The sequence below is a fragment of the Chiloscyllium plagiosum genome, unplaced genomic scaffold (genome assembly GCF_037043375.1).
Source record: "Chiloscyllium plagiosum isolate Xiang-an unplaced genomic scaffold, Cpla_swu_hap1 HiC_scaffold_50, whole genome shotgun sequence".
NCBI classification, from domain to species: Eukaryota; Metazoa; Chordata; class Chondrichthyes; order Orectolobiformes; family Hemiscylliidae; genus Chiloscyllium; species Chiloscyllium plagiosum.
In genome coordinates, this window is record NW_028270188.1 from 5,346,277 (window position 1) to 5,418,365 (window position 72,089).

The following is a 72,089-nucleotide window of genomic DNA, read 5'->3' on the forward strand; positions in this document are numbered from 1 at the left end:
TCTCACATACGCATAAAATGCCTTTGGGTTATCCTTGATCCAATCCGCCAAAGACTTTTCATGCCCTCTCTTAGCTCTCCTAATCCCTTTCTTCAGGTCTCTTCTGGCTATCCTGTATCCCTCCACTGCTCTGTCTGAACCCTGTTTCCTCAACCTTATGTAAGCCTTCTTAGAACATAGAACATAGAAGAATACAGCGCAGTACAGGCCCTTCGGCCCTCGATGTTGCGCCGATCCAAGCCCACCTAACCTACACTCGCCCACTATCCGCCATATGCCTACCCAATGCCCGCTTAAATACCCATTTTGAGGGAGAGTCCACTACTGCTACTGGCAGGGCATTCCATGAAGTCACGACTCGCTGAGTAAAGAACCTACCCCTAACTCTGTCCTATACCTACCTCCCTTAATTTAAAGCTATGCCCCATTGTAATAGCTGACTCCATACGTGGAAAAAGATTCTCACTGTCGACCCTATCTAAACCCCTAATCATCTTGTACACCTCTATCAATTCACCCCTAAACCTTCTTTTCTCCAATGAAAACAACCCCAAGTGCCTCAGCCTTTCCTCATACGATCTTCCTACCATACCAGGCAACATCCTGGTAAACCTCCTCCGCACCCATTCCAGTGCCTCCACATCCTTCCTATAGTATGGCGACCAAAACTGCACACAATACTCCAGATGCGGATGCATCAGAGTCTTATACAACTGCAACATGACCTCAGGACTCCGGAACTCAATTCCTCTACCAATAAAAGCCAGTACGCCATATGCCTTCTTCACCGCACGATTTACCTGGGTGGCAACTTTCAAAGATCTGTGTACATGGACACCAAGATCCCTCTGCTCATCCACACTATCAAGTATCCGACCATTAGCCCAGTACCCCATCTTTTTGTTACTCTTACCAAAGTGAATCACCTCACACTTAGCTACATTGAACTCCATTTGCCACGTTTCTGCCCAGTTCTGCAGCTTATCTATATCCCGCTGTAACCCCCACATCCTTCCTCACTGTCTACAACTCCTCCGACTTTCGTATCATCCGCTAACTTGCTCACCCAACCTTCTAACCCCTCCTGTAGGTCATTTATAAAAATGACAAACAGCAATGGTCCCAAAACAGATCCTTGCCAAACACCGCTAGTGACGACACTCCAAGATGAACCTTTGCCATCAACTACTACCCTCTGTCTTCTTTCAGCCAACCAACTCCTAATCCAAACCTCCAATTCACCCTCAATGCCATACCTCCGTATTTTTTGCAGTAGTCTACCATGGGGAACCTTATCGAACGCCTTACTAAAATCCATATACACCACATCTACCGCTTTCGCCTGACCACATCTACCGCTTCCTCTTTACAAGACATTCAACCTCCCTCATCAACCAAGGTTCCCTCACACGACCATTTCTTTCCTGCCTGACAGGTACATACATATCAATGACACGTCGTATCTGTTCCTTGAAAAGGTTCCACATTTCCCCGACATCCTTCCCTGACAGCCGAAGCTCCCCACTTATGCTCCTCAGATCCTGTCTTATAGCATCGTAATTACCCTTCCCCCAATTGTAAAACCTACCCTGTTGCACGCACCTATCTCTCTCCATAACCAAGGTGAAAGTCACAGAATTGTGGTCACCATCACCAAAATGCTCACCCACTAACAAGCCCGTCACTTGTCCCGGTTCATTACCGAGTACCAAATCCAATATGGCCGCCCCTCTGTTCGAACAATCTGCATACTGAGTTAGAAAAGCTTCCAGGACACACTGCGCAAACACCGCCCCATCCAATCTACTTGATCTAAAGAGCTTCCAATCAATATTTGGGAAGTTGAAATCGCCCATGACTGCTACCCTATGGCTTCTGCACCTTTCCAAAATCTGTTTCCCAATCTGTTTCTCCACATCTCTGCTGCGATTGGGGGGTCAAGAGTAAACACCCAACAAGGTGACTGCACCTTTCCTATTTCTGACTTCAGCCCATACTACCTCCAAAGGCAGATCCCCCTCGAACTGCCTTTCTGCAGCCGTTATACCATTTCTCATTAGCAACGCCACCCCTCCTCCTTTTTTACCATCCTCCCTAATCTTACTGAAACATCTGTAACCAGGAACCTCCAACAACCAATCCTGTCCTTCTTCTATCCACGTTTCCGTGATGGCCACAACATCGTAGTCCCAGGTACCGATCCACGCCTTAAGTTCACCCACCTTATTTCTGATACTCCTTGCGTTGAAGTATACGCACTTGAACCCATCTCTGTGTCCGCAAGTATTCCCTGTCTGTGCTACTTTGTTCACAGCCTCCCTACATTCTTGGACATCTTGACAAACAGCTAGCCTACTTGCTGGACTACAAGTCCGGATCCCATCCCCCTGCTAAATTAGTTTAAACCCCCCGAAGAGTGCTAGCAAACCTACCCCCCAGGATATTGGTGCCCTTCTGGTTCAGGTGCAACCCGTCCTGCTTGTACAGGTCCCACCTTCCCCAGAATGTAGTCTAATTGTCCAAATACCTGAAGCCCTCCCTCCAACACCATCCTTGCAGCCACGTGTTCAACTGCACTCTCTCCCTATTCCTTGCCTCACTGTCACGTGGCACCGGCAACAACCCAGAAATGACGACTCTGTCCGTCCTAGCTTTTAGCTTCCAGCGTAACTCCCTGAGCTCTTGAATGACTTCCCACCCCTCTTCCTACCTATGTCGTTGGTGCCAACGTGCACCACGACCTCTGGCTGCACACCCTCCCCCTTAATGATTCTGAAGATACGGTCCGAGACATCTCGGACCCTGGCACCCGGGAGGCAACAAACCATCCTAGAGTCTCGCCCATGTCCACAGAACCGCCTGTCCGTCCCTCTAACTAGAGTGTCTCCTATAACTAGCGCTCTCCTCCTCTCTCCCTTTCCCTTCTGAGTCTCAGAGCCAGACCTCGCGCCACAGACCCGGTCACTGCAGCTTACCCCTGCTACCCCAACAGTATCCAATGCGGTATACTTATTGTTTAGGGGAACGACCACAGGGTATCCCTGCACTGCCTGCTTCCTCCCCTTCACACCTCTAACTGTTACCCAGCTACCTCTGTTCTCTGGCGTAGCTATGTCCCTGTAGCTTCTGTCTATCACCCTCTCAGCCTCTCGAATAATCCTCACTTCATCCAACTCCAGTTCCAGTTCCCTAACACGTTCTGTGAGGAGCAGGATCTGACTGCATTTCCTGCAGATGAAGTCGGCAGGAGTATCGGTGGTCACCCGTACCTCGAACATCCTGCAGGAGGAACATTCCACTGCCTGCGCTGCCATTACTCTACACGTCGTCTTCGAAACCAAGAACACTGAGTAGCTTACCTGTGGAGTTTTAAAATGAGGTTAGAGGAGGAGGATGGGAGGGAGGCCCTACTATGTGGGGCCTGGGGTCTAGAACACACCCACTCAAATATCAATCACTTACCTTCCCGACCAGCTCTGCGCTCCAACCTCACTTCCGCCCAGCTCGCGCCGCTCTCTGCTGTGACAAAACCGTTGGCGTCGAGGTAAGTTCTTTCTATATCAGTCACTTACCTTCCCGACCAGCTCTGCCCTCCAACCTCACTTCCGCCCAGCTAGCGCCGCTCTCTGCATGTTTTTCTATTCGGAGGTGAGGGACTATATAAGCGAGGTAACAGCAGCCACTCCAGCCTTTCTGGTCTTGAGGCAGTGTTTCATCAACTTCATAACATGCATGTATTGCTACACATTCGGTCATGCGAACGTATTTTTCCCCGGGAATAAATGGATAGGCCTTCAGACCGCATATCCTATATGTTGCGTTTAATATTCTGGGAGTGGTCGTAGCAGTGGCTTGGCTGGTGTAGACACAAGATGATTTTCCTAATTGGAAGGGTGCGGCGTCATTCTGATTACAGAAACAGGTGTTATTCACTGCTCCTTTCGGTGGGGAAATTCTAAGGCTATCGATATCAGCCTGGGTTTTCGGGGCTCGCCTTGGGAAACATCCCGCAAAGTTATACTTGCTCCTTTCAGATTCCCACTTTGTATTATTTGAGCCCAAGTAAAATTGTTGTACACTGTATACTTATTTTTGAATAAGCTGCATTACCGAGGTGGGGATTCCAGATTCGCCATGGTGTTGAATTTCTGCTCAGACCCAACAATCGGCAAGTCCCTCTTGTTTAGCATAACTTTGGCATAGTGTAGTGAAGAGATTTTTCCCGCTTCCTTGAACAGTTAGTACTACTAATATTAGAATATTATACCAGTACCCACCCATCACTGAACCCTGCCTACCGCCCTGTCTTAATCTTTTAGGCGCCAGGGAGAAGTGAGTCCACGCAACCCTTAGAATCAATAACAATATATAGATCATCAAACGTTAACAAAACATTTATCTCAGTTCATTCCTTCTTTCTCAGCTTAAATTTCAGAGAGTTGTCAGTAGGATGAGCATGTCACTCCACCAATGGGACTTGCAAAGGACCTTTGACGCGAGTGTGATTACTCCACCCTTTCTGAAAAGTCCGCATAGCTGTCTCAGTAGTGAGGAGGGTTAGGAATGGTCCATCCCAGCTCGGATGCAGTTTGGTATCTTTCCATGTCTTGATCTAGACTCAATCACCCGGCTGTCTACGGTGTGCTGCAAATTCGAGTGGCGGTATCTGTACCAACAGTCCATTATTCCAAAGAATAGATAATGAAGAGCCAAGTGCCACAACGTATTTTTTCAAAAACTTGTCATTAAACTCAGCTAGGCACTTCTCCTCTCCCTCCTAGGATTGGTAGCCCAAATATCATTTCATAAGGATAAAGGCCGATGTCGTGCCTTGGGGCACTCCGAACGTGTAATAGCGCGATAGGCAAGTATTTAGTCCATGGTTATCGAGTCTCTAGGACTAGCTTAGACATTCGCTTCTTTAAGGTTTGATTCATTTGTTCCACCCGTCCAGAGGAAGGTGGGTCCCAAGAGATTTCTAATCTCGCCATTACTTTTGTAGGATCTTCGAGGTAAAATAGCTACCTTGGTCTGAATCTATACTTTCCACCACTCCATATTGAGGGATTATATCTTCTAAAATACTTTTCACTACTCCCTTCGAGGTAGCTGAGGACATTGGAAATCCCTCCACCCAACCAGTTAGGTGGTCCATTTGAATTAATACGTCTTTTTGCTTCCGTACTGGGGGTAGTTCAGTGCAATCTCCAGCGGTGTAGTGGCGACATGAACCAATTTGGTGAGAAAGAAGACAGTGTTCCATGTCAGAACAATGTAAACTTCAATGCATGTTTCATGAACAATGTATCAGAGATGTTTGTGTACATGGATCACAATCCTTTTACCTTCTTGGAACGATTTAAAGGCAAGGATATTTCATTGGAAGCTTATGTTACAGATTTCAAATTTGCATATCCACTTGTTAAAGGTCGGAAGAACGTAATCGCAGATCCGTTATTGTGAGCTTAACTGATAATTTGTAGGTAACAATGGTATCTATTCACCGTTATACTTACTTGGGAAGAACTTAATATGAACTTAGATTGAAGTCAGATACATTTCATGATATTGTGGGTGAGGCAAAGTGAAAAAGAATGAAGCCATTCTTTTCATTATGATTGTTTTTTGTTCCTCAAAGATAGGAGGTGTTATGAAAGTATAGCGGTCTACTCTACCATTGAAAAGGTAGCGAGGCGAGATGAAGCACAGAGAGCTCTGAGCATGGTAACAACGTAAAACTTGGTATAAACAAATAGTAAGAGCTGGGTGGTCATGAAAAACAATAAATTCCGATTCGGCCAATCTGTTTAAATTATGGTCCAAAATATCAAAATCTAATCAAATTTGAATTTATCATTTTGATAATATTTAAACCAAAAACCAAATCCGATATGTTGGGCTATAAAACCGGAAATTTTGAATAGATATGGGAGAACTGCCAAAGACCAATACATGTAGACTGATAGCTGAAGAGATCTCTGAAAGTTATCTATGTATAAGGAGTTTGCATACCAAAACATCTAAAGACACCTGGAGAGAGTATTCAAGGAAATCTGCAAACGAGAATCGGAAAATCTGACTGGCTTTCAAACGTAATTCTGTTTTGTAAGTCTTAATATGGAATTTTTTATCTCTTAGTTTGAACGTAGTTTGAAGAGAAAGTGTTTATTAACAATTGTTGGTTTTAATATTCTATTTTGGACGTAAAGAATAATGTTGTTAAAATTTACTTTAAATAGTGACCTCTGTGGTCTTTCATTTCCTCGCGAATGTTAGCATATTAATGCACGAGGTGAACCTTTCGCAGGATGCAGGTTTAAATTAGCAGAAGGGTTAACCCGTGTCACGACATTTTTGGGGATTTTGATAGCGATTTCAAAAGGTTTCCACAGATTCAGTATGAGATTTGGACAGATTTGAAAAAAAAAGGTGTCGAAAAAAGCTCAGTAGATATAAACTCTTGCAGGTTAGCATCCTCGATTTTTCAATAAAACGTAGGTGAGCCGATTTGTTTCATTTTTTGGTGCAAAGTGGTTAGTTAAACGAAAAGTGAAAGAAATTATTCTTAAAATTGCTAAAGTGGTTGTGGGCTTTAAGGATGATTCTCAAATTTGCCAAGTCAATGTACAAGGAAGAAAAAATGACGTAAAATTAGAATTAACAAAGAAGAGAAGTAAAGCTGTCATTTTAAGGAAATTACTCAAATATTCAAACGTGTCAGTTAAGTAGTGCAGTGTACGTAGAAAACTTAAATTAGTATGCAGGAAAATTGAGTTCGAAGATTAAAAAAGGGAGAGGCAAAGTGAAAGAGAGAGAGCGAAACAGGAAAGAGACAGAAGGGTCTTAACTGAGCAAAGAGAGAGAAAAGAAAAGAAGAGAGAAAGAGAGAGGGGGGACAGAAAATGAGAAAGTGAAGAGAGCGAGAGAAAAGAAAGACAGAGAAATTTCTTTGCAGAGCAAAAAGAGAGGCATTTCGTAAGTGAGAACTTGCGAATTCGTCAGCAAAGTGAAGTTAACATGATGAAGATTAAAGAGAAGGTACTACCACATGTTTTATGAGAAAGACGTTGAAGCTTCTTTATTTAATTTGGAAAAAATGGCAAGGCAATGTAGTCATCCAAGGATTCGTGCGTAAGAGTAGTTCAGTCTAAACCCATAGGCAGATGGAGATAGGTATATCCAGGTCTGTCAGATGAGGGGTCAAGAGATAGTGAAGAGGTAAACGGGCAATTTTTTACTTACTTATAAATTGGTGCCAGAAGCAAATACACAGTTGTTCAGAAACATAAAGAAAGAACCATATCAGACTTACGTTGAGTTCAAAGAAATAAAACATAGTCATTTTGGTTCACGGGTGCAAGTTTTAATGGTAGATAGGACCCATGCGGCTCGAAGAGAGATTTTCCTGCTGGAGGAGATTAAAAAAAACTTCCAAAGATCACAAGAATTCACGTGAACGAACAGACATTTCAGGAAGTCAGAAGAGCAGCACAACTGGCACATGAATACATGTTGATGCATAAGGCAAGCTTCTGGTCAGAATTTCGTCCTGTGAGGGATACACGTCAGGAGAAGGAGAGATCCTACACTACGAAACAAAGAATAGATAACTCTGTTAGGAATTTGCCAACCATTCAATAGGTCTAAGAGGGTGGAAAGGAGGTGCATGGACTCCGGTGTTTTCACTCTAGTGGAGAGGGAAATAAAAAGTTAGAGTGGCAGTGGTTTCAGAAGGGAACTGGGAAAAATGTGTTTTCAAAGCCACAAAATGGGACACGTAAAGAAAAGCATTTTAGAGAAGAAAAATCAGTAAAAGAAGCTAAGCCAATGGCACTAGTGAACATGGTAATGGAAACCCCAAGAAAAGCCAAGGATCTGCAGGTGAGTGCACAGCCCAGGCAAGGGTTGAGTGTCTAGTCCGAACCTGGTGTCTATAAAGAATTTGCCACTGTGGGTAAAGCTTGGTTAGAAAGAGTAGCGGGAGGACTGCAACAAGTTATAATTATGAGGAAAACACGATCTCACCAGTCGCCGATGGTAAGAGATGAGTGAATTTGCACTCTTTCCGATCTGTGGCAATTAATGTATCTAAAATTTAGCTTTCCCCTATGTGAGAACAGGTTGGAGTATGAACTCAAGTCTGGAGAAGTCACAATGATAGTGAATGACAGAGTGTCAGTTCCAGAAATCCAGTTCGTACTTGGGAATTATTTTTCAGGTTCGAAGGACGGACTGCCACCCGTTGTTATGGAGAAGCCCAAGGCAGAAAAACAAACTAACGAGTTAAAACAAAAACATCTTGGTATTTTACCAGAATATGTAGTAACCAGATCCCACTATTATAAGTCACAGGCCGAAACAGAAACTAAAGAGAAAGATGAATGAGTTAAGTTTCAGTTAGTGGACACCCTGATTGACGTCATGGTGCAGGAAAAATAAACACTGAACAGGCAGCGGTTCAGACAGCAATGTTTGAGCCTGAAAGGCTAAGGGACCTGCAACAAATAGACAAGATGATAATATATATATATATATATATGGATGTGCATTCTGAAAAGGAGGATGGGGTCTATTCCTGAGTTTTATTATCTGAAAGATAGAATCCTAAGACGGAAATGGAGACGACGGCAGGTTAGTGAAGTGGCGAAATGGATCAAAGTGCACCAAGCTGTGTTGCTGGTTGCATACAACCACGAAATGTCACGGCTTGTACACGAAGGAACCGTGTCGGAGACGGTTGTGTGCACGGATCACAATCCTCTTGCATTCTTGGAACGCTTTAAGGACAAGTATATACGACTACTGCGTTGAAGTCTTATATTACAGACTTTAAATTACATATCATGCATGGTGGAGTCGGAAGAATGCAATCGGTGATGTATCATCATGGATTAACTGTACATATGAATATTGACTATTCAATGTTACATTTCTGTGGGAAGAAGTTAATTTGAACTTTTATTAAAGTCATATGTTTGTCATGCAATTATGGTTAAGGAATATACACATGAAAATTAATCCATCCTTTGGTTATGATGTTTCATTTAATTTCTGAAGAGGGAATGTATCATGAGAGTGTAGCGGTGCACTGTATCTATAAAATATTTGAAATTCTAGGAAGGATTGACAACGCTCAGAGTCCTGAATAAGGTATCAATGTAACATTTGTTCGAAAGGAATCGCAGCAGATCGATTGCCATGAAGCAAAAAAAAAGTTGAGCTAATCAGTTTACATTGTGCCCAACATCTAATCGAATTTGAATTTAGTATTTGATAATATTCAAACCAATTAAACGATCTCATGTTTTGGGTTAAAGAACTGGTCATTTCAACAGTTTGGGGAAGAATTGCCAAATACCATCAAACGGAGACTGCCAGATGAAGAGGTTTTTGAAAGGTAGTTTTCCATATGGAGTTTGCTGAGCAGAGCATCGAAACCCACCTGGAGAAAAAACGATGGCGAAAAATTTACAAAGGGCAATCGAACAAAGCGAACTGGCCAAGAAACGGGATTATAGTTTTATTTCGTAAATCTTTATAGGGTGCTTTTTTAAAAAAATCGGGATACAATCTGGGGTGGGAGCAAAAAGATAGCTTGAAGAGAAAGGAGTTGTAAATAGCTGTTGGTTTGAATATTCTCTCTTGGAATTAAAGAATAAAGTTGTTAATTTTTACTTTACACAGTAATCTCTGAGCTAGTTCTTTGTCTCTGGAATTTTAACAGATTACAGCACGAGAGGAAACTTTTCTCTTTTGCTGGTTTACCTTTGCAGTGGATTTTACCCCTGCCGTAACACTGCAGGTAAGATGCCCAGTACTTATCCTTGTAATATCGAAATTTTTGAAAACATCACAATATATTTCCCCAAGTTATCCCGCTCTTGTAGCCGATTCCACAGTGAATCCTGCCGGGAAATATTTATTTAATATCTCATCGATCTCTTGAGGTTCCACACAAATATGGCCTTGTTCATCTTTATGTGGCCCTATTACCTCTCGCTTAATCTTTTGCCATTAATGTGTTTGTAGAAATTCTTCAATGTCTTGTTAACACTATTTCCAATGTCATCTTATGTGCTCTTTTAAACGGCTAGATTTCACAATTGAATATATTCCTCGTGCCCTTATAATCCTCTTGTGATTCACTCGAGCTCACTACTGTTTAGCTGATGCATGTCTCCTCCTGTTCCTTTACTAGAGTATAAATATTCATCGTCATCCAGCACTCCCTGAAACTACCAGCCTTGCTAGTCTCTCTAATAGGGAAATATTGTCCCTGGACTCTCTTAATCCAGCCTTTGAAGTCTTTTCATTTTCCAAACATCCCTTCACCTGTGAATAGCGTCTCGCAATTAGCCTTTCAAGGGGTTTGCCTAATGCTTTCAAAGTTAGAACTTTAACGTTTACATCAGGTGTATACTTTCCATAACTATTTTAAAACTAATCGATACTGCAAGATAGACTCAAAAGTTTGAACGAGCTCCTTCTGACCCTCTGTAGCAGACTCGAGAGGCATAATGTCCTCCTCCTGTCCCTCTGTCACAGGTGTGAGAGGCTGAATAGACTCCTTCCCTTCCTCTGTAACAGGCCTGAGACATTAAATGACACCGCAAAGCGTGGATTCTGAGCAGCCAGTCAACTATATCTGATGGGGTTCCCTCTCTTCTCAGCTATAGAAGCACAAACAGCACAATGTACTGCTGCTACGCTCTCAGTGACACCTGGTACATGTGCAGTATCACGTCTCTGTGTTTTAAATGATTCCCATAACAAAATGTTCCAAAATTCTGGCTTTCCCCCTGTTCAAGTAATAATCGGCTCATGGAGGCTGAATGACCTTCGCCTATCCCTCTGTAACAGCCACATAGGGCCAGAATTATTTCCTCATGTTCCTCCAGTACTAATGCTCTACCTCAAGGTTATGAAGGGATTTGGTATCAGTGGAACTTAACACAGAATTACCCCCACACAAAGTCAATGGGCAAATGTAATCGTGCTTTGGGTTAAAGGACTATAAATATCCCCACTAGACATGTTATGCAGCTGGTCTGTTATTTTTAAATACCCCCGTTTCCTTTTATAAACAGCAGGGGACATACACATCACTGCAGTTTTCCAGCAATACTCTCACATGCAATTTTTAAAAACGTTTTATAAAGATTGAAATATTTATGGTCCATTGCATAGTAAGCCTCATTCATTCCATCCAACCTGTGTCAATGTATCCTTTTGTTGAGATATGCAGAGTGACGTAAGGGAGCAGTTATTTGAGCCTGTTTGTTTAGGCACTCTGATTAATGTCAAACTCAATCGATTCTAATTATTCCAGTGGGAGGTTTCTAGCTTTTAATAAGAAATGGGGCCTGTTCAATGTGTTAACTCACAGCATGAGTGGGAGCATCACCGACATCACTGACAAGGATTAGCAGCTCCAGAGAAAGTGGAGGAAAGATCTGAATCTGAGGACATTAGCGTTGTTCTGACAATGGATCAGCAATGACAACATTAGACTGGAATGTTACAGCAATGTGTCATAATCTGAGACAATAAATTGGAATGTTATAGCAATAGACAGGAGTTTATCGAATTTTGTTTGGACTTTTTCTGCATATTATTTCGGTTACCATTACCTTCGTGGATCAATGTCGCTCGTTGCGTTATTTAATACTTTTAATATCCTATCCCGGCCTTTGTTGGTGTCCCTGGTACGTCTCACTGTCCAGACGTTGTTTCTGTAAACAAGTTATGACATTTCTTTTCTTTCATTTAGTCCACACTTCTGCCACCATTGTTATTCTTGTTGAGACTCTGAATCCAGATATTCACTCTGCAGACTACTACTAACTGGATTAGTGAACTTGTTCAACAGCTGTCTCCCTCGTTACTTTTGGTCGTGTTATGCACGGCTTTCTGAGTTGACCTTCTCAGTTTCTGCTGCGAACCATTGTCTCACTGCGATGTTATTTAAATATTGCGAACTTGGAGGCCACGTTCTTCAGTTCTAATTACAGACTCCATTCCTTCCTCTGATTCCATCCCATCCCTGGAGATTACCTGAGGTTGAAACAGACGAGTCATAACTGCGGTGTTCCCTTTACCCACGACTGATTCCTGACACCATACCATGAGCATCAATAACATCAACTGCTTGCCACCCCAGAATACATCTGCAACTTGAACCTTGAGCTATGAAGTACAGACTTAACGATGGGAATAACCTGTTACTGCAACTCGTGACTTCAAATCTGCAGGAGCAAATCTGATTCAAATACAGATCAAAGTCACAGCTATCTCTCATTTGTGTGTACTCTGATCCGTATTGCTAATGGGGTTGACAGTGACATCATTTTAATATTCTTAAGTACTATATCTTATCTGTCCATGAAACTTCTCTTAGTCTCTCTCTATCAATAACCGAAAAACCTGTTCATATTTAAATTGCTTTCCTCCGTGTGTATTTTCCATCAAGCAATAATCTTCGCAATCAACTGCACACACACAAACTCACACAGACAGACACACAAACACACACAGACGGACACACACGCAGACACGCGCGCGCGCACACACACGCACACACGCACACACACACACACACACAAAGGCACACATACATGCACATCTCCTTTTATACTCGTCCAACGGAAACATAGTGACATAAATTTGTTGGAGCCGCATTTACTGTCACTTACAACAAAGGCGCCACATCTTCCCGTGCTAGTGCGACTAATATAATGCGAGTTCAGTCCACATATGATCGGACAAGTTTGCAATACTTCCCATGCTGGTCAGATAATTCAGGTTACTGGGAATCAAATGAGCATTGTCTGCACAACTATCCATTCTGGGTGGTGACCTTGCCCCAGTTTATGTCTTTTGAGGTGTTCTGTGAAGCAGATTCAGAATTTGATGTATCAAAACATTTCAATTCGTCTGACAATGACTTTATCCAATGTTGTAATTCTTGCAATTTTACTGTCGAATTTCTCACTTCTCCAGTTAGTCCCACTACCCTGTCTTTTTCTCTATATTTTCGCAGCATGTCCTGAGTAAATTAACTGTTATTTTCTATCTTAATGTGAATCTCTCTGTCACTCTGTATCTTTCCCTGGCCTTGTTTTCTTTTTGGCTCCCGAGTATTTCGAGTGTTAGTATTTTGAAGCTTGGAAACAATGAAATGGTGTGTGGGGGGCTGTTGTTCACTTTGCGGTGAGTCCCATGTGGTGCTTCATGTTAGACAGGATGTTTCAGTAGCTGTGAGGCACGTCTTTGAAACTTGGTCTGTGCCTGTCCACACAACAAGCTGCTGATGTGGTCAGTAACACACGAGGCCCGCTGGGTAGGGTTATAATGTAACAGGGGTCCAAATTGTGAGACAATGATATTACTTTGAAAAAGAAATTTTCTCCTCGGATTTTCTTTTAATGTGCGGTCTGAAAACCCGAACTGCTGACTGAAAACGGCTCAAATAAATAATTTAGGAAGCATTTCAGTTTTGAATAGTGGAACAAATGGACAGCTCTTAAAGAAAGGGTTTTCTACTTTTTTAGCCTGAACATTCACTGAGTGCTTGGGGTCTCAGATGGATTGGAAACTTCCGTAAATCGTCCACATCTATGATTCTCCCTTACGTTTCTCCTGATGCGCTTTCCTTCTGGACTGGAGAACTGCATGCAAGACCGTACAGCTGAATGTGCCTAATTGCAAAAGGGATGTGTTTGTGGGATGGTGGCAAATTGCAATAGTCCATTACTAGATGTTACTCTATCGATTATTCAATTAAGTTATCGAATAATTAGGTTATTCAAAAGTCCTCTATTTTTGTTTGCATTTTAATTAGAGCTGTTAAATAGATTCTGTTTTGCCTGAAAAGCCGATTTCACATTTAAGTTTAAAATAAGAAATGGTGGGCGTCCAGGTTACATTATTAAAATATTTTGAGGCGTTATGTTCTGATCCAAAGAAAACCGGGGACTTTTTCCTATCTTAAATTGGTAATTCCAAATTGGCTTTAGGATTAGCGGCCCGACAGTGTAAAGTCCCCACAAGTCCAAACCGACCCTCTGAAAGTAACCCACCGAGACTGATTCTAATGCCCTCTTCCTCTAAACTTACCAATCACTAATTCATCTGCCCGACATATCCCTGAATAATGTGTGCAATCTCGTAAAGCCAACTCACCCATCCTGCATATCTTTGGGCTGTTTGAGCAAACCGGAGCACCTGGAGGAAATCCACGCAAACATGGGGAGTATGAAGATGGTAAGATTGTTGTGCTCAAATGTAGCTGCGGTAGTTGTTATTGCCTTTTCTTCCGGGTGTTATGTTCGGTTGTGGTAAATAGTGTTTAGTGTTGCAATGCCTCTTTCAGTCACGAAACGTTTTCTGGGTATGGAAGAAATGGCTTTCGGAGTTTGAGACAAGGTGAGCAAAGCAATGCCGCTGCAAATGGCAGACAAGCTGGAGCTGGGTTTGCCTTTATCTTTGAGAAAAGGACAGATAATTGCAGCAATAGACAGACATTTCAATTCTGGTGGAAATGCCACCGAAATATTTTGAAATTGCTAGAATTCAATTGCACACGCAGCAGCTTGAAAGTGAAAAGGAATTGAAACAGTTTGAATAATGATTACATGTCGACTCAAAAGAAAATGAGAGGAGGAAGAAAGACAAAACAGGTAACAGACAGAAAAAAAATTGCTTTTAAGAGAGTTTTTTTCGAGCAATCTGGAGCATGTTAGGCTTGGCGTTTCTCCTATCAACTGCACAATTTTCCTCTGGTCTTATACCCAGACCATCAGATTGCGTCAGTGGCTTTTAAGAGTATCAATATACTCTATCCAAACTTGACTGGGCATTCGTATTTTTCCAGAGTCCAGTTTAAACTGATTGGCTAAGTTCTAATTTGTTTCTATCTCGAGGCAACGAACTATTCGTCTTGTTCAACCCAGTGTTACATACATTGTTGCCTTATGATAACATTCCGTGCTGAGACCGGTAGTTCTGCTGCTTTTACCTCTCTTAAAGATACACCACATCTTTACAACCATACAAGCATAGTCTAGAAATGGCGAGAAGGACGTAGCAATTCTTTTTAATTTCATTTGAGAGAGTGGCTGGACAAATGCAGTGGCCAGTGACTATATTGATTTTGGTAATCCAAAGAGAGTTGGGAGGTAGAATGGGTGAGGTGTTGGCATCACTATCAGAGGAGATATCTGGGCCATTTGAGGAGGTGAAGACTGGCATCTGAAGTGCTTATGACATTCTTCCAGAAGTCAACAGACAACAATTTTTTTTAATCTAAGATGCGACCCAGATTAAACGCATGTTGAGTTTGAACGGAACAAACAAAGTGAGCTTGATTGGTGGATGAGGGTATTAAAAATAGAGCAAATCTATGACGCTCGGAAAGCAATTCTTATTTTGAAGTGAAAATTCTCATCCTGGGGTCATGTCAACCCAGGGGGAAGAGCAGACGGTTAAACTGCAACGATTAGTTGCTGAAGTGGCTGATGATTATGCATTGATCCATAAATCGAACTTTGGTTTCTGTGGGGAATTGAGAAGAATATGCAACATCTTTTTAAACATGTACCTGTGAGTTTATAGTTTACTGGCATAGGCATGGAGGAGCAGGGAAATAAGTTACAATGTTAAAATATATGAAGCATATAAATCTTTGATGCGGAAACATGAGGAGATACGTCATTCAGAAGGCCTATTGGATAGATGAGAAGAGCTCCATCACATAAAGTGTGGTCGGTGTGTTCAGGAAAGTCATCAATACAAATATTTCACAATTGAGACAAACACCTTGATCTTTGTGTTGGCGTTGCTCAGTTTCAGTGTTTTAATTGCCAATAACGTGTCTGAGACAAATTTATACATGATTATAACCTCTTAATGTTTTTTTGGAGAGATTTAGGGATACAAATTTCAGTATGTTTTGACTTAGCTTATTTTTGCCACCATTCAATTTGAAACTTGAACAGGTGTCAGAACGAGAAAGCGTAATTGCCGCCAAGTTGTTCAGACGTGGATGGAGAAATATGGAGGCGTTCTGTGGCTGGAGTAAACTGACTGGAGTAGAATGTAGTTTTGAACGTTCGCATGCTTAGAGTCTATGTAATATGCATATATGCATTGTAGTCTACTAACATAGTTAGAACAAGAGGTTTAAAATGAAGACATCTTTGTATATTGATTGTTCATCACTTTCAAGGGGGATTGACACTGTCACTTTGAAAAGGGTTTTTTTTTAATCCTGTTTTGCTTTTGAAGAGAGGTCTTGAAAGCAGAGGGGTAGAACTGTCACCTGAAAACGGGTAATTAAATCACTTCGGAGGCTTATAGGATTTATTAAAACAGTGGGAACAATGGAACGACAGTGGCCAGCTCTCATAGACCATGTCTTCTAGTTTAGATTATGGCTGCACCGTTCAGAAGCTGCTTGCCGTCCCGGAAGGTTTGGAAGCTTCAACACTTGATTGCTAACTCCCATTCTCTCTGAAGTCTCTCCTTGTGATATTTCCTCCTCGATTGGAGAGCTGCCCAAATATTTTATTTTATTTGAAAACACGTGTTGCCAAGGGGAGAGTTTATGGAACGGTCCTGTATGGGATCTGTTCATTATAGAAATATTGTATCTATTGTTTGGCTAAGAGTTCCAATCCATAAGCTAACCCAAATTATTCATTCCTCTTCACGAGAGTGTCGAAACAGTATATTTTGTTGAAGAACGAGTGGTTTGACGGGTCGCAACAAATGCTGAAATCCCACTAAAAATGCGAAAGTTAGTGTCTAAGCTATTTTCTTAAAATATTTTGAGGGTGTCTGGCCATGTCCTTAGGCCCTGTAGCTGAGGAGCTTCTGGCTGACTCCTGTTATTGAAACGTTCATGGAAGTGCAGAGGATGATTCGCTGAGGATTGCGCTGTGGGCTGCCTCAGGTATTCAGGGAGACCTTGGGATTTAATAATCCAAATCTGGACGGAGTATAAGGACTATAATTTCAACATCTGGGTCTGCAATATGAACAATAAGTGGAGCAGAGGCTGAAGAAAGGGAAAGCTCTGTAACCATGGAATGAGTGTGGGTGGGAAAAAGGATCTGTCGTATCCTGCATGGGTTTTCCAAGAACACCTTCCCAGGCTATACCTAATCCTGGATCAGAGAGTGAAGGGACCACAACTGAACAAGGCGCTGGTCACAGACCGGTTTCACCTCCTTCAACACGACATGGAGCTTTATGCCAAGGTGCGATGGTGCTGCCAGTGGCTGTTAAAGTCACTGTTTCATTCAGTTTGTATGGTCTGGCTTTTTCCAGGCAGGAGTGGTTGACATATTCATCATCCTCCAGTATGTTGACATCAATGTCACCATTCTGTTACTGAGAATATTTATGGTGATTGAGATGAATATAATGTATTCTCTCTCAGCATGGAGCTGCTGGGTGTATCCTTGTTTTCCCAGTATAGCGGGATTCCAGATCGTAAACATCTGGGGGGTCCCTATGTCAATGGGAAGAGGTAGAGGGACTGAAGGAACTCGTCTTCGATCTGTTTCGCAGTATGAACGTGCAGAGTACACCATGTTGGTGAATAACCACTGTCCCAGCAGAAGCCACAGCCTCTTCATTCAGAAACACTCAGCCATTTTCCACCGTCTTCCAGTGTCAACGTAAAAGAAAGGATGGCCTCTCGGGTAAAGGGAATCGCCTTAATACAGGATTCAAATTACCCTTCCCCTGACCACTCCCCATTGCCAACCAACCACATCAATATAAGCTGTGCGTACTGAGAGCAAAGAGACCACTTTGAATATCAGGGTGCAGACCAGCAGGAAGATAGAACAACTCTTCCCATCTGAATTGGTCAGAGTGAACTTTCCAGTACACACTGTCTCATTAAGTCCAATAATCGATCTCCATTTCAGTGGAATCCTGCCTTCCATTCTTCCTGAAAGAGCAGACAGAGTGTCAATCAGGTGATGTTCCATCTGCTGAAAAATTATCCATTGACTTTACTTCTTTATGACCATTTCCAAATTCACCACCTTTTGTCAATTTAATTTCTTGCTCATCTTAATGTCACCACCATAAACGCTTCCAATGCACTTTTATTCCACTCCACCCAATCGCTGATAAAGTTTGTAAACAGCGGAGGATCCAGCACTTTCCACTACTTGTCTCCGCTGATTACATTCTGTCAAACTGTTTGAAACTGATTTATCCACATTGCCTGTTTCCTGTTAAATAAACAGTCCTCCCCCATTCCTGTGTAACACATTCAGAGGGCTGAATAAGAACGAGGAACATCAGTTGTGAATTCAGCCCCTCAAGCCTAAGCCGCCATGTAAAACAATTATGGCTGATGTCATCTCAGCCTTGGTTCCACTTTCCTGCTCGCTCTCCATCACCCTGCATTTACTCAATTCCCCAGCATGCACTGCACTTTGGGACTGTCAGTTACTGAGATTCGCAATCCTTTCAGAGAAGAATGCTCTCCTCACATCTGTTTTAACTCTTTTCTGCCTTATTCTAAAACATCACATGAGGAAATATCCACTCCACATCTTCATTGAGAATCACCTTTAGCATGTTAAAGGTCTCAATGAGATCTCTCATTCTTCGCGGCTCCAGAGAAAATAGGCCTGAACTGCTCAATCTGTCTTCAGAAGATAAACTCCTAATCTCCTGAATTTATCTCGTGAACTTCTTCTGAACAGTCTCCAATGAACTATAATCCACCGGCAGTCTAGGCTACAAAACTCTACGTAGTAAATCAGTCACACTCTCACTGATGCCTTGCAGATTTGCAACAATTCTTCCCTGGTTTCATTCTCTATCCTTTTTACAAATTAATGCTGATGTGCCACTTGACTTTCTCATTACCTACTGCACTTGCATGCGAGTTTTCTGTGTTATGCACGAGAATACAAGATCCGTCTGAATATAAACACCAAGAAGCTTCTCTCTACTTACTTAACAAATTACCTTTCTATTCTTCTGATCAAAATGCATAACCCCACATTTATTCGCGGTGAATTTATCTGCCAAATTTGGGCCCATTAGTTTAAACTATTCGTGTCCATTTGTTAGTTTTTGACATCTCCATTGCATCAGGTTCCGTTTCCAGCTGTTGTAGAACTACGTGAAAAGTGGATTTGTGTTTTCTATCCCGTCATTGAATTCATACAATAGATGACAAATAGTCAGGACATTTGGTCTGAAAGTTATTACTTCAAAAGTTACCAACCATAACGCAAGCCATTGTGCCATTTGCCTGCATTTTGCTGCTTCAGCAAAACTCTATCCAAGCTATTAGATTCCTCCGATATCCATGCGGTCTTATTTTGCAACTTACTCTTTTGTACAGCACTGTATGCAATGCTTTCAAGACGTTTGGATTCTGTCCATCATCAGGATCCCGTTTATCTAATTTGCTTGTCACATCTTTAAATAATTCAAATAAATAGATTCCTCATAAACTATGCTAACTCTGATGGATTGTGGTTCAGTTTCCGAATCTCCTCTTATTAATCAATTAATAACGGATTGTAACTGCTTGTCTTAAATGCTAACAGGTTGATCACTACATTTTATTCGCTAAGATCCTTGTCTGTCTATAAACTCCATGCCCCCTTTTCTGTGTTCCTGTGTAACAGACACAGAGCAGACATTGTCTGCTCCGATTGCTGCGTAAGAGGCGTGAGTGGCTGAATTGACTCATTCTGTTCCTGCTTTACACACGCAATGTGCTAAATGTCCACGGTGTTCCTACATTGCAGCCTCGATGGCCAGCATGTCCTGAGTACGAGAAACAAGTTCTGCTTCTTGCTTCTCCGACTGATGATTTGTCAGAAACTTGAGTGCTTCTTGAATCTTTCTGTTGCTATATAACAGTTCTAAAGGGCTGCAGGATCTCCTGAAATTCCTCTTTAGTAGGCTGGGGACACTGAACAGTCACTTCCCGCTTTGCTGGAATGGGATCGAGGAAGTGATTGATATTCTACTGTTGCCATATAACAGACACGTGGCTTAATTACCTCTTCCGTTTCCATAAAAAAACTCAAATATTTTGTCTACTTTTTCAATTCCTCAACAGCAGACTCAATGAGCTGAATGATCTTCTCTTCTTCTAATATACAAATCTCTTCCAGTTCCTGTGTGCAGACTTGAGGAGGCTGACTGGATTCATCCCATTGTTTTGCAACAGGATAAAGGGGCTGCATTGGGTACTCTTGGTCCAACGTTATTGGTTTGGCGGGTTGATTGGTCTCCTCATGTAACTGTGTATCAGGTTCCTGGTGCTGACTCAGCTCGTCCTGTTGTGGTGCAACTGGGTCGAAGGCCTGAATATCCTTCTGTCTTCCTGTTTAACAGGCTGAAGTGGAATGCATTCCTCCAATTGTTGTGAAATTTGATTCTGTTGGTGAATCCTTCCGTTGTTCAATGTTAAAATAATATATATTTTTTTTAAATTCTTGTAAACTCCAATGGGTATTGGATCAACCTGATCATCCTTTCCTTATACGTTAACGGGTTCATTGCAGTGATCGTTTGAGGGTGCCATCTCTGATTTGCTTCCAATGTAATAAGATCATTTCTTCAGTCAGGAGACTAAATCTATATGCACTACTCCAAAAGTCATGTCACGAAGATTCTGCACAACATAAGCAAGAACTAACCAAAAGCCTGGATATAAACGAACTTTTTAGGTAAACTGATCTTAATGTATTGACTTTTATATGACATATGAACGCAAAACCTATTTTTTAAAATTACAGTATGGCCGTGAGTCATGCAAAGATTGACGGTGTGAGGGGCAACTTGACTTCAGTGATTTGGAAGAAAATACATGAAAACCTTTAATAATAGACAAGTAATGGTATTAACTTAAATAAAAATTATAACATTGTTTATATATATATTTGTAGTGCAGAGAGCAAAAGAGAAAGGGATTGATGGAAAATAATGAAGTCAAATATTGCACAAGATCATAGGAAGCCGTTCAGAAAAGTGTCAGATATTATGACAAGTCAGGGAGACAGAGAAACGTAAGACCCGGTAAAGGAGGACCAATGAACTGATAAGGAAAACAAAAAGAACAAGAAGGCAAACTTCCAGGAAACATAAGGATTGCAAAGCGCTTCTACCCATACTTGAAACGAAAGTGAAGTCAAGGTCACATGTGGAATGGTGCATAATTCGTCACGATAATTTCTTGAAAAGAACAGGGAAATTACAGAGGAATGTGGCAGTTATTTGCATGTTTGTCTTCATAGAGTCTAGATTATTTGATGTAGAAATTCAGTCTGTGTTATTCAGTGTTTCAAAACATGAGATTTGATTGCAGTAAAACTGACAAAAGTCACACACTTCAAATGGAGAAGTGCTCGCAGGCAAGGTTAGAGAGAATCCCAAGACATTCTGCACGTACATCAAGCGAAGCAGAATATCCAGCGAATAATGAGGGCCCATGCAAAACTTAGGGGGCCATCTGCTGATGCAGCTAGTGAATATTTGTAGATTATTACATGAGAGTTTCAGAGGTGTTTTACTTGGGAGAAGGTGGATTCAGGTCCAGAACTGGAGAAGATGTACTTGAAGATGATTAGCTCATGAGCATATTCTTGTAAGATGTGAGCAGCAATTGGAGGTTTGATTGGTTTAGAAAATGGACATATCCCCAAGTCTGGATGAGTTGTATTACAGGCTGCTGTTCGGGAAAATGGAGGAAAGGCCCGCACCCAAATTATTAGGTAGATTATGTTCAGAGAGTAAGTATCAAAGGACTTGAGAACAGCTAATGTGGTCGAAATTTACAGAAAAGGCATTGGAGATGGGCCAGGGAACTATAGACACGTGAGTAACTGATCAGTGTTAGGGAAACAAATAAGAAGCGAGAAACTTGATCGCCATTGAGAGAGGCAAGATTTGGTTAGGGTTAGTCAGCATGACTTTATCAGATGGAATTCATGGTTAACGAGTTTGACTGTTTTTCAGGGTGTATATCATAAAGTCTTTCAGCAAGGTATTTTGACAAAGCCCAACATGGGAAATTGATGAAGAAAGTAAAATATCGTGGCATCAATTGTATCTTGACAAATTACATACAGCATTGTCTTAATGGCAGGAGACAGAGCGTGGTTCTCGAAGGTAGTTTGTGTGATTGGAGGCAAGTGTTACCTGATGTACCACAGGCATGTGTGCTGTGATCCTTACTATTTGTTGTATTCATACATGATGTTGATGCGAATGTGGAGGGGCCTAGAGTGGGAGCGGATAAGTAATTTTGTGTTTGACACAAAGATTGGCCGTGTGGTTGGCAGTGATGAGAAAGGTTTGTATGAGATAAATATACAGATGTAATGGTCTGATGGGCAGATTAATGGCCGATGCAATTTAACCCTGATAAATATGAGTCGATGCATTTTGAAAGAAAGAATCAGACAGGCGCTTACCTAATGAATGGCAGAACAGTGAGAAGCTTCGAGGGTGCTTTAGCGCGGATATCAGAATGTGACGAATTAAGAAGTCAAAGGGGACCGTCGGCATAATCATTATTCGTCGAGACAGAGATTACAAGAGTTATACAGGAGTTTAATTGTAAGGGGTGAAGTGGAGATTTGCCAGGATATTTTCTGGGATGGAGCATATCAACGATGAAGATAGGTTGGATAAAGTTGGTTTCTTTAATTTGGACCAGAGAAGGCTGAGGCTGTCTTGATTTAGAAGGATATGATTACGAGATACATGGACAGGGTGGAGAGACAGCAGCTGTTTATTTTAGTCAAAGGGCCATGAACAAAGAAGCACTTATATAAAATGAAGGGTTTGAGGTTTTGGGAATATTTGAGGATAGCTTTTCAGCCAGAGTGTGTTCGGGTCTGGAAAGTTCTTCCTGAGAGTGGAGTTGTCGAAGGTAACCTCACAACTCTTAAAAGGTACTTGGACGATCATTTGAAGTGTAATAACATTCACGACTGTGGGCCTGGTGCTGGTAAGTGAGACCAATGTAGAATGTGCCGTATTTCTGAATGTGCAGCGTCTTTCCTTCTGTGATTTTACGTTTGAACGAGTTCAATTGTTCGGTGTCTGAAAAAAAAACTTGTTAGCAAGGTTTCAGAGTGAACTGACAAACTTCTAAACGTATGTCAATGAGAAAGGTAAGTGAAAATAAGTGCAGCTTCCTTACAATCTGAAACCAGACAATGGAGAATTTTAAGCATAGACATGGCAGAACTATGGACCAAGCATTTCAGCTCTGTCTTCTCAGAAATAAAAACATCATTTAAAAAAAATCTTCCAAAAAGACTCGGAAACCCAAGCCTGGTGGGAAAAATGGAAGAGAATAAAACGGGCAAATGCATGATATTGGAAAAGTATATTGCGACTGAAAGCAATGGGCAGAGACAAGGTCAACATAACTTTATGAAATGGCTATCATGTCTGAGAAACTGACTGGTAGATGCATTACGGAAAAACAATGTATCCAATTTATTTGGATTTTCGCCAAGACTTTTGATAAAAACTAAACCCGAGTGTTCAAAATCAGATAATATGGAAGTGTGCCTGAGAAAGGGGCAAGTTTCTCGAATGTGAAAGCTGGCAGAGGAAGTGAGTGGAAGTTTTTGATGTTGATGTTTTCTTTTGTGTCAGACGTATTTTACAGGATGCATCCAACACAATGTACTGAAGAGTTTTCACTTGTCGCCACAAAAAGGCAACATTTTGAAAAATTAAAGAAAATGAAATAAACAGAATAAACAGTTTGAAAAGAGTCCATGTGTCCTGAGCCAGCACTTTACTATCGACGACGCCTGCACACCATCCTTCTACAACAGCTTCATTGCCTTGTATACTGGACCCTATCAACATCGAGGGCCATGCCCTTCGACCAGTCGAAGTCCACACGTTGGGCTCTCGCCACTGCCGATATTGTCCAAGCTACAAGGTCTATTAATAAAAACAAACAAGTGGGGAGACGAGAATCAGAAGAGGTAAAGTGTTCAGAGCGGACAAGCTCCAGCACAGGAGACTTTGAACTGGAAGTACCGGAATGAAGGAATCCTTTTTTTGAGACAAATGCTCGTGCGTTTTCAGAGGAATTGGGGCTTGGGGTCCACCTATTCCAAATGCACAGTGAGCGTTTGGTGGAGTGAATCAAACGCAACATTTCCAAGCCTGCTGAAGAGCGAGATGATGTTGGATTGTGTTTGGATGTAAAGAAGGATGTAAAGAAGCTCCAACTGTTTGAGAGTGGAGTGAATCGGCAAATACGCGGCAGATGTAGCGCAATGTGACGATATGCACTTTGGTGCCTATCATTTGATAGGGATTACTTGCAAAATGCTGACCTTTAAAGGGATTTGCACTCCTTTATTTCCGTACTTCTGCACAGACCCCCGAGATCCATGCAGGGAAGTGAGATCTGAAGGCAGAAGTCAACACTGCGAATGGCATTGTCACCCTGACCAGTATACATTGATCCATGAAGTGCCGAGCTGCAACACTGAAAAAAATGGTCTGGATCTCCTTGTGCACCAGTCACTGGAAGCAATATTGCAGAAACAGAAAGCAGTTAGGAAGCTAAATGATTTGTTGACCTTCATATCAGGGGGATTTGAGTACAGGAGTAAGGGTGTGTTAGTACACCTGTACCGGGTCTTGGTGAGACCTCATCTCGAACAGAGTGCAGCGTTGTTTTGGTGTCCTTACCTAATAAAGGGAAAGAAATGACATTGAGGGAGTGCAGCAGGTATGACCAGATTGATCACTGGGATCACAGCCCTGTTGTGTTAGCAGAGTGTGGATCGACTGGACAAGGGAAATGAGTGGCGATCTCAGTGAAATATATAAAACTCTGACAGAGCGAAACAGATTGGGCGCAGGTATGATAAGTCCCCTGGCTGGGAACACTAAAACAGGGTACCACAGTATTCGATACATGCAGGCTGTTCTGCATTGAGAGAATAAATGTCTGCACTCAGACTCTGGTGAACCTGCGGAATTCTCTGCAATGTAAGGCTGTGGAAGTCAAGCACCGAATAAATTTAAGGATTTATAGATACAAAAGGTATGGCAAGACAGCAAGAGAATTCTGTGGGAATAGAGGATCAGCCACATTACACGTAGTTCTCCAATAATGCGTTAGCTGCGTTTCTGTGAACACTGTGTGGAGAAACCCGAACACATAAATAATGGGGCTGGTGGCAAAAAAAACAGGGTGAAAAACCAAAAAATATGAGTAAATCCAAAAATTAATGGTAGCCGAACACACAAAATGGTTAAACCATATACAATAATGAAACGCTACAGTAAATACAACCCTTTAACAGGACAATCACTGCCACCAGCACTGTACATATCACGAAATTCTGCACTGAAAAGTGCGTGAGCCGACTGACCAGTCGAAGCCAAAGCAGAATTCCAGTTCTCACAAGATACTCCCCCTGTTTTGAAATAATGTACCTTCTAAATGGAGACTACATTTTGCAGTTTCAGGCTCAGTCTCAAGGCTTGTCGAGCTGCTGGCATTCCTGTTTTAACTGAACACTGTGTGTGCATTTTGCAGACAGATGATCATGAGGCTGGGTTTTGCGTTGGAGCTGTTGAACGGCATGGATTTGTGTAACAGTGAATGGGAGCTCGCTTTATTTAAAAAAGTTCGCAATTCATTAATTGCGTTCCATACTGTAAGCAATCTAATCTAATCTAAACTTAACCAAACTGTATTTAGTAAACGTGTTTTTTTTTTAATGAGAACTGCATGAATATTGAATGGGGGTGCAAAATCGATGGATCGAACGGAGTATTGCAATTCCTACTTTATATTTCCCGATAGTTAATCACGTTAATGGATGTATACACAGTGTGGGAAACGAGCGTTGAGGAGATGTTCGGGGATGAGCTGGATTAGGGCAGGTCAAAGTGTTGAATAGCCTACTCCTTTCCCGATGTTTTGGTGCTCTCTGTGGGAAAGCTCTGTTAATCTTATCACAAACTCTCAGATGTTCTGGAGGAGGTCGCTGCAGGAGAACACTGTTTCCCATTTCGTTTTCCGATACAGATGGTGGTGCCGCGTATTCTGCCCGGTTTTATTCTTTTAGACCAAGGGGCAGTTTGATACAAGTGAGTCTGTTGTTTGGACGTTTCAGAGATTTTAAAGGGTCTACTCTCCAGACCACATCAGGCTCAATCTCCAGCCCATGTCAGAACAGGTTTGTTCGACCCCAGATCAAACATGGTCGAGTCTCCAGACCACACCAGACCCAGTCTCCAGACATGCAACGACCCCATTCTCCAAACCATACTGGCAACAACATGCAAAACGCACCATGCCCAGTCTCCAGACTGCACCAGGCCGAGTCACCAGACTTGACCGGGCACTGTCTCGAAGCCACACTGGACCAGTTTCCAGACTGCGCTGGGCCCTGTCTCCACACTGCACCAGGTTTAGTGTCCAGACCGCACTGTGCAGTCTCCAGACAGCGCCAAGCCCAGTCTCCAGACATGTCTAGGCCCACTCTCCAGAGAACACGTGGCCCATTCTGTGGACCACACTGCTCCCAGTCTCCAGACGGCACTGATCAAGTCTTCATATTACACTGTTCCCAATCACCAGACGACACTAATCCAGTTACAATACCGCACGGGGAACAGTCTCCAGCCCGCATTCAGCCCTGTGTCCAGACCACATTGGGCCCAGTCTTCAGACCGTGCTGAACAAGTCTCCAGACCTCACTGGTCTCAATGTCCAGACCGCACTGGACCCCTTTTCCAGTCAGCACCAGACCTAGTCTCAAGGCGTCATCCAGCTGAGTCTCCAATCCGCACCAAGCCCAGTCTCAAGACTGTGCTTTTCCTAGGATCCAGACCATGTCGGGCCCAGTCTCCACACAGCACCGGGCCTCATCTACAGATCTCACTGGGCCCAGTCTCCAGGTCACGCTGGGCCCAGTCGCCAGACCATACCGGGCCCAGACTTGAGACTGCACCAGTGTCAGTTTCCAGACTGAGTTGATTGCAGTTTTCAGATCGGACTGAGTCCAGTCTCCAGGCAGAACGAGGCCCAGTCTCCCGACCTCACCGGGCCTCGTCTCTAGATCGCACCAGGCCTGCACAACTCCCCGTGCTGGAAACTGGCCCAGTGTGGCCTCGAGATAGGGTTCCGTCCAATCCAGAGACTAGGCCCGGTGCAGTCCAGAGATTTGCCACGGAGCGTTGTAGATCAAGACTCGACTGTATTCTGCTTGGCTTTCTTTGCTGGACAGATACCTTGCCCTTGTTCAGAGAACAAGGCACTGGTGTAGTCTGCAAATACCCCACTTGCTGAACAGACCATTTCGTCCAGACCTATAATTCAATGCAATAAAGTGGTCTGTTCTGCTCCCCATGTTGGACAGATATCGAGTGGACTGGTAAGTCCGACAGAATGGTCTATCCTGGACAGAGTGCTCGATTGTACTGACCCTGGTCTGCTTAGTGCTCCATGCTGAGCATAAAAGTGTATTGGCTGGATGTGTGAGGCGGATTGTATATCCGATTTAACTCCAGATATAACTATCACTCCTCCAGCTTGGCCCATCCTCTGTCAAACCCCGTATTTCTGCAACATGTTCGGTACTTATCCAATTAAAACGTGAATACCTATCCGTATTGTTATTAACCAGGCGGGCCTCGCCAAAATATATGGAGGAGGCAACCTCGGCACGAACATTTTCTTAGTTTAAAGCCAAATGTGAAATACTCTGTTTCAAATACAATTCGCTAGGTCAAAGTATTCCACATTAAGCAAAACACAATGCATTCTAACATTGTGGATCAAATAAGACAAAGTGAAGAGGAACCAGGAATAACTTTATTCCATTGGGAAACTTAACAGAACAAAATGTTGTTTAACTACTGAACAGCTACTGCTCTAACATGGCAACATGCCATTAAAAAAAACGTTTGTCATAAAGCAAATTCAGAAAATAGATTATCTCACATGCAGTTTTCCAATCCAGGAGTAAAGAACATCAAAAGACAATTCAGAGAGAAATCACAGAGAGAGAGAGAGAGTAAAGCAGCTGGGAAAGAGTTACTGCCTTCCAACACTGCTGAGACCGCAGAAATAAGTGGTCAAAGGTAAAACGACAAATACTGGCTCTGTGAGAGCTTGACAAAAGCTCAACCGAAACAAACGAGCTCTCCACAGGAGCAGGACGGGGCCACAATGCCCACAAGGAACAGACCATGCCCACAACACCTACGCCACATTAGCAGCCTCTCAAGAAAGGCCGAAGCCAATTCCAGCATTCAAAATGATAGCAAGAACAATTTTCAAGTTACGCATCAATTTAAAAGAAGGATGAAACAGGCTGGTGAACTGCCGCAGACGGCCTTGGGAGCCCAGCACTTCCTACTCTGCCAAAACACAGTAGAATAATTCGGCTCGTGAAGAGAAAGTATTATCTCTCTCTGTCACCTCGAAGTTTGCGATTGGAGTTTTGTCACTAGCCCAAGAGTCAGGGATGTCAACATCCCACCGAGACAAAGTAGTATGGTGAGGTATAAAGGTTGTCGTGAAAGGAGTTAATAAGAACTGTTCGTTCAGTTATTGTGATTGATGTCAGTCTCCATGTATCCTAACGGTGGCACTGGAGGTTTTCCTCTTTTATTAATAAGGAACCTACTTCAACCTGTTATCATATAATATCAGTGGCAGCGTCATTGTCAACACGATTGGAGTTAGCAGCGACAGAGAGAGGGACGGGAAGTTAGTCTTAGAAAGGTAATCTGGAATGTTCCAGCAATGGATCGGAATCTGAGTGCATTACACTGGAATATTCCAACAGTCGATCGGAATCTAAGAACATTAGACTGGAAGGAACCAACAATGGCTCAGAATCTGCGAACAATAGAACTGACAAGTCACAACAATGGACAGGGTTTCTCCTTTGGTGTTTATTATCTTTCTCTGGAATGGACATAATTTGCTTGGGGATCGAAGCTGTACTGATGATTATTCAGGTGGATATTATCCCATCATCGTTATTGTTGGTCTTCCTGCCAAGCATATCTCTGTCAATTTTTTACTCGATCGAAAACGTCAGTGATATTTTGAATATTTATATTTCGCAAATAAATAAACTGTTGTCTTCAGCTTCAGTCACAAACTTCATTTCCTTTAAATGTATTTCAAATTCCTTACTCACAAAACATGTAAGGAGGAAGAAAACTGTTTCGACCCTTGAGTCTCCCTTTTCCCCTGAACTGTTGTCTGTCTCTGGAATTCTCTTTGTCATCATAACTATCCACATCCACCTCTATAATATCTCTAGTCTCCTGCATTGCCTCATTTGGTTGCTCCATTAAACACCATCCACTCCTTCATTAACTTCAGATTTTACGGCTCCCGTTCGCTTCTGACCACTCTTCCAATTACACTAATTTTTAAACAGAAGCTTGCTCTTACCTCTACAGTTATTTCACCGTAGGCACGCCATATCAAAACAATAATGCTACTGGACGTGCAATTCAGAGGCACACATTATGACTCTAAATGTATTATTTCAAATTCTACCATATCCGATGATAGAACTTCAATTCGATTGACAAAAATTGTAATGAAAAGAATTTTAACTAATTACAACAATAAACCACTAAGATTTCTTTTATTGGTCACTTATATCCTTCGATAAATAAATTATCGTGATTGCCCAGTTTTGGACATAGTCTGATGACAGACCCAGAACAATATGTTTGGCTCCTTACTGTCTTGACAAATGTCCTTACAATGAAGTGCAAATAGGATGGAAAACAAATGCCCCCGTTTTCAGCGATGCTAACATCCCGTGAGACCACAATATTAACTGTGAAATAAACTAAGTAACTGTGGATATTGAAATTTTTTTTTATTATACAGTGTCTGAGATTGTTGGAGAATTTCCGTAGTTATCGTACCTCTGTCAGGAGAAAAACAGACAACGATTCGGTCCAGTGACCCTATATCAGAACTGAAAGTAACTGGGAAGTAATATTATTTATGCTGGTCTTAGGGATGTTTGGGTTGGAGGGTTGGGTGGAGGTTAAAATGTTTGAATTAAATGGATGGCAAAACAGCTGGAAAGAGAGAGAGAGATAAAGGAAAAGTTAACAAAGGGATTATTTTTGACGAACTCGAATCAAAATAAAATGGAAAGTTATTCTAACATTTTCCCTTTTCCCATATTCCGAAATATCATGTAAATTTAGGTATATCCCTGTTTAAAGTGAATTATGTTCCCTCAGTCCCTCTTCTCTGAGTGTGTGATTAACTCCATCAGCAATACTAGTGCTACCGTTATAGTTGCTGAGAAGCAGAGAAACGTAATGCTACCTTGTCAATTGCTTCTTTGGAGAGAGGAACTGTTACTGAGGGATTGTATGGAGACGTAAAACCTCTTTTCACGAGGTAACTAAATTGAGGAGAGTGAGGAATTTTCGACACTGAATGGGTGCACCGTGTTCTCCTCTCATTGGAAATTCAGGGAAGACTCTGTCGACTCTATCCACAAGTTTATATTATCAGCTGCTGGTTTCATTCTGGTTACTCATGGATCTGCTCACCCAATTCTGGACGCTGCATTTACACTGTGCCTGCGTCCATGGAAAACAAAAACAGCTGAGACTAACTAGAACGGAGACTTTGCAAACAGAGAGGGGCAGAGCACTGCACTGTCCTCCCTAGGATTTCCGGGAAATATTTTTAAAAACTGGACCCATTGAGGTGGCATGAGTGAAATCAGCTTGTTTCAAAAATGAAGCTCTTGCACTTGCTTTAGTATAACCTGTATTCTCGGACAAAGGATGGGACTGTGCTGACACTCATCATGAAGTGAACTGCATTGATTTTGGAACTTTTCAGGGAGGTGTGGGTAACATATCCACCATGTCCGGAGTGCAGTCCTTGGACGTTTTCACTCGCTGAGATAAGCCACCTGCCACTGAGGGGAATACATTGCTTCTATCGACCCCAAAAAGGTTATAGAAACTACCTTTCCTAACGGGGAGAAAACAAGGTGGCTAGTGAAAATGATGAATTATAGGAAATTAGAAATAATAAAGAGTACGTTTTTGAAAATCTAATTGAATTGAAGATTGGTAAATTGCTGCATGTGATTAGTTACATTCCATATTATTGAGCAGTTGGTAATAGAGATAGTGAAACAGTCACTGATTATTCTTCAGAACTGATTCTGGAAATGGTCCTACAGACGGGAAAGGAGCTATTGCAAACGGAAATATTCGAAAAGGACAAATAGGGAAATCAGAAACTAAATCGCTTGTTGCCAGTTGTGAGAAAAAATGGCGCATTCTGTGAAGAATTTGACACCTAGGCACGTGGAAAATAATGTTATGATGTGGTAGAGTCGGCCTAGATTTAGGAAAAGGAAATGATATTTGTTTAAACCGCTGGATTAATCCACCAATTGTCCGTGGTAACATCGACAATTGAGATTCAATGGGAGTAGAGTATTTGAATCTTCAAAAGTTTGACATGGTCGAATGCAGGTGAGTGGTGTTCGAATCCATGGATATGTAAGGGTAGAAAATAGTCCGAATAGATTAAAAATTGCATAATAGGCAAAATGAAGAAAGTCGTGATTTTCCATGGACGGAATGCTGTGGGGTATCAAAAATCAGTGTTTGGTAAATAACAGTTCGCAATGTATATAAAGTATTCAGTTCTGAATAACAAATATAATAATTCTCATTTATGTTTCTAAAAAAGGGAGATGTTGGGAAGTGCGGTTTCTAAAATGATCTTGGTTATACGTCACCTTCAGAATTCATAGGGGACAGTAAGTAATTATAACTGTAAATGACATGTGAAATACGAAAAAAGAAACGTACCAGAGTAAATATATACTACTCAATGGTTGTGTTTTGTTGAAACAATATTTGGAGTATTGCGTACAAACTGAGTCTACTTTATAAATTTTGACCACCATGTCATCGACACAGGACGAAGGAGTTGCACCAGACCATAACCTGTCCTAATGTTACCATAAGTAGAGAATGCAGTAACTAAGAGTTTAATCTGTAGCGCTTTGAGAGTCTAAGATTTTGAAACTTGGTTATGGATAAGCGTTCATTATGTCGCAGACAACCATTGATAAGGGGAGACATGCCATACTTTCCATCGACTGTTCAAGTCCAGATAGTTTACATGCCTATGCAGAGATCACACGTCGATTTGCAGAAAGGTACAGGCTCGAAATGAATTCTCAACACTTTAATTCAGAGTTATTGTGTATCTCTGCACTCAAAGTTATATTGTTCAAAATCCTGTCAGCAGCCACGATACCTTCATTCTGAAATAGTCAGACATTTACAACCAGCTTGTGACCTCAAGAGAGACAATGGGTCTGCTCTCTCAGAGATGAAAGATGCATTTGTGACCAGTTTAAAAGAAGGCTTAATGTCTAGTACCAGAACATCATGCTAAATAATACGTATGAACTGAGTCATGAAGCCACGAGGAACAAGGTGGAGAAGTCCATCTGTGCAAACCTTACTCCATTTTTTTCGTGATGTTGGAACATGTTGTCACTTGTGTTAGTAATTTTAGAAGCGGAATGACCTCTTCCTGTTCCTTTGTAAATGATTTCAGGTTTGAAATAGTCTCTTTCAGATGCGTGTATTAGTCGTGTGGCCCTGAGCAGACTGCTTGTCTTCCTATATAATAAGCAGAGGGACTGAATGAGCCGTCCCTTTTCTTGCACAGTAATTTTGATGTGCTGAATAAGGTGCTCACATTCTTGTGAAAACCAGGTTGAGGTACTGAATGAGCTCCTCCGTTTACTGTGGAATTGTTCAGTGTCTGGCAGTGCTGTTACATGAATGCTACTCACGCATTAACAGCACGATATTGAATGACTTCCAGGTATTGTTTCACATGGATCCAGACTGCTTCAAGTGTGGAGGGTTGAGCAATAGTCTGAACATCATGTGATCATCAGTGAACATCTCACTTTGGCTCAGTGTCGACTCAAGGGGCTGAGATAGCCTCCTTTCACACTTCCTAATACAAGCTGGAGATGTCTGGATCCGGAAAGGAACCCTGACGATCTCTTGCAGAGATGCCGCATGGCTGAGATGATTGATGTGCACAGACCATAAACATCTTCGCTTGCGATATGAATGAGTGCTCACAGTGGAGGATTTGCAAATGATTCTCATGAAGTGAAATTTTGCTCAGACTCCTTGGTGTCACCTTCAGTTAAATACAAATTTAAGACATCACACAACACCAGATTATAACCCAAGACGTTTAGTTGGCAGGACCAGCTTTCGGAGTGCTGTTCCTTTTCAGGTGGTTGTGCTGCGATCTTCTTGGAGATACTCTCTAATTTCAGCTGGCAGTTCGTGGGGTCGATGGTGAAGAAGCAGACATCAAGTTTCAGCAGAAATTCCTTCAATAACAGACATTATGCTGTTATCTGACTTTCTGTGCATCTGCACTGCCAAGAAATTTACCATTAACCGAGTACTCTGCATTCCTGTTACTTCTTGCAAAGTGAACTACCGCACATTTTTCCACATTAACCTCTATTTGCCAACACTCTGCATCTTATCTGTTCCCCATATCAATCGCAAAATCCTTTGGCGCTAAACAACTCTGCCTACCTTAGTGTCGTCCGCAAATGTACTAGCCCATGCTTGCGGCACACCACTGGTAACTTAGCGCCAGGATGATAACTTTCTGTCAACCTTAACCCTTTTTCTTCATTCAGCTAGCCAATTTCTGATCCAAATGGTCGAATCACCTTCAATCCCGCAACACTGCAATTTGCGCAATACCCTACTGTGTGTAACCCTATCAAACGCCTTACTGAACCCCATGTACACCACATCAACTCAATAATGTTAGTCAGGCACGATCTACCCTTCGCTAAATCGTGTTGGCTATACCTAAAAAAAAGTTCCTTTCCAGATGATTATAATTACTGTCTCTTATTTTCTAACATCTTACATACAACCGAAGTATGGCTCACTGAGCTATAATTAACAGGTTTGTCCCGACTCCCCTTTTCAAAAAAATGAACAACATTTGCTGTCCCTGGCACCAATCCTTTCGCCAATGATGACGTAAAGGTCAATGTCATGACTCTGTAATTTCCTCCCTGGCTTCCCAGAGAATCCGAGAATAAGTCCCACTTGACCCAGGGGTCTTACACATTTTCAGATCTTCCAAAATTGCTAAAACGTCCTCTTTGTCAATATGAATCCCATGTAATCTTGTAGCGTGCATCTTCGCATTCTCACTAATATTGTCTTTTTCTAATGTGAACGCTGATGAAAAGTATTCATTAAGCGCTTCTCCGATGTCCTTAAATTCCACACACAACTCTCCATTTCTATCTTTGATTGGCCTTAATCTTAATCATTCTTTTCTTGCTGATATATCGATAGAAGGCCCTGCGAATTTCCTTGATTCTATCTGCCAACAACTATTCATGATCCTCCTGGGTATTCTTAGTCTTATGTTTAGTTATGTCCCTCCCAAGCAATCCCCTTAACTGAGCCTTCACACCTCATCCTCACATAAGCATTTTTCAATCCTCTTGACAAGAGGTTCAAATTCTTTAGAGAACCATTTCTCCCTCTCTCAACAACCATCTCCCTGCCTGATAGGTACATACTTATCAAGGATCCACAGTACCTGTTCCTTAAATAAGTTCAACGTTTCAAGTTTGTCCATCCTCTGCATTACTATCACAATTCCTTGGATGCTAAACCTTGCCTAATCGCGCCATTATGCCTTTCCCACAATTCTATCTCTTTCCCTGTGATTTAGACGTATCCCTGCCCATTACTCAAGTACACATAACCGAATCATGGTCACTATCGCCAAGTCCTCATCTACCACCAAATCTAACAGTTGGCCGGAGTCAAATCCAATATGACATCTCCCCTTGTTAGACAGTCTGCGGACTGTACACACTGAATAAAAACTGACCCATGCAAACTACTTGAACACTACTATTCCCAGTCCATATTGGGGAGGTTAAAGAGCCCGTAACAACTATCCTGTTACTCTTGCTCTTATCGAGAATCATCTTTGCTATCCTTTCCTCCACATCCCTGGAACATTTCGGAGGTGTATAGAAAACTCCCAACAGGGTGACATGTCCATTCCTGTTTCGAACCACAGCCCAAACTACTTCAGTGGATCAGTCCTCCAACGTTATCCATTTGTTGTAACAGGAGCCGTGATTAAGAATGCTACACATTCTCCTCTTTTACCATTAGCTCTGTTCATGCTGAAACACATAAATTCTGGTATCTGCAAAGACCATTCCTGTCGCTCCTCCAACCATGTCTCCGAAATGTCCACAACATCGAAATTCCAGGTACTAACCCATGCTGCAAGTTCACACACCTTCTTCCGGATGTTCTGGGCATTGCAGTACACACATTTGAAATCAAAATCCTGGTTGCTGGTGCACTTTCATGACCGTGTAAACCTATCCATGACCTCACTACCCTGTCCCACTTGTACACTAGAAATGCAATTTAGATTCTCATACCCCTACTACATTTGTTTAACAATCCTGCCCCCCCCCCCCCAAGAGAATTAGCAAATTTTCCTCCCAGGACATTGGTGACCCTCTGATTCAGATGAAGACCATCCTGTTTGTAGAAATCCCACCTTCCACAGAAAGAACTCCAATTATCCCAGAACGCAAAACCCTCCTTCCTGCACTATCCCTGCATCCACATGTTCAACTCCAGTCTCTGTGTTCCTCGATTTGATGGCTTGTGGCATGGGAAACAATCCAGAGATAACAACTCTGTTATAACTCTAAGCGTCCACCCAACTCCCGGAATTTCTGCTTTAGGTCCCCATCTTTCTTCTTACCTATATCGTCAGTGCCTATGTGGATCACGACTTGGGGCTGCTCCGTCTCCGCTTCCAGGATCCCGAAAACGCGATGAGAGACATCATGACCCACTGTCATCTGGGAGGCATCACACCGCTCATGAGTGTCTCTCGGTCCCATAAAGTCTCCTATCTTTTCCCCAACTGTATAGTCTCCAATGTCTAAAGCTCTGCTCCTCTTCTCCCTTCCCCTCTGAGAAACCGGAACAGACTCTGCACAAGAGACCTATGCCCCATTCCTGATTCTTGCTAAGCCGTTCCCCTGAACAATATCCAAAATGGTATATTTGTTGCTGAGGGGAACCACTACAAGAGATCCCTGTAGTAACTACGAGTTCCCTTTCCTACTCGTGATGGCAAACCATTTACCTTCATTATGTGGCAAAGGAGTAAATGTCTCCCTGCAACTCCTGTCAATAACCCATCCAGCCTCCCGAATGATTGGAAGTTCATCCAGCACCACCTCCAGTTCGCTAACGTGGTTCTAGAGGAGCTGACGTTGGGTGCACTTTCAACAAATTAAGTGAACAGGGACACGAGAGGCGAACCGTAACTGTCACGTACTACAGGAAGGACGTGCAACTGCCCTAACCATGATTATCACTGTTCTACATTCGAAAATTGACCACTGAAAATAATGAAAGAAAACACTTGTCATCTTACCAAACGACGCACAGTTTTTGTTTGGTTAGAGGAGGAGGACGGGTGGGAGACATTACCCGAGTAATGTTTGAGTTAAAACAAACACTCAAATTTGTAACGTCATTAACTCTCCGACAGTCTCCTGCTCGACGTTGCCGCACTTTCTGCTGCTGGAACACCAACGGTGGGATCCGACGCTTACAGGTGAGTTTTAACTTTTTGCTCACATTCCCGAGAGACTTCTGCTTGATGCTCCCACACGTCTTGCTGTTAGAAAAACAATTTGCTGCTATTTAAACTGATTCCCCTCCGTCCAAATTTAATTGCCGAGTTTTGATGTGAATAACTCTCCTGTATCTTTCTCTGGACCTTACTGTTGCTCATCCTACAGCATCTGTTTCTCCCATTACGAAACTTAGAAAAAACCTTTAAATGTATAGTTTGCGTCTTTTCACTTCCTGATGTCCTGCCCTGAGCTTCATTTTGGAGAGTGATGTTTCAACAGCTTTGAGACGTGTTTTTTGCAACTGGTTCTGTGCCTATCCACTGAACGCTTGTCATTTTCACTCTCTGCTGATCATGTGCGCAGTAACATGAGTGATCCCCTCAACTGTTATTGACTCATACCAGGCTTTCACATGGGGTTGTGTGGCGTTTGAACTAATTCTGTTTTTGGAAAGTTAGTAGAAATACTGAGGATGGTTTTCTGGAGGTTGTATTTTAAACTGCTGTGAACAGTCAAGAAGACAAAACTCTTTGGTGACCAATCTCGATGAGTCACGATCATTGTAGTTACTGCATGTGGGCCTACAACATGATCAACACTTGGAGCAGGGGCTGCCAAGAGAGGAATCACTGTAAAATGGAATGAGGAGTCATAATCAGATCAGCCATGGTCGAAATGATTTTTGGGGCACGCTCAAATGACTCACTCTGATCGTTACAAGCCAATTCACCTTCTCTACCACTGCCACTTACTTGGAGAGATTGAGCCTCTTCTCCTGATCCTGGGTAACAGTATCGGCTCACTCGACGCCAGATTGCCCTGTGCCCCATTCTCGTGCAGTTGAATATTTGCTTCCAGTTCCTGTATTCCGGACGCGAACAGTGAAATGTTTGCCTTCTGTTCCTGTGTCCCAGTCTCAAGCAGTTCAGCGACTGCCTCCTGCTCCTATGTCCCAGTCTTGAGCAGTTGAATGATTGCCTCCTGTATCTGTGTATCAGATTTGTGGAAACAAGTGTCGTCCTCCTGTTCCTGAGTAACAGGCTACAATAGCTGTTTGCTCTCCTTCTGCTCCTGTGGAACGGTATTGAGGGACTGAATGGCCTGTTCACATTCCTGACATCTTCGATTGACTGAAAAACGTTCTCCTGCTTCTGTAAACCATCCTTTAAATCTGGATAATGTAGCTGTGTTCTTTTTTTACTGTAAGTAAGTGAGCAAACAAGATGAATCGCTGTATTTTTGTGTGGCAGGTTTGGGAAGCTCAAAGTGTAATAGGCTTCAGAGTCTTAGAGTCATAGAGATACACAGCACGGAAATACACCCTTCGGTCGAACTAGTCCATTCTGACCAGATAACCTATCCTAATCTGTTCACGTTTGCCAGCATTTTGCCTGTATCCCTCCAAACCCTTCCTATCCATAGACCGATACAGATGCCTTTTAAATGCAGCAATTGCACCAGTCTCCACGACTTCCCCTGGCAACACATTTCACACTTACACACAACAATCCCATTTGTATCTTTCCCCTCTCACCCTAAACCTATGCCCTCTCGTTCTGGGCTACCGTACACAAGGGAAAAGACTGTCTCTAATTATCCTATCCATGATGCTGAAGATTTTGCACACCTCTATTACATCCACCTTCAGCCTCGGACGCTCCAGGGAAAACAGCCCAGCATATCCTGCATCTCCGTTTCGCTCAAATCCGTCAATCCAGGCAATATACTTGAAAATCTTTTCTGAAGCCTTCCACGTTTCACACGATCCTATGATATGAAGGAGACTAGAACTACACGCAATATTCCAAAAGTGGCCTAACCAATGTTCTGTCGCGACCTGACTCCCAATTCCTATACTCAAATTTATGATCAATAAGGAAAACATACCAAATGCATTCTTCACTCTCGTATCAAACTGATATTCTACTTCCAAGGAAATACAAACATGCGCTCCAAGGTCTCTTTGCTCACTAGCACTCCGTAGGACCCTACCATTAAGTGTATAAGTCCTGCTAAGATGTGCTTTTCCAAAATGCAGCACCTCACATTTATCTAAATTAAACTCGACTGCCACTCCTCAGCCTTTTGGCCGATTTGATAATGATCCCCTTGTACTCTGAGGTAACTTGCATCGCTGTCTGCTACACCTCCAATTTTAGTATCATCTGCATTCTTCGTAAATATACCTCCTATGTTCACATTCAAATTATTTATATAAATGTCGAAAGATAGTGGTCCCAATACCGATTCTTGTGACACTCCACTGGTCACAGATATCAGTCTGAAAGGCAACCATCCAGCCCCGCACACTATTTTCTACCTTCGGGACAGTTCTGCATTGAAATGGCTAGTTCTCCCCGTGTTCCAAGAGGTCCATGCTTGCTGAACAGTATCCCATGGAAAACCTTGTCGAACGCCTTACTGAATTCCAAGTAGATCATGTACACCACTCTTCTCTCATCAAGTGAGTGAATGGCTTCCACCTTTTCCTGTATAACAAGTTTCAGGGGCTGAATTGCCTCCTCTGGCTTCCAAAGATACTCTCGAATGAATAAATGATCGCCTCCTGTGTTTATGCAGCAGAGCCGGGAGGCTCAGTAGCGTCCCTGCTTTTCGTACCTCGGCAGTTACAGCACCTGGATCTGCAAAATGAACAACAAATGGAGCAGAGGCTGCAGAGGGGGGAAGCTCTGAAACCACGGAGTGAGTGCTTTTCTGGGGATAGGGATCTGCAATATCCAACCCGTGTTTTTCAGGAACAGCTTCCCAAGCAATACTTAGCCCAGGATCAAAATATAAGATGACCCTTAGGGAACAAGGACCGTTTCACAGAGCGTTGTCGCCTCCTTCAACACGATCTGCAGCTTCGCAGAAGGGGGAGAACGGGGCTGCCAGTGGTTGTTATGGTCATAATTTCAGTCAGCTTCTAGAATTAGGCACTTTCCAGGAATGAGTAGGTGACATATCCATCGTCTCATCGTATGTCGCCATCAGTGTCACCATTCGTTGACAGAGGATACATATGGTGGATGAGATGAATACAATATTTTCTCCCTCACAAGGGATTGCCGGATGTTTTCCCAGTACAGCGGGATTCGCGATGGTGCACATGCCTCGGCAGACTCCCCATATCAATCAGGAGAGGCAGAGGTATTTATGCAAAACTTACTCCATTAATCTTGAAGTGTGTACACGCCCAGTGCATTGTATTAATTAAGACCCACTGTCCTGGCCCACTGCAGCCACAGCCTCTTCATTCAGAAGCAGGCAGCCACTCTCATCATCTTCAGGTTCCCAAGGGGAAAGATAGCATGAGAGCTCGGATAAAGGCGGTCCCGTTGGTAGACTTCTCAATGCACCATCCTCATCACAATTTCACACTACCAACAACCACAACATAATATCCCGTGTTTACTGAAAGCAATGTTTCCACTGCGAAATTCAGAGAGCAGGCAATCAGGGAGATGGAGCAACATGTATGGTGTCTGAACAGGTGGAAGTGACCCTCCAGTGCACACCGTTTCACTAACTCCAGTAATCGCTTTCCATTTCAGTAACATACTGTCTTCCAATCTTCCTGAAAACAAAAGGCAAGTGCTATATCATGTTACATTCCACCTGCCAAACAATAATCCATTGATGTTACTGGCTGTATCCATTCGCAGCACCTCCACGTTGTCTAGACAATATAATTTCCTTTTTATCTAAGAGTCATCAGCAAGCTCAACAGCTGTACATTTTTCCACTCCTGATCACTGATATTGATTGTAAATAGTTATGGCCGCAGCACTCGTCACTGAGTCACTGCAGTTAATTTGTGTTAAACTGACAAAAAAACAACAACTTATCGCTGTTCCCCACCCTGTAACCAATCCTCACTGTATTCCTGTGTAGCAGCCCTGAAAGGCTGAATGTTCCCTTCCATTTGACGTGGAACAGGTTTGAGAGATTAAAAGATCGACTCCAATTGTGAGTAACAGCGTCGAATGACTGGAACGTCTCATTCTGCTCCTGTTTGAAACTCTTGACGTGTTGAAGAGCCTGTTTCAGTGTAGGTGCAGTTTTGATTGATGTACAACCTTTTTCGAACAATCAATGAACAACCCACTCCTGAGGTTATAATGGAGGAAAGCCACTGATGCTGCAGCAGCTGATAGACCATCGTGGCTCATGGATGCGCAGTTTCCATTTGTTCGGTCGGCTGGATGTATGTCTGACGTCAAAGGATGTAGTGCCACATTACACAGAGGGCGTTTTCTTCAAAATGTCCTTCCACCAGGACTCTATGCTGATTGTTCCGCGATAATTTTCTGGATAGAGCGATCTGTGACATGTGTGCTAATGCACATGTTTCCGTCTTCATGGTTCCACTGTCATTTCCCACAGTCTGGCTGCTGTGTACTGAGGCTTCGCCCTGCTTAGTCAGCCGTGAGCCTGTGGAGACACTCTTGGTGATGGACATTGAAGTACCTCACCCAGAGTACGTTCTGTGCCCTTGTGACTGTCAGTACTTCCTCCCGTTTCTTTTCAACATCGAGGGGATCTGAGTTATAACCGCGGTGTGGTGTGGATGGCACTCTACCAGGAGACTTCCTTGTCCATCTCTGACCTGTTCCTATGAGATTTCCCGTGTTCTGAAATCAAACTTGGGGAATTCCAGGATAACTCCTTTCCTGATTGCACCCTCCCGGGACACCACTACTGTTGAGTTTGTCCTGCCAGTGGGATAGGATATAACAGCGGATGGTGTTTGGGGCTTCATGAAACATGAACAATCACGTTTGAATCTGTGTGTATGAAGGTATCATCGAATACAGGTTACAATGTGTCAGGGAATAATGGGTTAAAAAGCTGAATGAAAGGCACTCGACCTGAATTTCTTCTATATTCTCAAAACAGGCTGAGGAACTTATTGAATACATTGGTGGAAATGGCTACGATTTAATGGCAACAGAACGACATGGCTACAGGGTCAACAATATTGGAAACTGAATACCGGAACATTTTACATCCGGGAATGTTAGATAAAACTGAAAACGAGATGGGGAAAAGAGCTGAATAAGCGTTGACCTCTACACAGACATTAAAGACGATCTTACGTCACGTTTTTGAGCTTTATCTTTGTTTTATACATTTTGTGAAGGAATTGCCAGTTGAGTTGTTTGGGGGAAGGATTCACACCGTGAGCCTGAGTGGGTCTCACCAATGTTAGTGGGTAGGAGGGTCTTTCTGATATAGGTCTTGATGACTCTATCAAATTCTGTACCCGATATTCCCTGGAAAATTCTATACTGGACAATCCCCGGAATAATACATTGCCCACATTTCCTGGAACATTCTCTCACCGACATTCCCTTCAAATTTATTTACTCAACATTTCCTGGAGCATTCTATACCCGAAACTACCTAGAATATTACTTCCCTGATTTTATTTGTCAACGACCGGATGTCAGTGAATTGAGTGAAAGATACGATCCTGAGGGAAGAGATCCCGTCCCAGGGAAACACTGTTCCGAAGTCCCCTCAAGCAGTTAAATGGGTGAATACGTATTCCCTGCATTGACATGTCTTCACGACGCAGGATCGACCACAATTTACACAAAAAGTCAGAGATTTCCAAACTCCGTTTGCTTTCATGGAACTGGGAGAGAATCCTTCAGAAGAGCAACTTTTGACACGAGGTATTAGGAACTTGAACGAAGTGAACTGTGTCTGTTCTCAACTGATCGAGTGTGTTGAGATTGTTGTAAAAACCGTCTGTTCTTATGAATGTGTCTCTCTGTGTTTGGGGAGGGAGGGTTTTTTTTTGTTTTGTGACACTTTTTTCATTAGTTCAGACCATCCATTTATTATTTCCTTTCGAATTATTTTAATAAATCCATGAATACAGTGACACATCTAAAAATCTCACTGGGCCCTCTGTCAAAGTGGTCAATTTCGCTCCAGTCTAATGCACAATTTGTTTGTTTTCCTTCCTCACAGTTAATATAGTGACGGTCTACGTTCTGCTTCATAAAGATTGTGGATTGTCTCCATGCGTCACACGTTACCTAGAGGCGATGGCAGTGGCATATCTACTGGTCATTATCCTCGACATGATACTGAGACACATTCCCATTGTTTATATGGAACAGTTTTCTTTTCTGAGGAACATTCCCTTGTGTAATATCCACGCCGTCCTGCTTTATACAGCCACTGACTGCTCTGTCTGGTTCACCGTCACTTTCACCTTTGATCGGTTCATGGCCATTTGTTGCCAGAAGCTGAAACGTAAATATTGCAGTGAGAAAAAGGCGGCTGTGGTTCTGGGAGCAGTGACTGTGCTGAGCTGTTTAAAGAACTTTTTTTTGGTATTTTATGCTTACAAATTGAAGTGATCGATTGTTTGTGATGTAACACTCGTTGTTTATTTGTCCCATGACTGGGCCACAATCGAGTTCCTCCAACACATTCTAACTCCAGCTCTCCCATTTCTCCTGATTCTGCTGTTCAATGTTTTCACAGTCAGACACATTTTAGTGACCAGCAGAGCCCGCACGAGACTCCGGGCTCACACCAATGGGGCAGCTCAGTCTGACACAGAAATGAGAAATCGAAAAAAATCTCTCATTTTACTGTTTGTCATCTCGGCTAATTTCATCCTGTTATGGTCAACATTAATGGTGTTTTCTATATGGAATCGGATGGATTATATTGGGTACCAGTCTGTTTATCTACATCCCTTTGTGCGAGAATTGGGCTTCATGCTGCAGTTCCTCAGTTGCTGCACAAACACGGCGATTTATGCAGTGACCCAGACAAAGTTCAGACAGCAGGTGAAGAATGTGCTGAAATATCCCTTCATCAAAATCCATCAGTCAATTAAGTTCAGACATTAATCAATCCATCTGGGATTTTTAAATTTCAGTATAATGTTTCAGCGATGAAGCTGCCTATAGCTGTGGTATCAAACTGCTGGTAGTGCTCGTCTGTCCAAGCTTATCTCAGAAGGGACTTCGGAAAAACATTTCCTTGCTTCTCACAGTTCAGCGGTCAATGAGAAAAGGCACCATCCCATTGACTGAATCGATCACTTCAATTTGTAAACAATAAAATTGTGTATTAGAAAGTCCCGAGCAGCAGAGTGTACGGTATGTTTGTTTGTCTTTGAGTTGAAGAAGTTGAGGTGAGCAGAGACAGTCTCAGCCCCAAGTGCTGGTCCTGAGGGACGGGGAGGGTATTGGGGCCTGAGGTCAGGAGTTGGTTTTAAATCACTCTGTCCTGGCTTTCAACTCTGTGTCCCCCAATTCGATCTGGACACTGTACGGTTCATCTGTCTCCCTTTATCTTCCTCCCTACATATCTCCCTCCAACTGTCATTCTGTCTCTCTCTCTCTCCTACTCCCATTTATAAATTATATTTCATTCTCCCTCCCTTTCCCATTTTCCTTCACTCTCTTTCCGTCATGTACTCCCTTCCTCTCAATCTCCTCTCTTCCTCGAATCCTGTCTCACCTGCCATTGCGAGTGGAGCAGAGGAAGTGAGCTTATATTTAGGCTGATCCGACACGAACAGAGATGGGTGCAGCGCTTTAGACGAAAGCTATGTTAACATAATCAGGCTTGGGCCAATAGCCATTGTAAGGGGACACAGTAGGTTTGAGCGAATGAGCATTGGTGGGAGAGACCGAGAGAATCAGTGAGACCGGGGGGCTGGGAATAAGCCATCCCTGGAGAAACAGTGAGTTAACGAGTGAGAGTGGGAGGGTGGGATCGAACGAGAGACATCCACAGGGAACGATTATTAAAGAGATAGCGAACCTGGTGGAGGAAGAGTGCGAGTGAATGAACGGGGCGAGGAGGGAGGGCGGTAGTGAGCCTGGATGTGAGACAGTGAGCAAACAAGTGATGCCGGAATGGAAGGAGTAAAGAGATAGTGTGTGAGAGCGCTAACAAACAAGCGAACGTCATTCCCGAGAGGGAGGGAGGAAGCGACTCTGTGTGGAATAGAGAGAGCAAACTCGTGAGACCGGGTTGGGACGGAGTGGGCAAGCCTATCTGGGAGAGAGAAAGCGAACGAGTGTGGCGGTGAGGGATGAACAAAAAAAGCCTGGGTGGGAGAGAGTGAGCAAACGTACAATGTGGAGAGTGAGGAAGCGAGTGAGCTTGGACGGGCGAGCGCGAGCAAGCCGGGTGGGAGAGACAGCAAGTGAATCAACGGGACCAGAAATGAGGACGTGGCTAGCCTGGATGTGAGACCGGGAGCAAACAAGTAAGACCAGGAAGGACAGAGCGAGCAAGAAAGCGTTGTTGAGTGCTAACAAACAAGAGATGGGGAGGGAGGGAAAGATCGAACCTGATTGGAAGAGAGCAAAAGAGCATGCGAGATGGGGAGGGCAGGAGATGGCGAGCTTGTGTGGAAGAGAGCGATTGAACGAGTGAGACTGGGAGGGCGGGAGAGAGCGAACATGGAGGGAGGGAAGTAAGAGAGCCTGGGTGGAAGTAAGTGAGTGGAAGAGTTATACCAGGAAGGAAACAGGTATAGAGACATGGTGGGAGAGAATGAGCAAACGAGTGAGATCAGGAGAGTGAGCCTGGCTGGAAGAGAGCGAGTGAAAAATGAGACCAGGAAAATGAGAGGGAACGAGACAGGGTTGGAAAGGCCGAGTGGATAAGTGAGCCCAGGAGGAAGGAAGACAGCAAGAATGGGTGGGGGAGAGCGAGTGAACAACTGACACTTGAAGTGAGTTAGAGAACGAGCGGGATTGGCAGGGAGGGACCAAGCGTTGGGTGGTTGAGAGACAGCGAGTCTGGGGCTGGTATAAAGGCCAAACAAATGAAATCAAGAGGAAGGGCGGGAGCGAGCCTGTGTGGGGTAATTCAGCAAAAAAGTGAGACCGCGAGGCTGGAAACAAGAGTGGCTGGGGGATCGTGAGAGAACAAGCGAGAAAAAAGAGGGAAGAAGCTTGCAAAGCTGGGTGGAACCGAGTGAGCAAATATGTGAGACTCAAAGGAAGGGAGGAAGAGAGCCTGAGTGGGAGAGAGCGAAGGAATGGACGTGAATAGGTTGGAGGAAGCAAGCGAGGCTTTGTAGAAGATTGTGAGCGAACGAAGGAGATCAGGACAAAGTGAGAGAGCGAAGATGGGGTGTAGAGCCAGTAAACATCAAGACCAGGAGGGATGGAGGAAGCGAATCTGGGTGGAAGAGAGAGAGCGAAACAGTGTGATCTTTAGGGAGGGAGGGAGCTTTCCTGTATGGGAGAAAGCGAGTTATTGAGTCAGATGGGGAGGCAGGGAGTGAACATGCCTGGGTGGGAGAGACCGAGCAAACAAGGGAGAGTTTGAGGGAGGGAGGGGACGAGCCTTGTTGGGTGAGAGTGATCGAACCAGTAAGATGGGGAGCGAGGATGCGAGTGAGCTTGAGTGGGAGGGTACGAGTGACCGAGTGAGACCGAGAGGGAGGGAATGTGTGACACTTGGTGAGAGAGAGCGAGCAAATGAGTGTGACCGGGAGGGAGGGATTGAATAAGAGAGACGGGGAGGGAGAGAACAAAAAAGCCTGGTGAGAGAGAATGAGTAGTGAAGTAAGACTGGCTTGGAGTGAGTGACTGAACAAATCAGACGAGGAGGTCAATAGCATTTGAACTTGTTTGGGAGAGAATTAGCGAATGAATGGGATGGGGAGAGAGTGAGTGAGTGAGCTTGACTGGAAGAGAGCGAGTGAACGATAGATACCAGGAGGATGGGAGCAAGCATGCCTGGGTGGGAGAGAGTGAGCAATCGAGCGAGCAACTGAAGAAAACCGGAGGGAGAGAGTGAATGAGCCTGGGTGGGAGATAATGACTGAGACGAGGAGGGAGGGATCGATCGAACGGGAGAGTCTGATAGGAAGAGAGTGAGCAAGCCTCTGTGGGAGAGAACAAGCGAACATGTGGGAGCAGCTGGGAAGGAGAGAGTGTGCCTTGGCGACTGTGAGCATGCAAACGAGTCGGACCAGGAGGGAGGGATGGTGCAAGCCTGCTTGAGAGAGAGCAAGTGAAATGGCGAGACGGGGAGAGAGGGAGGGAGGGAGCCTTGTTGGAGAATGCAAGCAAATAGGCGAGAACAAGAGGGAGAGAGCGAGCGAGCCTGGGTGAGAGACAACCAGTGAGACTGTGTGGGAGGGAGCAAGTGAGTCTTGGTAGGCGTCAGCAATTGAACAAATCAGAGCAGGAGGAAGGGAGTGTGCGAGCCAGTTTGGGAGAGAGTGAACGAGCGTGTGTGATGTTGAGGAAGGGAGTGAACGAGCCTGCATGAGAGAGAATGAGCAAACAAGCGAGACCAGGAGGGAGAGAGTGAAATTAGTTGGAAGAGAGCGAGCGAACGAGTCACATCAGGAGGCAGGGTTCGAATCTGGGTGGGAGAGCGCGAACGAGCAAGTGAAACCAGGATGGAGCGAGGGAGGGAGAGTGTGAGTGACACCGGGAAGAATCAAGTGAGCCTAGGTTAGACCATAAAACCATAAGACCATAAGACCATAAGACATAGGAGCGGAAGTAAGGCCATTCGGCCCATCAAGTCCACTCGGCCATTCAATCATGGCTGATGGGCATTTCAACTCCACTTACCCGCATCCTCCCCGTAGCCCTTAATTCCTTGTGACATCAAGAATTTATCAATTTCTGCCTTAAAACATTTAGCGTCCCAGCCTCCACTGCACTCTGTGGCAATGAATTCCACAGGCCCACCATTCTCTGGCTGAAGAAATGTCTCCGCATTTTTGTTCTGAATTTACCCCCTCTAATTCTAAGGCTGTGTCCACGCATCCTAGACTCATCACCTAACGGAAACAATTTCCTAGCGTCCACCATGTATTATCTTGTAAGTTTCTATTAGATCTCCCCTAAATATTCTAAACGCCAATGAATACAATCCCAGGATCCTCAGCCGTTCCTCGTATGTTAGACCTACCATTCCAGGGATCATCCGTTTGAATCTCCACTGGACACGCTCCAGTACCAGTATGTCCTTCCTGAAGTGCGAGGACCAAAACTGGACACAGTACTCCAAATGGGGCCTAACCAGAGCTTTATAAAGTCGCAGTAGCACAACAGTGCTTTTATATTCCAACCCCCTTGAGATAATTGACAACATTGCATTCGCTTTCTTAATCACGGACTCAACCTGCATGTTTACCTTTAGAGAATCCTCAACTCGCACTCCCAGATCCCTCTGTACTTTGGCTTTACGAATTTTTTCACCGTTTAGAAAGTAATCCATGCTTCTATTCTTTTTCCCAAAGTGCAAGACCCCGTATTTGTTCACGTTGATTTCCATTTCCTGGACCACTCCTCCAAACTGTCTAGATCCTTCTGCAGCCTCCCCACTTCCTCAGTACTACCTGCCTGTCCACCTAACTTTGTATCGTCGACAAACTTCGCAAGAATGCCCCCAGTCCATTCATCCACATCATTAATATATAATTAGATTAGATTACATTACATTATAGTGTGAAAACAGGCCCTTCGGCCCAACAAGTCCACACCAACCCGCCGAAGCGCAACCCACCCATACCCTTACATTTACCCCTTACCTAACACTATGGACAATTTAGCATGGCCAATTCACCTGACTTGCACATCTTTGGACTGTGGGAGGAAACCGGAGCACCCAGAGGAAACCCACGCAGACACGGGGAGAACGTGCAGACTCCACACAGTCAGTCGCCTGAGGCAGGAATTGAACCCGGGTCTCAGGTGCTGTGAGGCAGTAGTGCTAACCACTGTGCCAAAGTGCCGCCCACAATAATGTGAACAGCTGCGGTCCCAACACTGAACGCTGCGGGACACCACTTGTCACTGGCGGCCACTCAGAAAAAGAACCTTTTATCCCTACTCTCTGCCTCCTGTCAGACAGCCAATCCTCAATCCATACCAGTATCTCACCTCGAACACCATGGGCCCTCACCTTGCTCAGCAGTCTCCCATCTGGCACCTTATCAAAGGCCTTTTGGAAGTCTCAGTAGACCACATTCACTGGGTTTCCCCGGTCTAACCTACTTGTCACCTCTTCAAAGAACTCCAACAGGTTTGTCAGGCACGACCTCCCCTTACTAAATCCATGTTGACTTGTTCTAATCCGACCCTGATCTTCCAAGAATTTAGAAACCTCATACTTAATGATGGATTCTAGAATTTTACCAACAACCGAGGTTAGGCTAATTGGCCTATAATTTTACATCTTTTGCCTTGATTCTTTCTTGAACAAGGGGTTTACAACAGCGATCTTCCAATCATCTGGGACTTTCCCTGACTCCAGTGACTTTTGAAAGATCTCAACCAACGCCTCCACTATTTCCTCAGCCACCTCCCTCAGAGCTCTAGGATGTAACCCATCAGGGCCAGGAGATTTATTAATTTTAAGACCTTTTAGCTTATCTAGCACTTTCTTTTTTGTAACGGCAACCATACTCAACTCAGCCCCCTGACTCCCTTTAATTGTTGGGATATTACTCATGTCTTCCACTGTGAAGACTGACGCAAAGTACTTATTAAGTTCTCCTGCTATTTCCTTATCTCCCATCACTAGGCTTCCAGCATCAGTTTGAAGTGGACCAATGTCTACTCTTGCCTGTCGTTTGTTTCTTATGTTTTGAAAAAAACTTTTACTATCATTTCTAATATTACTGGCTAGCCTACCTTCATATTTGATCCTCTCCTTCCTTATTTCTCTCTTTATTATCCTCTGTTTGTTTTTGTATCCTTCTCAATCTTCTGATTTCTCAGTGCTCTTGGCCACTTCATAGGAACTCTCTTTATCTTTGATACATTTCTTGACTTCCAGTGTCATCCCCATCCTCAAATAGGATAGGTGTGCCAGACAAAGGCTCAGGATTTTGAGGAATACCTGAATTCTTTTTTAAAACTCTTGTTGCTTTCACGCTTATTCATATTCCTCAGCCGTAGTGGCCTTCCACAATTTCTCCAGTTCCCTTTCTTTTTCATCGGGCCATTCTCACTCAGTTTTTAACTTCTCCCAGCTTCAGCGAGTTCCATCTGGTGTACAAACCTCTATTACCCTATCACATGCAGAATTCATTCAACTGGCCAGGAAGATTTTTTTTTTCGTTTACTATCCGCTTTATGTTTCACTTTTTTAAAATTAATAATTAATCAATGCAGCCATACTTCAAGGTAACCCCGACGCAATGACTCAGGTCAATACCAATGTGAAAAGGTATAAAGACAATCAACCTGCCAATGATTTCTGGTTTTGTGATTCAGGGCTAATACAATTGGGTATTTGAAAATAATAATTAGGCGTAAGTCAGAGGTGGAAACTGAGCCAGTGAATAATACATTTCTGAAGTGATCAATAAAAAGTGGAAAATCATTTATAAAAATCATGACAATTGCCTGGTTCTAGTCCCAAAATTTCAAACCTAGATCAGGTACCTTAAGCGGTTTTGACCAGTCATTGCACATTAACAATGTTAAAAAGCTGTAAAATGACTGCAGCTGCATAAAGACGTCTTGTCCACTCACATGGTAACAAAATACTTCTCATGCACAAATAATGGTCGAATCCAAAGACAGAGATATTAAAAATAAGGTATCAAGTGTTGTTAATGATTTTCATAACACAATGTTCAAACAAAACATCAATTCTCAGTGACAGAGAGGAATTGATATCGAATAATGCAACAAATGGCACTCCATAATCACCAATGAGATGCAACAGTCTTAAGATTGAGTGGAGACATACGAGTCCGAAACAAACAAACAAAAAAATCTGCCAGTATCATTTTCTGAAAACAATATTGGTCGACTGGTATATTTGAGATCGATCGTTATACTTTCAGCTCCATGTTTTTTAAGTAAACTAAATTCTATAAAGCTCATGTAATTCCTCCACTCAATGAGCAAATGTTAAAGTCTAAGGTGATTTTTTCTCAATGTTACTTCTGGATTATTATTTATGAAAAAAAAGAGCAGGCACCTGCTGAGAACAGGGTTTACAGTGCAACTGCGTTTACTGCATTTAGTCAAATCTTTGATTAAACCAATGAGATCAAAAATGGGTGAACTTCAAATTTGGCAGTCGCTTGACAAAAATTGGGTTTTTAGAGCAGGTTCATACCAATGTTTAATCGGAAAATCGTCACCCTCAATATTGAACTGATTCAAATTTAAATAAGTTTGGCTTTCATGTAAACATAAACTGTGACCAGTTAGAAATCAACTGTACAGCGGTCACGGTCTATAAGAAGAAATGGTGGGTTAATATTTCATTAATATTCCTTTACCTTGCTTTTGTTTTCATAATCACCCATAGTTAATTGACAAACGTTCAAAAGATACCGCCTTAAATCCCCAAAGTGCAAATTAAACTCCTGAATCTCGAGCTCCAGTAAATAAATAACAAATATTCGAACACCAACAAACAAATGTGCCTTCTAACTCGAGCGCAAAGCGTTAAACATTCGGCAAGCTGCAGGGAATCAACGCTGAGTCAGTCTTTCTGTCTCTCTGTCTCTCGCATACACACAAGAACGTTTTCCAACGTTTATTCCGTTCTTCAAAGGCTTTAATGCAGTTCCATCCACCCTCATGTATCATGGGCAATGCATTGCTCAGCCAGTCCAGATCCTGGGATCCCAGCGAATATATTGCGATTGTCTGACACACTCCCAACGATCTTATGAACGAAAGCATCATTCTTTTTACATGTGGGAGCTCTTTGTCCCTGTTAGCATCCTCATCCAGGAAGTTCCCTTCGGATCCTGATCCTGATTCCATCTCCCTTTCATCCGATCAGTCTCCTGCTGGTCGCCTTATGGTCCTCCTCTGAACACGCTGTTCTACTTCATTTTGCCACTTCCATGGGTCACTTTTCCTCTGACACCCTTCAACACTCTGTTTATTGTTGAGAAACTCCTCATACTGTTTTTGGTCGTGTACTGTCCGAAGTAACCTGAGTTCTTCTTCCAATTTCTCTCTTTGTGTTTATGATTTTTTCCATTCCCTTTCGTAATATCTTACACTCCTTCTGCCATTCCTTGAATAACCCATTCACTTCCTCCTTTCTCTGATGCAGTTTATCCTTATCATTACCGTCTTCAATCGAGGTTTCTTTTTGGGACTGTTGTGTATATTCAGAACAGCATAATTAAGTCTAGATTGGGTAGACTGAGTTCTGTAGGGGTCAGTTATTCTGTTATTTGTGTTTGATTGTCTCATTTTGGGAACACATGTTGTCTCTTTTAATATCTAGACTTCAACCTCGCTGACTTCCTCAAGGTAATTTTCACTGTACACTTGACGAAACAAATTGCAAAGTAATGGCCTGGGGCTGCCGACTAAAGAATGTTTCGAATGGTCTGGACTAGTCCCTGACACTTCCTAGGGCTCCTCCCGGATCTTAATCAGAGCGTGGTAGATGCTAAAGTCCTTATTTCAGGTTTTGATTCGGTTAGGTAGACAGAGCTTGAGATAGTAATGGCTCTTTTAGTCCCCAGAATTTTTCTGTATATGGATGCGGTGAATAACAACGAGTTGGAAGAATTAACAGAGAAGCTGCAATTGAAACTGCCTGCTTTTGTGAGGAAAGGAGAAATGATTACAGAAGGACCATAGCATTAAACTTTATGGAGCAACCATCAGAATCTATAGATTTGGCAAGAATTCAATTGTAAATGAAGCAGATTGAGTCAGAGATGAGAGATAAGGAAAAAGGGGTAGAAATAAAACAAGTTCAGTTACAGTTAAAAAGCAGAAGGGAGGGAATAAGAGAGAGCAGCAGCAGAACAGAGAGAAAAAGAGACCAGCTGAAAGAGGGGAGAAGAGAGAACAGAGAAAGATGAAGACAGAGCTTTTGAACATCAAAAACTGATACTTAAAAGGAAAGTCAGCTTAAACGGCTGGAGGTTAAGGCTAATGGTAGGCTTACTGAGGAAAAGAGTGAGGATGAGCAAACCCCTGGTCGTCAGAAGCCTCGTAAGTAAGTGTTCCGGTATGTTCAAGCGTGGTCTAACTTTGATGAGAAGGACATGTGCGCCATTTTCACTTTAATTCAAAAGATGGCTAAACAAATGTAGTGACAGTGGCAATGTGGGTTTTGTTGTTCCAAAAGAGACTTGCATGTAGGGTTAGTGATGTAATCGCAGAACTATTGGAAGAAATATCTGGGGATTATAAGGAGATGAAAAAAAGCCATTTTAAGTGCAGATACGTTTGTACCAGAAGCCGGTAGGCAACGCTTCAGGAATCTAAGTAGGGACCCAGGTCAAACATTGAAAGAATCAAACAGAGTAGTTTCATGAGATGGATGAGAGTTTTAAAGATAAATGATGGCCTGAGAAGGGCAATTCTTTTGGAGGAATTAAAATTATTTACTGTCTGAATTAGTGCGAATTCATGGGAAACAGCACAAATTTATAACAGAAAGATTAGCAGCTGAAGAGGTTGATGATTATGACCTGGTCCATAAAACTCGGTTTGGCAAACAGAAACATCTTCAGCCAATGCGAGATAGTAATTGGGGCAAAGAGACATTCTCACGTGGAAGGGGCAAGGTAGGTATCAGTGAAAATCATAATGATTACTTACCACAGGGTAAGAAAGAATGCCTTGAGGGGGACAAATAAGTTAGAAATCTCCGGTGTTTTCATTGTAATAAAGTGGACCACACGAAATCGCAGTATTCGTGGGCTAGGAAATGATAGATCCACTTTTAAATACGCATGCAAGCTTAAAGTTTATTCACATCGGCTCGGAATCATAGGTAAGGAGTTTACAATATTAAGGAATACAGTATACCCAGTCTGTAATGCTGAAAGATGAGGAGATATGTTCTCCTGAGTAATTCTTTCCAGAAAATGTGCTGGCAACATTAATTCATGATGAGACAAAAAGTGCTCAGTTATATAAGGTGAGGCTAGAGATTCTAGAGAAGTCTGAATAATTTATGGTTGCAGTATTGGAAATACTCTCAGATACAGGAATACAACTTGTCCTTGCAAAATGATATAATTGATGCACCGGTAGGCGTGCTGCCTAATCTAATTGCAAAACCAGTGCAGGCGCAGGAAATTGAAGACGTGGAAAATGTTTATCCATGAATTTTCATTGATTGTGTGTTTACAAGATCACAGACGGACAAGCTGAAGCAGATGGTTTCAAAAGGCACAAATACGCAAGCTGACATAGCTTTACCGAGAGACTTTTGACCAGACAAGTGGGACAGAGAAAGAACAAATAGGTAAAAAAAAAGTATTTTTAGCTCTGCTTAGTTGATTGAATTACAGCAGAAAGATGAAGTTACAACATTTATATTAAAAAGCATATGCAGAGAACGAGTGTGAATGCTTCCTGTGTGTTATTACTTAACAACTGATGTCTTACCGAGGAAATGGAGACAATGAACCATTCAAGCAGATGAGAAATGGGTAGATATTTGTCACATAGTGTTGTCTTTAGTCATAGGGAGTAAGTGCTGCAAGTGAAGCATTACCTAATATTTGGAGATCATTTAGGGGTGTGGAAAACACAGGCTAAAATACAAAGACATTTTTACTGGCCTGGAGTACTTAAGGATGTCGTTGAATATTGCTAGAAGTGTCATATATGTCAGCTAATCGGAAAACTAAAGTCAATAATAAAACCGGCTCCGTTAATACCAATTCCACATTTGAGGAATCTTCCACAAGGGTCCTGTTTGATTGCGTAGGTTCTGCACCTCGAAAAAGAAGTGAGAACAAGTATGTATTAACAATATTGGATGTTCAGACTGGATTTCCAGAGGCAATTCCATTACACAATATCGCAGCAAAAACAGCTGCAGAAGAATTACTTTTTAACTAGATTCGAATAGATAGCATTTAAAAGTGTAACAGCATAGAATGAAACAAGAAACGAATATGAAATTACAAATCGCAATTTTGCATATCGGGATAAGGTATTGGTGCTCCGTCCAGTAACAGGTGACCCTTTAAAAACAAGGTTTAATAGAACTTATCAAATCGAGAAGAAATTAAAGTGAGGTGAATTACTTGATAAGGACTCCAGATAGGACGAAACCTCACATAGTGTGCCATGTGAATATGCTCAAAAGGTATTTTGATATGGTAGGAAATCAAGAAGAGAATATGTTAATTGCAACAGCACAGAAGGAAAAACCAAGTTCAGAGGATACTGAATACGGCATTCATTAAATCAAATTGGGTATTGAGGATGTTGACAAAAATGAAGAAAAATTATTGCGTTAACTTCACAGAAGATCGAAATGACCTGAAAGATTAATTACTATCACATGAACAGATTCGCAGAAGTAAACTGGGAAGTATTAAGCGAATTGTGCATGTTGTGCATGTATGGGATGCTTTTACGATTAAGCAACATCCTTATCGACATAACCGTCTAAAGTTGGTACATGTTCAGAAGGAGAAACAGCACATTCTCCAAGATGCATAGTGGAAGTGAGTTACAGTGACTTGAGCTCACACATCGTCATGGTAGCAAAGCCAGATGGTATCTGAGGGTTATGTGTGAGGTATCGCAAAGTAAACACCGTTGCAAAGACTGATGCCTATCTAATTCCATGGTAGGAGAATAGTATCGAAAACTTGTGACAAGCAACTTACATTTCTCAGTTGGATTTGCTCAGAGGATACTGGCAAATATCTCTGTCAGAGAGTCCAAAGGAAATTTTGACTATTGGAACACCATATGGACTTTCTCAGTTGAGTCATGCAATTTATTATGAGAAATACTCCAGCCACATTTGAGAGACTGTCTAATAAGGTCATTGGCAGATTACCCAACTGTGTGGTGTATATTGATGACCTGGTGATTTTTAGTCAGTTATGGAAGGAACATCGACAGCATTTATCAGACATGTTCGATCGATTTTGGAAGGCAGTTAAACTTAACTGTCGGTGAAATTAGCCCACTAAAGCAGAGATCACAAAACACGGAGCAAAGAAAAGTTAACAAACCGTTTATTAACACAGTGATATCGTGGAAAAGAGAATAACTGAGCTGAAACAACACAGTCTGTTCATGCAGATGAAACACACTTCCAAGAGCTGAGAATCAAGCTGTTCAATGATGATAATTAAAATAGGGAAAATACAATGGTCTTGATAATCCAGTTAGTGGTAGTCGCAAAACAGTTATCAGAATATCTTGAAGAGAGATAAAATGCAGCTTCCTTGCAGCATCAATGTGTTATTAACGGGATCATGAGATCTCAGTGCTATTCGAGGGTAGATGAGAATATCCCTTTTAAAGCAATAAGATGTTTCATGCTTCTCTCCATTGAGCAAGGTAATCTGGAGCCTCTCCACCTGACCTATCCTTTGTGTTGCTTTGGTATCACTGGGTTACGAGCCTGCCCTTAACGCTTTGGTACAGCTGTGATGATCGATTCCAAGAAGATTATTGTTAGGTTCTCTTTCGAAGTGTATTCGTTGGACTGAGAGTGAGTATGGACATGTCTGGTTTGCCGTGTCAGCCTGCTTTGTCAATGCTGTGGCATTCCGGGAGATTATATCATTGGTAGGAACATGCTTGATTTTCTGGGTTCTGTGTGGCCATGCTGTGGGTAGGGATGGTACCAGAATTTTTCGCCACAGTTCCCCCTTTTTTTAAGGGTCGGAATGAGAAGGGGGCAATGTAGCCAGTTCCAGGGGGATTGTCGCGTGGGGAAGGGGATTTTTCATTATTAGAGACATCGCCCTCGTCTGAGAACAACTCTACAGAGGTTTTCGTTGGGGAGGGATGATCCCCCATTTGTTCTGTACTAGCTGAATGGTGACGCGGGCTGAGGGCAGTAGTATGGCACACAAGGGTGAACAGCCGAGTTGGATGGCCATGGCCAGTGCGACACTCGAGGCAATGATAGCAAAGATGGCAATGAGTCCCTGTAGCAGGGATGCACCCCATGAGTCCAGCCAGACGGCTGCCCAGTCCTGTAAGTCCCAGTGGTATTCCTGCTTATGCTAGAGAGAAGTCATCTGCTGGATATGCTGGGCCAGGTCCGTGATGTCCTCGTGGGGATCAGGGATTTAAGTGCAGCAGTCAGCAACAATGAGGGCGCATGTGCCCCCTTTTGCAGCGAGCAGGGAGTCTATTTTTCAGGGCCACAGTGCGAATGGGAATATCCTCTGCATTCAGCTGGGTGAGCACCTCAGCTATGAAATTCGCCAACTCCTCTATTATGGTGGTGAGTCTGTGGACTTGCACGTGCAACCGCATGGTTGCAAGGGAGTTGCCTTCACTTAGAGAGCTGCATCAAGGGCATCAAGGGCTCGTTTGCAACAGGTAGGGGCTTTGGGAAGGTAGGGGACTGGGAGTGATACACTAATAGTATCACGCACCTAACATACCAACTGCCACCCCAGGACAACAACAGACAGATGTAGGCATTGTGGTCACGAATATAACAGGTGTCATTGTAGGTCCAGAGTTTCCAGGTCTGGATCCTGTCCAGATGTTGAGGTAGATGGTATTCTGGGTGATCCTTTTGAGGACCTGTTCGTTTATTATGCTGCCTTCTGCTGCGGATTGTCATGCTGAGTGAGTTAGAGGAAGGGGGTGAGTGCACCGACTCCAGCCAGCCTCCATTCCAGATGGATGTGTGCTTTATTAATAGATGGATCCTGTAGGTGACCACTGTTTGGTGGTGTCAGCAAGAGTTAGGGCTGGGGATTCATCAGAGACGTTGTCGGCCGTGTAAAACCACCCTGTAAATTTATCCGGGTGATACCCCGCGGATCACCAGCGGGCTGGGCTGTTGTATGTTACCGGGGATCGCGAATCTGGGGATGACATCCCTCAGGAGGCATTTTCCCACTGCGTATGCATCATTCTTTCTTGTGGGAAACGCTTCCACCTGTTTAGAGAACATGTCGATGATGACAAAGATGTATTTGTAACCCTGTTTTGGGAGCACGTGAGCAAAGTCAATCTTCAAGTGGCTAAAAGTCCCCAAATAACTGACAGTCAGTCACACCTGGCAACAGGCTTTTATGCATTGTTGTGCAGGCATACGAGGCACTGTGACAGCAAGGCTTATGCAGGGGCAGCAAATACCAGTGAATACCAGGATTGTGTGACACCGTGTAACGTGCCCCTTTTGTCTGCGTGTCCAGCGCTGTGGGCTGCTGGGACGAGTATATGCAGGTGGGCTCTTCGACAACTGATATGGTCATCGGGGTGTCCAAGCAGCTGTAGGGAATGTGACTGCCCCACCTCTGACCCAAGTGTCCTGTTTCTGCGGTAGAGCAGCCTGCTCGTCAGTTCGCACTGCTTCCTTGGGGTCAGGGAATGCAGATGCCTTCGTTATTCCGGGGGCCTGTAGAATGTAAGTGGTGGAGTGCAGCGCGGCTTTCTGGGCTGCTGTGTCTGCTGAGGTATTCCCTACGGTGACAGGGACAGTGGCAGTGATATAAGCAGCACATTTTGAAATCGCTGGGGCTAAGGGTGACATGACTGTTTCGAAGAGGTTGGAGATTAGCGCAGCGTATTTCAGTGGCCTCCCTGCTGAAGTTATTAGCCATATCTGTTTAAGAGTGTGCCAAAGTCGTGAAGGATACCACAGGCATAATTGGAGTCAGTGTAAATGTTGGTTGGGTGACCTTTTGCTATGATGCAAGCCCGAGTTTGCATGAACAGCTCTACAGGATGTGCAGCTGTGCCATTTGGTAACGCAGCATATTCCAGGATAGTGGAAGAGGTGCAGGCGGCATACCCTGCCCGTGTGCGGTGGACCGAGTGCCTGAAGTAGGACCCATCGCAAAGGGCCATGAGGTCAGCATTGTCCAACGTTGTATCAGAGAGGTCAGGGCGCGGGGTGACGATCTGTTGCACGGTGTCGAAACAGTCATGGTCGTCCACAGTGGCGTTCTGAGTGACTGGGAGTAGCTTGGCCGGGTTCTAGGCAAGAACACCCTGCAGGGAAAGGTTAGCTTTGGAGATTCAAGCGAGATCATAGCCAGTTCTCTGAATGGTAGTTAAATGCAGCGTTGCTGCTGAATTGAACAGCAGGGATACCAAATGGGAAACCAAAACAGTGCATGGGTGACACAGTACGATGAGGGGTGGCCTTTTCTATTGTTACCGCGGCTGTTGGGACAGCTCTCATATATGCCAACATTCCTCTGAGAACAGGCGGCACGTGTCCAGAGTTAAAGGCAACAGGGCGCCGGAGACCTCTAGTTATTTAACCAGCGTTAAAAAACTGGTTGCAAAACCGTCGGATTCCTTAACTTGGAGGTCGAACGGCTCAGTGAAGTTTGGGACCTACAGAACAGGAGCAGAGAGTAGTCTCTGTTTAATTTCGACGAATGCGTGTTCCTCCTTCGGCATCTACTGCAGTTTCGCTGATTGCCGTAGTGGATCGTCAATGGCAAGAACTTCAGTGATCCAGTGCCTGCAGTAATTCGCCATCCCCAGGAAATCCTGCAATCATGTTCTTGTGGCTGTAAGGGGGAAACCAACTAGTGGCTATGATTCTCACTGTCGTTAGTGCCCTGAGGCCAGATAAGAGTTGGTATCCCAAGTACCCTATTTTATACTGACAGAGTTGCATCTTTTTTTTTCCATTGAAACCCTGTATCCATCTTTTGTTCGACAGCAGCGCAACGCTACAGTGTCCTTCATGCATGTTTCAGCGCAGGTGGAGGCCAGTAAAAAATTGTCCACATATTCGGGACGGTGCTGCTGCACGGCACGTATAGAGTGAAGATGGTATGATATGCTGTAACGACATACACTGCCGTGTTCTCTGTGGAACACTGGGACAGCCATCGTGTATAAAAGCGAAAAGGTACCGGCTCTCGGGGACAATTTAATGGAAAAAAAGCATGAGCAGAGATCAATACAGGAAAAATGGTTGGCAGAAACAGGGGTGCAGGTGAGTATGGCGTTACTGTCCAAGACCACTGGGGAGAAATGACGAACAATTGCATTCACAGACCTCAGATCCTGGACAAAACCCCACTTTTCTGGCCACTTGGGTTTTGGATGTGCTGGATGGGTGCATTACAGGAAGTTGTTGTAGCAACTAGGGCAGCCTGTTGTAAGCGGGAGTCACTCGCCGGCTTGATCACCTCTACTGCTGCTGGCGTCAGATGGTATTGCCGTAAAAACGGCAAGATGGCGCCCTGCTTGAGTGTGGCATGGTGTAGTGGGAGGAACTCACCTGGTCTGCATGGTGGGGATACTGTGCCTACAGTGACGTGGGAGGATCAGCTAGCAACAGAGGTCTTCGTACGAGAGTAGCTCCCAGGGTTTGCGTGTTAAAAGCGGGCTGGTATGTTACAGGAGCTTAGCCACACAAAACACAATCTGCCCAAGTTGCACAACCCCTAACAGGGCAACGGGGGCCTATCTGAGGGACGTGAAGTGAAGGGGTCGCTGTCGTAAAAGTATTATCATGAGGCCTAAATGATGCTGGCAATCAATTTATACAAGGTTTGGCCGGCAAAGAAGGACGGCTGGGCTAAAGATGAAACTGGTGGGAGCATCAGGGACAGTGGAAGGTCTAATACTGAAGTAAATGATTTGGGAGAGTCGCCCCATTCTGGGCACTCCAGAAACCCCTGATTTGTGTAAAGCTTTGTAACTCAGGAAAAATTCTGCAGAGGGAGATTCAGGCCAGTTGGTGGCCCCAGCGTCCACCAGAAAAGAAATGATATGTCCCCGAACATCCTCATCCATCATAGGATTTTTGAACGGGGAGTTGGAGAAGAGTATTGCGACCCATTGCAAAACTCCCACCCGCTGCAGCTCAAATTTCTTTCTGGAGCATGGGGGAAGGGATCATTCATGGTTTAGGCAGTCTGCCAACTTTACTACTGTGGAGTGGTGGCCTGCTGTCGTCCTGTAGGGGGTGGGGGAGGATGGAGGAGCCTGGGCGCCCCTGCTTGTGTATTGACCAGCAGTGTTTTGTTTAGTGTGCCGATTAGCATATTTCCAGCAGGGTCCTTCATGAAATCCCTTAGGTCTCTGTACTGGCCTTGTGGTGTCTTTACGGCAGTCCAGTTGTGCACTTCGGAGAATGCCTGCGTCTGTTTTGGTATTGTCAACAGCCCATTACTCTCCAAGTTACTTAGTATGGTCAAAGAGAGCCCAAGGCATGCCAAGTGAGATTATGCAGAACATATGTAGGCAGCTCGCAGTTCAATAGGATCTGCACAGCCATCTTTTCATTTTCTGCGAATGGAATGCCCGCCAACGAGTTCCACACCTCAATAAAGCAGGGATGAAATCGGGCAAGTGCTCGTCTGTTTTCGTCGTTATAGCACCAAAGTCGGCTTGCTGTCTTGCCCTGGCCTTTATTTCATCTTTTTTGACGGGGCTGTCCAGCCCTTTCTCCTGGTCAGCAGTGTTGTCCCAGGGTTGTGTGGGAATTTCAATAGCAGGGCGAATTGTCGTCCAGTGGGTTCCTTACGCGAGCTTCAATAGGATCTGCACATTTTGGGCAGACAGTTGTCAATGGTGCAAATTTGGAATAGACAATTGTAGACTGGGAGTGGGTGCTTCAATGGGTCTTGCAGCATGCATGGGTCCCCACTGCATGAGCCCAGATCTAATCGAGGGGAGTAGAGCCAATCATGATACGTGTAAAACTGGCAGCCGGTGCCCTGGATTTTCTGGGGAGTTTCCAAGCTACTTCTGAGTTTGGGGCGACCATTCGTGCTGGGCAGCTATGATGGTTCGGACCGAGTTGCGTCTGCTGTTAATTGCTGCGAGCGTCTAGTGGGCTTGTGCGGTGACAAATGCCCATCCCCACTTCATTGACAGTGGGTCTTGCTGTGCAGCTGTTAGGGGACGTTTTGGAGAAACGGCTTGGGGCCGTGTCCAATGATATTGAGATCTCCAATATTGCGGCGGTCTTTTTCCTTCAGAAGCAGATGCTGTTTGGCATTTTCTCAAAACATTTCAAGACACTGCAGCATGTAAAGAGTATCCTAGGAGGGCTCCCCGAGCCATCCCGTATTGGTCATGGCCCAGTAATCAATCGTATCCAATTAAATGGTTCCTCCACATGGACAATTCCCTCAGGACCAGGTGTAAAGGTTTCCTGTGCAGGTGATACATAATGGCTGTCACCTGTCCCTTTTAGCACGGTGTCTACCGGTGAATCAGGTGTAACAAGAGCAACTCCAAACTTCGTCTTGAAATTCACGCAGTTACCATAGCTTCTTTGCATCTTCGGACCAGGCTGTTCTCACCAGGTGGTTGGGGTCACGCAGCTCCCGCAGCTGGCACCTTCCGGCAGAGGGTGGATATATGTGCCCCATGGCATCTTGGTCATCCTGGCTTGAGTGCTAAGTGTTGTACTTTGGCTTTCGAGGAAAAAAGAAGAGAGCGAGGGCTCATTGAACACACAAGCAGCGAGTGATTGACACGTTAAGCAATTAAGGGTGATCGAGCATGTCCTCACTGAACACAACGTAAACAAACATTTTATGGATGGATGAACACATTCGGACAAGACACCTGAAATTCACAAGTCAAGCACGAAGTAACAACAAAGCAAACAGACACACACGAAACAACCACTCAGAAACCACAGAATGTAAAACAGTGTAAAGATAGGTTCCCTGACAATTTCAATTCAAGCTGAGGATCTCTCAGTATTAAAACAAAATTTTAATCCACACTCTTGCCTTCTATCTTGCCAGACTTCCGTTGGCTGACCGTGTTTTTCCTGGCTGGATCAGCTTGTTGGCGCAAGCCCTGGCTCAAGTTGGATCACGTGTCTGCCAAATTAGTGAAAATTTACTTGATCAATTTAGGACCTTAACCGACTACCCCTCCTCAGAACAAGTCAGTGGTTGCTAAAAGCTAAATTGTTGCAGTTGTTGGATTTGAATTGTGGCGAACTTCCTGAGTCATCCAACCTTTCACTCGGCCTGACCCTCTGTGGCAGAGCTAGCCGCCAGGTGTGAATTGGGATAACTTTAAAATGTCATTTTCACTTAACCTGTTGAGAAGAAAGGGGCTACTGACTACGCCAAATGTTTTGGATAAATATACCCCAAAAGCCAGAGATGACAAATCACGGTGATATTGCAGAAGAGAAATTGACCAAGCTGAAACAGCACAGGCAGGCTGTCTAGATCTAAGTGAGGACTGCAGATGCTGGAGATCAGAGTATAGATGAGAGTGGTGCTCGGAAAGCACACCATGTCAGGCAGCATTCGAGGAGGAGAAAAATCGACGTTTCAGGCAAAATAACTTCGTCAGGAATGAAGGCAGGGAGCCTCCGGGTGAAGAGATAAATGCAAGGGGGCGTGGGGCTGGGGAGAAGGTAGCCAAGTGTATAATAGGTGGATGGGGATGGGGTCGAAGGAGACAGGTCAGAGGGGAGAGTCGAGCGGATAGTTGGGAAGAAAGATTGGTAGGTCGGACAGTTCATGAGGATGCTGCTGAGCTGGAAGGTTGGAGGTGGGGTAAGGTAGTGGGAGGGGAAATGAGGAAACTGGTGAAGTCCACATTGATACCCCAGGGTTAAAGTGTTCCGAGGTGGAAGATGAATCATTCTTCCTCTAGGCGTCGGGTAGTGGGTGAGTGGCAGTAGAAGAGGCCGAGGACGTGGAGGTCCTCGGCAGAGTTAGAGGGGGAGTTGACACGTTGGGACACGGGGCGGTGGGGTTTTTAGAGCGGGTGTCCCGGAGATGCTCCCGAAAGTACTCTGTGAGAAGGCGTCCAATTTCCCCAATGTAAAGGAGACTAGGTTGGGAGCAACAGATATTATGAATGACATTGGTGGATGTACAGGTAACAATTTGATGGATGAGGAAGGCTCCTTTGGGACCTTGGATGGAAATGAGGGGGAGGTGTGGACGCAGGCTTTGCAAATCCTGCGGTGGCACAGGAAGGTGCCAGGACGGGAGGGTGGGTTGTTGGCGGCGTGGTCCTAACCAGATCATCATGGAGGGAACTGTCTTTGCGGAATGTGTAAAGGGGCGGCGTCTCTGTAGGTCACCGAATCTCTTCCTCGAGTTAAAAATTAAGCCAGGTTTTATAATAAAGTTGTACAATGATGTTGAGTAAAATGGGGAAATTACAATGTATTTGAAAAGTAACTCATCCAATTACAATGATGCTAATTACAAAGCAGCTATCAGAAGAATGTTCTGATTGCCAATGCAATGTAAATTCCGAGCAGCATCAAACAGTTCTTGATGAGATCAGTAGGTTCCAGCTGTCTTTGAGGTAGGTGACATTTTCTATTTTGAAGGAGTAATGTGTTTCCATTGTTTCTCTCCTGTGAACGAGGTATTTGGGTGACTCGCCTCTGACCTGCATTTTGTGTGGTTTTGGTATCATTGGGGTGGAGACTGCTCTTTGTGTTTTGGCTCAGCTGTGTTGATCCGGTCCAGGAAGCTTATTGCTGGTTTGTTAAAGGGAGTGTATTCTCTGGTCTACGAGCAACTATGATCATATCTGGTTATCCTTGTCAGCCGCTTTGTTCAATGCCGAAGCATTCTGGGTATTTCTTGTCTGGTTTGGACAGGCTTGATTTTCTGTTCTGTGTGCGCAAGTATGGGTAGGCAGGGTGAAAGTTCTTTTCCCACATCTAGGATATAAGACAGGCATGGAATTGAACACTTGAGAGAAGACCTGCCAACAAGCTGGTTTAAAAAAGTCTCTCTTCAAAGTACATTTTCGATCAGTAACATGTGATACAGAAATTCCTAACAAGTGGTAAAGAAGACATAGCAATTTCCGAAGACAAGAACATACGCCTGCCAGGTTTTGACATAAGAAGTGTTGTTTCGTAAGTCTTAATTGGGAGTTTTATCGGACTGGTATTTGGAAGGGAAGGTAAAAGATAGACTAGTGAACGAAATTGTAGATAGTGGTAAGGTAATTATTCTCTGCTATATTTTAAGAAATAAAGTTGTTATGATTTAATTTTCATAGTTCTTGGCCACTCGAATTTTTACAGATTACTGCACGGGACTAATCTTATCTGTGTTGCTGGTTTTAAATTAAGCAGGAGAGCTGACCCCATATATGTGATGACGAAAGAAAGTTCTGCATTTGTTTCACCAATGGGCCATATCAGCTTAAGGCGATGCCTTTGGAATGAAAATCACGCCCGATACACTCCAAATACTCAAGAACTCGGTTAAAAACGGTATAGTCTGTCTGAGCGAAGCAGTGATTTTTATTAACCCTTGGAAGATTACATGATGCAGTTGACAGAGTTCTTTGAACGAGTTTGAGAAGCAAAACTGGTGATAAACAAAAAATAAACCGGAATTTGCAAAATCGGAAGTGACGTTATTGGGACATTACATTGGTCATGGAAGGCGAACCTCAGGAATGCAAAGACGAAGTTTATCGACCTATTCCCACCACCAACCTCGAGCTAAGAGGTGATTTGATTCTTCGAACTCACCGGATTCTTTCAGAAGTTCCTTCCATAATTCAGTAATGTCGCGGCACCATTAAACAATTTGCTGGAGAATAACACAACGTTTCGGTGGACAGAACTATGCCCGGAGGCATTCGACGATTTGAAATCGAAATTAAACAACAACCAGATTTAGCGACACCAAACGTTTCAACACCTTTTAAAGTCACTACTGATGCTACTGACATTGGAGTTGGAGCTGCACTTCAGGAAACTGTGGATGGGATTGAACTTTTTGAAGAAGATCAACAGCCACAATGGAAATACTCCTCAACCGAAAAGGAACTATTGAGTTTGGTATCGCCTCACAGCATTTCAATGAAAATGTCACGAACAATATGTTGAAGACCCAATACACTTACATTCCTGGAACGTTTTCAATATCAGAATATGAGTCTATATCGTTGTAGTTTTATGCTACAGACATTTAGTTTAAAAACAATACACATGTTGTGGGTCAGAAGAATGTAATTACGGCGGATATAACTAGTAAAGTTTAGATGAGATTTGTCTTTATTTAGTGATTTATGTGTATATAGACATGTATATTGGAAGAAGTTAAGAATTTATCTGTATGATAGGGTAATGTGTTTAAAATAGTAGTGAAAAGAGATGAAAAGCCTCATTTAATTCCGATATTTCTTTTTTTTTCAACGTTGGATGTATTATGAAGATGTGTGTATACCTTTAAATGAGTTATAAGCAGGAGAACGACCGGCTCCAGCACTAAATGTACCCCAAAGAGTAACAATGTAACACTGAGGCAATCTACTTAATTAGTTCGCTGCTTGGAGAATAAAACTAATTCGAATTTGGACAAACAGTTTAAATTATACCAGATATATGTCAAACTCGAATAATATTTGAAGTGAATATATCGGAAATCTTGAAAGTCAATGATACAATTCTGTGAGAGGTAATTTCGGTTTAAACTTTAAGATGTGCCTGGACCACAGACTGGTCTATAATAAAAGACAAAACTTTTGTTTCTTTTCTAGAACATTTTATATACTCAAAAGTAGAATAGTTTAAATTGTGCAGAATGCTGACAATTTGTGAGCAGAGTAAAAACAAACAGGCTAGTTTAAATTGTGCAGAATGCTGACAATTTGTGAGCAGAGTAAAAACAAACAGGCCCTTGATTGATGAAACCATTGACACAGGCGGGAAGGATGAGTCCTTGACTGATAAGACTCCAGGATAGGGGAACGACTCGAGAGACATCTGTTACAGATTAAAGCCTTTGACTGATAAGACTACAGGGTGAGAAAAACAACAACTTTGGAGACTCTGGAGCCTTTTGTTGCAGACTTTGTGATAAGAATAATGATGTTTTTAAGAATGTGAACCTCATGGCTTGTTGGAGCCAAGGAGAGGAGGGACTTGTGCTGTATATAATGGGAGACTTTGTAAGCCTCAGCGCGCCTTTTCTTCAAGGGTGCCCGACTCTGCAGACTTGACTTGTTAATAAAACTTTGTTTTCCTGAATTTGTCTAGAGCGATTATTGAGAAGCGATTTTCGTTTCTAACAACTTGCGGGCTCGTCATCCGGGATCAACACTCCGGCCGCAAGTGGAGTTGAGGAAGGATATCGGAGAAGGTGCACCCTGCCGAGTTCGGCAGTCCCTGATTCCTTGCTTGTCGCCCCGCGCGGCTTGAGCGAGTGATATCCGGGAGGCTCAGAAAAACAAAGGAGGGGTGTACCCGAGGCAGTGGGGACGGTTAACGATCGAGTAATTTCAGTGCACCGAACCCAGGTAAGAAAAAACTTGCGGGGACCGTGTTTCCGGAGGACTGGGGACCTACGGGGTGCCTGTGGATTTTTTTTCTACAGAGACGTGGGACTCAGGAATCTAGAGACCGGGGCTCGCCTGTGAGGGATTTTGCAGAGACCGTGTTTGAGGAGGAACGTGTACCTACGGGGTGCCGGTGATTTGTGTCACAAAGACGTAGGACACAGGAATCCAAAGACCGGGGGTGCCTGCAAAGGAACCTGGGCGATCACGGGACTGAAGGTCCGGGAATTGGCTACATTGTGATAGATTATCACGGGAAAAATACGAAGTCCTCGGAAATGGGAAATAAGGGATCTAAGGCGATTAAGGGAAAGGTAGGCTTAAACAGGGACAATGACACATACCCCGGGGTACCTGACGATAGTCCGTTAGGGAGAATGCTAAATAATTGGGATCAGGGTGGAAGAAAGGGAAAATCTAAAAGGAAGATGGTAAAATACTGTCAAAAGTGGTCCCAGAAACCTATTCAGGGCGACTCAGTGTGGTGGCCTAGATTCGGTACTGACGAAGACTGGGTCCAGCAAGCCCTCATTTTATATGTCAATTCAAAACCTGATGTTAATCTGGAAGAAAGTGATTATGCCCTTTGTAGGCTACCGGTTACGATATCTTGCCAAATGCAGGTAACTAATAAAGACTCGAAAGGACAGAAAGAATGGGACCATTTAGATCACTTACCGCCGCCCTACGTGACCCCGTCTGCCCCACAGAATGTTCCTTCGGGTGACGACGATTCAGGGGAAGGGGAAGAAAATGGGGAGGAATCACAAACTACCTCAGGGGTACAGACCAGATCTCAAGCTGAAAAGGGTCACAGACAAAGCCCTGTCTCGATTGCAAGAATGAATCCACTCCGGGAAGTGCCCTTGGGGGGCGAGGAGGGAAGGACGGGATATGTGAACGTTCCCTTGACGAGTACTGAAGTACGGAATTTCACGAGCGAGATGAAGGGTCTACTAGAGGACCCCATGGGACTTGCTGAACAATTGGATCAGTTCCTGGGTCCGAATACTTACACGTGGGAAGAGATGTGTTCCATCATGAAAACTTTGTTCTCTAGCCAGGAGCGTCAGATGATACGACAAGCTGCGCTCTTGGTCTGGGAGAGAGAGGGGGGAGAAGGAGGGGAACAGAAGTTTCCCCTCACCGACCCCGAGTGGGATAAGAACACGGAGGGAGGACGGCGCAACATGAGAGACATGCGGGAATATTGGATAAAAGGAATAAGACACGCAGCCCCGAAGGGGCACAATTTTACCAAGGCCTTTGGTAATCATCAAAACCCGGAGGAAACCCCTACGAACTTCCTACACAGGATTAGGAAGAATTTGCAGCAGTTTGCTGGGGTGGACCCTGAGACGGATGTGGGGCAACAACTCATACGAGTAGAGTTTGTATCAAAAGCCTGGCCGGACATACGAAAGAAGTTAGAGAAAATGGATGATTGGGATAGTAAATCTTTAAGTGAACTACTACGGGAGGCGCAAAAGGTGTTTGTGAGAAGGGTCGATGAGAAGCAAAGGAAGGCGACAAAGATAATGATGCAAACGGTGCAACGAATGACAGCTGGAAGAAAGGAAAAGGGAGAGCCGTGGCAGAAACAGGAGAGGGGAGAGTCGTGGCAAGAGCAGAGGAAAAGAGAACCATGGCCGGAACAAAGGAAGAATGGAGGAACGCGAGACCGCGACAGGGAAACGAAGAGGACACTCAGATGTTACTATTGTAATGAAGAGGGACATTTTAAACGGGAGTGCTCCCGCTACTAGCAGGAGGTGAGGTCGTACGCCCTGATGGAGGAAGATTAGGGAGGTCGGGGGTTCCTACCCTTGGGGCAAAAGGACTATCGACAGGAACCCCTGGTAAACTTGAAAGTAGGGCCCCAAGGATCGGAGATCATATTTATGGTGGACTCGGGAGCCGAAAGATCGAGTATAATCCAAATACCCCCCGGCACCCGAGCAGGAGGAAAAGTTATGGGGGTATCTGGAATTGGACGACAGAAATTACAAGTCCCAGTGGTGGAGGACGTGGAAATTGGGTATGAAAACAGAACTACTAAACGAGACCTCCTTCTACTGACATCGGCGGGGTTTAATTTGTTAGGAAGAGACTTGCAGGTCAAACTAGGGATCGGAACGGTACCAAATAACGGGGAAATGGTGGTAAGGCTGTTCTCCTCACCGAAGAAGATGATCAACAAATAGACCCGGAAGTATGGTACCGAGAGAGGAACAGAGGGGGTCTAAACATCAAACCTCTCCAAATCACCATGTTACTAGGAAGAGGCCCGGTAAGAAGGAAACAATACCCGATTGCGATGGAAGGACGGGAGGGGTTACAACCTGTGATAGAAAGATTAATCACAGATGGACTACTGGAGGAATGCATGTCCCCTTTCAATACTCCAATACTCCCTGTGAGGAAGCCGGACGGGACATATAGGCTGGTGCAAGACTTGCGGGGGTTGAATGAAGTAGTCCAGGCTAGATACCCGGTGGTACCTAATCCCTACACGTTAATGAGTAAAATTACCGCCGAACATGAATGGTTCAGCGTAATAGATCTGAAGGATGCTTTCTGGAGTTGCCCCCTTGACGAAGAAAGTCGGAACCTTTTTGCCTTTGAATGGGAGAATCCCTTCACAGGACGAAAACGACAGTTAAGATGGACGGTCTTGCCGCAGGGATTCACGGAGTCACCCAATTTGTTTGGACAAATACTGGAGCAGATCTTAGAATGATTTCGGTGTAACACGGAGAATCAATTGCTCCAATATGTCGATGATCTCTTACTTTCAGGACCAAGAGAAGAGGAGGTACGAGCAGACACCGTTGCTCTGCTGAACTTCCTGGGGAAACAGGGTCTACGCGTCTCCAGGACAAAACTCCAGTTTGTGGAGCGAGAAGTAAGATATCTGGGCCATCAAGTCAGTAAGGGGCACCGCCGTATCACGCCAGAACGAATATCAGGAATTACGGGTATGCCAATACCCAGGACGAAGAAGGAAGTCAGACAATTCCTGGGACGAGTAGGGTATTGCCGGATATGGATTGAAAGTTACACCACTTTAGTAAAATTTTTGTACGACAAACTGGGACAAGAAGGACAAAAGGTGGACTGGTCAGGTGAGGAGGAGCAGCGATTTAATATTATTAAAAATAAACTGATTCGAGCTCCGGTATTGCCTTTACCCACCCTGAAGGAACCGTTCCAGTTATATGTCAATAGCGCCGGTGGAATTGCCCAGGGTGTGCTTACTCAGCTGCGGGCAGGGAAACGTCAGCCGGTTGCATTTTTGTCAAAAATGTTAGACCCTGTGTCATGTGGATGGCCGACCTGTATACAGGCAGTGGCAGCTACGCCAATGTTAGTAGAAGAGGCCCGAAAACTTACCTTTGGAGGAAGGATCACAGTATACTCCCCACATTCGGTTAGTACCATACTGGCTCAAAAGGCTCACCGCTGGTTAACAGACTCTCGCATCCTGAAGTATGAGACGATTTTGATGACCGGGAACGATCTCAATTTTGAAAAGATCTCAGTTGCAACCCAGCCCAGTTTCTGTACGGACGTCCTGCAGACGGGGAACAGGAGCATGATTGTGTGGAATTTGTGGACTTGCAGACCAAAAGCCGAGAGGACCTGCAGGAAGCCCCGCTGGGTGAGGGACAGGAACTGTATATCGACGGGTCCTCCCGGTGCATCAGTGGAGTACGATACAGTGGCTATGCTGTCATAGATGGTGCAACGAAACGGGCGATTGAGTCCGGACGACTGCCCGGGAAGTGGTCAGCCCAATCCTGTGAGTTGTACGCCCTCCAGAGGGCCCTGAAGTTGTTGGAAGGGAAAGTGGGAACCATATATACTGACTCAAAGTATGCATACGGAGTCGTTCATACTTTCGGGAAAATCTGGAAAGAGCGAGGATTGATAACTTCCCGGGGAAAAGAATTAGCTCACGAACAAATGATCAGCCTAACATTGGAAGCCCTGGCGTTACCTACGGAACTTGCAGTAGTCCATGTACCCGGTCACCAGAAGGGGTTGACACCGGAAGCGGTGGGAAACCGGCTGGCAGACGAGGAAGCCAAGCGGGCAGCGGTCGAAAAATCCGTCCAATTGTTAACGTTAATACCGTTGAGGGAAGGGCTCGCTAAACAACCCGTCTTCACCCGGGGGAGATTGATAAAATGGATCAATTGGGTGCCTGGCTAGATACTAACGGGAAGTGGACGGTTCCTGATGGGAGGCAAGTACTGAACAAACAGATCACCCGGGGTATTCTGCACCGATTACACCATCAGACCCACTGGGGGGTGCAAGCAATGTGTGATACAATCCTGAGAGACTATGTATGCAGGGGGATGTACACATTAGCCCAACAAGAGTTAGTCGGATGCCCCACTTGCCGACGTATTAATCGGAAGGCCATGCGTTCTATGCCAGCCGGTGGTCAGCCCCTCGCGATTAGGCCATTTCAGAGGATCCAAGTCGACTTTACAGAATTACCCCCAGTACAGAGATGGAAATATCTGCTAGTAATAGTAGACCATTTCACTCACTGGGTAGAGGCTTTCCCAACTGCCAAAGACGATGCACCAACCGTGGCCCGACTGTTGTTAGAGAACATAATCCCGAGATATGGCATAATGGAATCTATCGACTCCGACTGCGGGACGCATTTTATTTCTAAGCTACACCATTTGATCTGTACTACTCTGGGTATCCAATGGAAATTCCACGCACCCTGGCATCGTCAGAGTTCGGGTCGAGTTGAGAGAATGAATGGCACGCTTAAGACCCAATTGACTAAGCTGATGTTAGAAACTAAGTTACCCTGGCCAAAGTGCCTGCCCATTGCCCTATTGAGGGTACGTACGGCACCTCGCCGAGATGTGGGGGTTTCCCCCTATGAAATGCTGTTCGGATTACCGTATTGGAGTAAGGTTGATGGATGTCCCACTCTACAAGGGGGGGATGTATTTATCCGAACCTATTTACTGGCCTTATCCCGTTCTTTTGCAGAACTCCGGAGGAAAGGTCTCCTGGCTCAGACTCCGCCACTTGACTTCCTCCTGCATAAGGTGGAGCCCGGAGATTGGATACTTGTTAAGAC